The sequence below is a fragment of the Mixophyes fleayi genome, chromosome 4 (assembly GCF_038048845.1).
Source record: "Mixophyes fleayi isolate aMixFle1 chromosome 4, aMixFle1.hap1, whole genome shotgun sequence".
NCBI lineage: Eukaryota > Metazoa > Chordata > Amphibia > Anura > Limnodynastidae > Mixophyes > Mixophyes fleayi.
The window spans coordinates 131,886,352-131,958,440 of NC_134405.1; the positions used below are offsets into that span (position 1 = coordinate 131,886,352).

Here is a 72,089-nt window from a genome sequence, read left to right on the forward strand (position 1 = left end):
TCAAAGAGGGGTCAATGTTACAAAGCGGAAGTAAGAGTCTTTGTGTCTCCTAATACTAACAGAACATTTTGCCTGACTCATGTGAAAGGGAAGCATGTGAACTGGGGCTGGCAGTAAATCTATGAGAGAGAGAGAATGTGTTTTCTGCGTGTGTGTAAAAGGGGAAGGGGGGGATGGTGGAGAATAGCGGAAAAGGAAAGAGGGAAAAAAGATGAAATGTGAAATTAATGTCCTTAGTGTGGTAATAGGATGTTTGTTTGTTTCCCTCTCTAACAACAATAGATTCATCTTTGAAACTGCTGGAAGGTCTAAATGTAATTACCATTAAGAATTCTGAAACTGTCATCAGGTCGCTCAACATTATCACAATACCTCCTTTTTTGGTTATCATTGGATCATGGGCATCTTCCTTCAGTTCGTTAGCATTGTGGGGTTCTTGTGTCTTGTGCCAAGCACTTCTTGTCCGGCTGAATGTCGATGCACTGGTACTGTCCGTCCTACTGCAGACTGCTCTTACCGTGAACTAATGCATGTACCGGAAGATCTTCCATTCAGTCTTAATCAGCTAACCCTTACTGTTAACCAGATCAGTGACCTCAACTGCACCTCCTTTGCCAAAAGCTTGGGACTGACATCACTGTGGTTGGCATATAACAAGATCACTACAATATACCCTGGCACATTCCAGAACCTTACCCAACTGATAAACCTGGACGTAAGTCATAACCAGCTAGTGGATTTCCCATGGAATGACCTATCTACACTGGAAAAGCTCCAGGTCCTAAACCTCAACAATAATCAGCTGGTTACTCTCCCATCTGGAGCATTCAACAACTCTAGAAGTTTGAGATCCCTGCAGCTTAGCAGCAATCGGTTTTCTTCACTGCCTGAAGGAAGTTTCCATACACTGTCCTCTTTGTCACACCTTCAGCTCCATAGTAACTCCTTCCATTGCTCTTGCTCACTGGCATGGTTAATAGATTGGATTCAAAAAGCTCAGATTACCATTGATAGAAAAGGTGAGATTGTCTGCTTATCTCCCAGTGAGCTAAAGGGTGTCTCATTGGAAAAGGTGCCTGATTTGCAGTGCAGGAAACCTCTGGAGATAATAGGTGATGATCCTGTATTGCGCAATACTTTGCTGCTTTGCAAGGAAGTAGGATTCACTTATTTCATGGTCCTCAAAGAGAGAAATGAGCAAGAAATCTACAATGAAATTGAGGTAGCCATCAGAAAATATGTCAATGGAAGCCTCTCAGTAACTCCTGTTAGGCAAGATGCGGCCTACATTTGTCGGGTGTATAATGACACACGAGAAACTACTGGGGAGATTTCCGTATCCCTTGCCCGAAGTACAATTGCAGGCTGGCCAATGGAGCCAAGGGCAAAGCTGCTACTGTTTCTTGTGTCTGGGAGAGTGAGATCAGAGGCAAATGCAGGCTCAAGTGTTATGACTATACCTAGGTTATTTTGGCAGGCTTTACTTGTGGTATTGTGGCACAGAATTATATGAATACATGTGAGATGGTAAACTTAAGCATTGCCTTCTGCAAAGCTCTCTGAATATTATATGAATATCACATATGATACAGCAGACAGACATATTCTGCATTATATAGACACAATCTACTGTATAAGCTTGCAGCTTAATCACAAACAGCTCACATTAAGCACATCAGAATAATATATGAAAGCAAAATATGTGAAATAACAGTGATACAGTAAGAAGAGAGAGATGTGTAGGTGATTAATAAAATCAGTTCAAACCAGAGACGAGATAGTGGAATTGAAAATTAATAGACATCTGCTTATGAAGGTAGGAATTTGAGATAATTAACGCAGCACATAACCAACAGATTCAAGTGAAAAGAATGGTCTAGTGGAGAAATATATTTTACCAAACTACAAAAATAAAGGGGCCACGATCTCTCTACAAAAACCCCACCCTGCCCAGCAGTGCACTAGAGGGTAGGAGGGAGGGATGGTGGGAGGTAGACTATGTCACTGGATATCCCTGGTTTGTGCCAGGTGCTATGTAGGATGCAGGGGAGATCCACCATTGACGCTTCTGGTTCTCCGATGGCACAGGAGAGGTGGGTTGTGGATTAGAGTATATGCCAGACTCCAGCGAGCACGGGCAAGGTGCGAACGTGCTCCCTTCAGATATCGACCGTCTGCTGGCATCAAGTGAATACCTGGGCAGAGGGAAACAAGATGTCTTAGTAATTTGTAAATTGGATGTGAATAGAAAGATGTAGATAAGAAACAGGGACTAAATATAACATTTGTTGTGAATAATAAGTACAACTTTTGTCTAAATGAAGTAACATGAATTATGTGACATTCAGTAACAGCTAGGCAGCAGTAGTTTATGCATTTAATTCTGGGCAGCATGATGGCTTAGTGGTTAGCACTTCTGCCTCACAGAACTGGGGTCATGCGTTTAATTTCCAACCATGGCCTTGTCTGTGAGGAGTTTGTATGTTCTCCCTGTGTTTGCTCCCCTACCCTTTACTAGACGAGTTTCCTCCCACAATACAAAAACAAACTGGTAGATTAATTGGCTGCTATCAAATTGACCCTAGTCTGTGTGTGTATGTAAGGGAATTTAGACTGTAAACTCTATTGGGGCAGGGACTTATGTGAGTGAGTTCTCTGTACAGCGCTGCAGAATTAGTGGCGCTATATAAATAAATGATTATGATGATGATTCTCTATAATTTACAATTAAGAAAGGAAACTAAAGCGTGAGTCTGACAAGGGCTAATGACTGTATGTCAGTGAAAGCAGCGATAGAAATCTATATTACAAATTTACAGACCACAGACAAAAATGTGTATTTGAAATACATTTGATGAAACATAAACAGATACATGCAGAAAACCATGAAAGAAAGTTGCAATACTGAACAATAAAAAGAGTACTGATGAACAGATACCTGGAAGAGTGTTTCTCAGACCCTAGATTAGTAGGTTTCACACAGGATCAAACCAAATTCAAGTAGTAAGGATTTGTATAATATAATAGGAATAGGATGATGAAATTAGTAAACAGACAGATAAAGTATGCAACATTGGGAGGATTAACTATATTATGGATTAAGATAAGTAGTAAACAGAGAAATATTGAGAAAGATACTGGTGTATAAGGGGAGTAAAAACAAAGTTTTATGGAGAGTTTATATAGTAATAATGGATATGTTATAGAATAAATAACAAGGGAAGTTAAAGGGAAAATAAGTGTAGAGAAATTAGCAATCACTATTTATAGTCACAGTCTATGTAGAGTTATTTGAAATCAAGAGACACTGAGCATTAGATAAAATAGGAGTTAATGTATATACTTGTTTAATAACATGTTAACTGAACATTTGATTAAACTATAAAAATAACATTTATGTTGCAATGCATATGTAAACCAACTGCAATATATGTTTTATCTGGATGGGAAAACAGAATATTGCAAATACAATGGGGCACTTAATGGGTATGAGTTCTTCAGTTAAGAGAATTAGTGATTTCCAAATGGACCATCAATATTTCCATAACAAGTTAAGAAAGCATAACATCAGCGCTGGAAGCAGGACAGTACCACCGATTTTATTTATACATCTATGCTAGAGACTGTATAAGAGACCATTAGAGAGCGTTTTCCTGTATAATATTTAATGATAACGGCTGCAATTACACTGCTTGTCATATAATATCAATATAATATCAGTTGTTTTCTATATGTGTTTCTTTGACATATTTAGAAACAGAAAGTGCAATTATAGAGGAATACTCTCTCCAGACTTAAACAATATCAAACAAACCAGTGGCATATCCTCTATGGATTCAGGGTATGTAGTATTTATAAGGGCCCATGAGTTAAAGGGACCACACTAAGGCCCCTTGACGTATGAGTCCAGTCTGTACTAACCGTTGTACTGGCATGGCAACAAGGGCCAGGTCAGGACTCATTGGGGCTGGCCCTGGCATTGTAAACGTACTTCTGCTTATAGCGAGGATGAGCACTCTTCCCTAATTGCCTCAGCTCCCTGTCTGTCAGCATAGGGCAGGATAGCTGGCTGGAGGCTTATCTGCGCCTCCTCCTGATCATCTGGCTAGCTCCCCCTCCTGTTCTTCCCCTCCCTAACTGCTCCACCCTCTCCATCCCTCCTATTTCTAGCTTTCCATTTCCAAGTGAGGGCTCTTATTTTAATATGGAGTCTCTATTTATTAAATGTGGGGGCCATTAATGTAATGTGGGGTTCATGGGGATATTAATAGGGGTTAAAATACAATATGGGGTCTCTGTATTAAATGTGGTGCTAATAATTTAATGATGAGGCTGATTGTGGGCAAGAGGCCTATTTATCAAATGTAGGTATTATGCATTTAATGCTGGGGCTGGTTGGAGGAAGGCCTACAGTATTCACTCTTAACAGGAGGTAAATTGTACCTCCATCTCTATTCCAAACTGAGTCCCAACATTCTAGGATCAAGCCAAACAGAAACAGAGCTTAAGGCACCAGCAGGTTGTGAAAGTCGCAAGAACAGATAGGAGAGAGCAGCAGAGTATCCCAGCTGTTCTGACTCTGGTGGGGCAGTCCTAATTTTTTTGGAACTGTCCTGCACAGACTGAGCTTTGTCGAGACTGTAGGAACAGGTGGATAGTATCCCCAGTTTCATGCTGCTTTCCCAATCTGTCCATACCTGCAGCTTTTACCCTGCTGTAGCGTCGGGTGGAGGAGGGGTCAGAGTAATGTACAACTCATGCTGCTGCCCCACGATGAGCGCTGTCTGTGCCAGTGACATCATCAGTGGGAGTCATCATTGCTCTATACATAGTTCCTTCCCACATGTAGTAGAAGAGGGTGGGAGGCTGCTGTGGAGACCTGAGCCCTCCGCTAGCGATCGCTCTTGCACACAGGCCCACTAAATTCAAAAACCACCCCTGTAACAAACTATGAAGAGGCTTTTCAGCGCATTCACACCTGTGTCATATGTGAAATGTAACATTATACAAATACAAAGGGGCATATTCAATTAGCTTCCGGGATTGCGGCATCGCGCGACTGCGCATATAACGTGCAATTGAGGTACCACCACATTGCAGATTTCCCTGCACAACCCTATGGGGTGTGCAGGGAGTCAGAGTCGGTCGCGCGTAGTCATGAACCCAGAAGCTAACTGAATATGCCCCAAAATGTCACAGGTGAGTGGTTAATTTATATAGTTTATATCACTACAATATGCAGCAGTTCTGGTTAGTAACTAACATTGCTCAAAGGTGCAAATCTAAACTAAAACCAAAGCAAGCAAACGGCAATTAGCTTTTACCTTTCTGTTGCAAATAGATTTGCAACTTTAAGTAATGGTATTAAATAACGCTCAGTGACTTTGTTACCACCTCTTAAACATGATTTGTATCACTCATACAACTGAGAAACTGACATCACTAATCACTGATTATCCCCATAGACATAATTACTTACAATTATTCAGTGTATTATAACCTACAGCAGAATATCACACTTACTTGTAAAATAATAATATGAATGATGATAGAAATAATAATAATAATAATAATAATAATAATAATAAAAATAATAAAAACAACAACAATAATGTAGACATATAAATAGCACAAAAGCATATCTCACCTTCCTCCAAGTCAGCCCGTTTCCAACTTGGAGGTTTCAGGAGCTGGCAAAAAGCTCTAACCAATGGGTGACACTCAGTGGCCTCCAGTGCTAGGAAATTACAATAATTCCGGTACCCTGCGGTAAGCATATAATAAAACAAAATAAAATTAAGAATTACTACAGAAATAACAACAATATTTACATAAGCACTAGACTGTTAGCTGCTAAAGAGTAGGGAAAGGTGAGACAACAATCTATTCCTTTTTATAAAACATGTTGTAATATATCATCTTTATCATCTTTCACAAACTCACTGTCAGATGGCATCTAACTATAACTCACCCCAATGCATAAATAGTCTGCAGCTTGCTACAGGGTGCTGTTACAATTGTAATGTTATAGTGACATTACTGTTTTCTAGCAGGGATAGGTAAAAATATTGTTTTTTATATGTCACTAACAATGAAAGACTCACTGGGGCAGTTATCTGAGTATCTCTAAAAGTGAAGAGAAGAAAAGTAAATAAAGCTTCAATGTTTGTAGGCTTCAAACCAAGGAAGGGTTATGGTACAACAGTAAGTTGGGCATGAAAAGTCATGTTTTGCTCTTACCTGGGTCCCAGCCCTGTACACTATGCTGTAGCAAGCTCAGGTCCAAACGACAAAAGTGGATGACATTAAAGATAACCGAGACCAGAAGACGGGCAATAGAGAGGAGCCCACCACGCAAAATATTCACTGGAAGCAAGAGGTATGTGAGCAGGAAGAGACTTCTCCTGTGTAGGTATAAAACAGAAGATGATCAGTGTATACCTTTGTTTCAGTTATTTATACCTTACACTGCTTTATAAGAGCTGTTGGGGAAAACATTATAGAATTATAGTGTCCCTGTCATTGCAGTAGTAGTGTTGTTAACGCATCAACCTGAGATGTGATCTGGCTAATATTAAAACCTACATAAATCCTGATGATAGTCCAAGGGTCTAAGCAGTAGACAGTAACTGACTGATTCAACACAGTGGTCAACATAAGTGCTATGCTCAAAATGTGAAAGTGAGTAGCTGCGTCTGTTTTTTGTGCAGTGAGTTTGCTAGAAAACTCTGGTTGTGTCACCTAGATAACACAAACTGTAAGTGGTCCCACAGAAGCACAGGGAAAACCAGATCAGATCTCCTCTAAAACTAACAATGTGAGATCCGTGGGTAAATGTATGAAGCTCCAATTTTTTCAACTCGATGGAAATCGGCGACTTTGCAGGTAAAATTTAAAGTGGCGATGGCTTGTAAAGGCAAACTTGCCTTTACAAGCCATCGCCACTTTAAATTTTACCTGCAAAATCGCCGATTTCCGGCGAGTTGAAAAAAACGGAGCTTCATACATTTATCCCCCCAGTGTAACACGGATCTAATAAGAGTGCGCAGTAGACATCGATCTGGCTCTTCCTTCACTTGAGGGGCCTCCTAAAATAAGTAATAAATAAAAATAAAATACAAAATGATAAACTAACAACAAATAAATAAAGTAAAAAATAGTATTCAATAAAAAAAAGACACATAAATAAATAAATCATAATAAAACAAGTGTCTTTCTTTCCTACCTCCTCCCCATATCAACAAATCCATGTCAATCATTATGTGTGACACTCATTGTCAATTTGTTCATTTTAATCAGAATGGTCATACAAAAACATCACAAACGGTGCTGGGGTTGCACTAATTGTGAGAAAGTGGATAGAAAGTAACTCCATACACACTTCCCTATATAAAACCCATAAAATAAAACAATATTTATTCTTATATGCTACATAAAGGAAATACTATCTGTCATAGAAAAACACTGTACTTGTGTAGAATAACACGTAAAAAGATATTCTCTGTGAAACAGTTCTATCGACAAAAATAAAGAAATTGTCATGGTCTGTCCCCAAAAATGAAATTAGACATGTATGGGATGCGCCAACAAATTTATACCTTATATTCAATGTTGCTGTTTTTACTACTAAGCTGAACCTACGTCTTCTTTTACTATATGTTTTTTAGATTAATTTCCAAAGTGCAACATATTACATCTTCATTTAATGCTTGGGAGGCTTATTACATTGATTTATTTTATAGCTGAATAATTTAACACATTGTTTCCTTCTACAAATATAAATATCATAGAGCACACTGGGCAAAATACAGCAGATACTTCAAATGCTCCAGTTGCAATATCCAGTGTAATTTTAGCATGAAATATGGTTAGAAATAAGCTAAGGAAGGAAAATAGAAAAGACACATTTTAAATCTGGTGTAAGAATGGAGCACATTTAGAAACATAACAGATTCAGTAATAGTTCCACTTGTTCCAGCAAAATAAATTTCATTGACTTGTCATGCAAAATGGTCTATGTGACATAAATGTCTTTTTCTCGTGTACATGAATACAGAGTACAAAATTGTCAAGGGACAGTTACCATGGAACTAGTTTTCAAGGGGTATTTATCCATACATCATGGTAATTTTATAGACCACAGCCTTCATGATGGCAGACGATAGATTCCACAATGATGCAAAGAACACAATGGGGATAAATTCAAAGCAAAGGGGTAAAGTTATTGTTTTCCAAAGACAAGCTAGGACACAGAAGGAGAAGTGTAGGTGGAGACCATAGAAGCTACTTAGCTGCCCATGTGATAACCACAGATAAGTCCTGCAAAGAATTTGGTTTGGTCATAATGCATTATTTAGAGTAACTGTAGGGCCTGATTCATTAAGGAAAGTAAAGCAAGAAAATTAGTAACTTTGAACCTTGGCAAAACCATGTTGCAGTGAAAGGGGTGCAAATGAGTTCATTACTTTGCACATAAGGAAAATGCTGGCTGTTTTTTCATGTAGCACACAAATACTTGATAGCTTTATTTTTACACTGACACTAAAAGTTGATCTAGGACATGCTCTACTAAAATAATAAATCTGTCCTCACATTTTAAATATACCTCCCTCTCCAATGCAACATGGTTTTGCCAAGGTGATAAGTTACTAATTTCTTTTGTTTTACTTTCCTTAATGAATCAGACCCCTAGAGTTTCAGATAAAGGACAATGTATCTTGGTAGCATACATCTACTGATGCAAAGCAATTTTGCCTGACATTATATAGCCAAACTAAGACAAATTGCATATTTGACCCAAGGTCTAGTTGTATCTAGTATTCAATGTCACTTTTAAGAGTAAAGCAAGGAGTAACCTGGAATAATTTGCATATCCAGATACATAATATCCTAGTTTTGCTGTAAAAAAAAAATCAAATTTCAGATTCAGGAGTTTAATTTCTCCAGGGGAGAGAGCAAGATTGAGAATTTAGAGATGTTAAAATGAAATCTTTTTCAAGAGCTCTTTGTAGATTGGGAAGGATGTCTGGGGAAAGTTCACCAACACGACTACATCATCTACAATTAGTCTGAGTTTGTGATATGTATATTTGCCACCTTCAAGCCATATCCATTTGCTTTCTGACAAAGTCTGCTAGGGGTTGAAATGAGATGGCTGGAAATGGAACTGGAAGTACAGCATACTGAAATCAAATTAGGAAGGTATTGATCCTCATTCTCAGTATAACAGGGTAACCACCTCTGCTAGAAAAAGAGCCAAAAATAAAGTATTTCAGCCCATATACTTAGTTGGATGCATCTCATGAAGCATCCAGATCTGCATCTGTAGCATATGCACCAGGTTTATTCCCGGCATACTTACACCCATATACACCATATGAACCAGCTCATAAGTGAACTAAAACTTTGCAAACACTTGTTTTCACAGGGGAAAGCACTATTAGCTTATTCTACAGCAGTTATAACCTGCTTTCTCGGGTGTGGTACGGAATAATGATACTCATTATTCCGACCAGACTTACCCCGACGTGGTCAGACCGAAAGCCTCCTTTCCAACCAGACTCCTTCCCGACTGCTGTGAGCAATGACTTGAAGGCATCGCGACGAATGAAGACGCGACCGCAGTTCATGACGTCACCGGCGAGCGCAACTCTGTTATCGGTGCTGTTAAGGGGGTAATCTAAGTATGCGGGCATAGACAATGTACTTTGTATAGACATAGACAGTGTACTTTGTACATTGTCTATGCCCGCATACTTAGATTACCCCCTTAACCACGTCGGGGTAAGTCTGGTCGGGGTAGTCAGCATCGATATGCTGACTACCACCAGCTTTCTTATGTACAAATGTAAGTGACAACAAAATGTTTTTAAATACATAAACAAAATACTATATGTACAATTAATGAAGAAAGCACTCTGCAGCTTTACAGGTGAAATCGCAATCAGCCAATCGGAAGCAGTTATCATCGTCATCAACAGAGTGTTGCACCAGAACAATATGGCTGTAAAAAGCACGTCTGCATCTGCGTTCAGGTGTGCAACAGCTCGTAATTCTGAATACGCCCTTACTGTACTTGGCCTACATTAGAACACCCCTTTCCTCCCCGTCACTCCTCTTCAGGCGCAAGATGGAGAAAGTGTGGATGCATTTAACTCTACATAAGAAAAAGTTTTTTCGTGGACATCCTCAGAGCGAGATCATGCAATTTACGCTACACAAATCGGTGTACTTTAAACATGCATCAGGCCCAAAGTGATCAAGTGTTTTGAACCTATTTGTCCAATTTAGTCTATAGAATGCCTTCTGGGTGTTTAATTCTTTTTTTTTTTACATATTAGTTTTTATTGAGTTTTAAAAACAGAAAAAAGGTAAGATTGGGTAAGGGTCAGACTTTCACAGTGTATATGGTATTATAATTATTGTTGTTGATTTGTAACATGCCACAGTGCTGGACAGTGGAGAAAACAGAGCATACATAAAATAGGGACATTAAAGGTAGACAAAATAAGTGCAGATTTGAAAACAAAGGGTAGGGAGGGCTCTGCTTTTGAGTGCTTACCATTTAGAAAAAAAGAGAAAGCTAAGACAAGAGGAGCAACTGTGACTCAGAGTGGCAAATGGAACAGCGTTGAATAGTCTAATAAGGTAGATTTTCAGGGAGAATTTATAGCTTTGAATCCCGGGGACGAGTGTCATCAGGCATGGTAGGGACTGCATAAGTGGGTAGCGACACAGTACAAATCTTGTAGGCAGAAGTTAGAGGTGGTTATCAGAGAAGAGCTGAGGTGCAGTTCAAAGTTAGAGCTAAGAAAGACTATTTCCCAATGAGGGTTGAGATGAATGAATGTAATGAATTCTGGAAGATATGGGAAACTAGTGTAGGGATTTGCAAAGTGGTGGGGTGGATATGGAGTAACAAGAGTTAAAGATCAGCATGGCCATGGCATTTAGGATGGGTTGAAACAGGAAGAGATGGGTGAGGGGAATGCCAGGAGTGAAGTTGCAGTAGTCGAGGTACAATAATGGAAAAAAGTGGATAAGAGTTTTGGTTGCATCTTGAGTAAAAAGGGGCATATTCTAACATTATATCCAGGTGATAGCTCTGTGACAGAGACTGGATGTGAGGAGTAAAGCAGAGGGCCGAATCAAGGGTGATACCAAGGCAGCGAACACTCAAGATAGTATAGAAGAGGAGAGGTGAGGTAAGAAGAAGTAAATTTAGGTCAGAGGTGGTATTGGAGGCCACATGAGTGGTTTCATTCACGAAGGGAAGAACAGATAACTAAGAACAGAGCCTTGTGGGAGCCAAACATATAGTGGAGGGGAGGATGTGCCAGAGGTAGAGACATTGAAGGTTAGGTAGGATGTGAAGAAGGAGAGACTATGAAGCCAATGGAATTAAAGATTGCGCTTCTGTGGAATACTGGGGAAACCTGACTGGAGAGAATCAAGAAAGCACTGAGAGGAGAGAAAGTGAGTAAGTCAGTTGAATACACCATCTCAAGTAGTTTGATGGCAAAAAAGTAGAGATAAATAGAGTGGCAGTTGGGGAGGAAGGTGGCCGAGTATTTGATGGGTTTTCCTTCCCTTACCTTGTCCTCCAGACAAGAGTCAGGTTCTTTTTTATTCGGACATCCGGTGGGCAGGAGATAAATTCTTCAATGAAAGGGACAGGGATTGGACAAATAACTTGGGTTTATTAATAATGCGGTAAAGATAATTTTGGTAAGCAACCGCGCCACTGACCCCTTCAACTCAATGGTAATGACAAAATATTAATTTGCTCAACATAGAGCACAATAGCATTTAACATATAATAACAATAAATCAATTTTCAGGTAAATCACATAACATTAACATCAACTAAAACATTTGGTGCACCAATATTATCCCTGGTAACGTTACCATATTTTACACTCAGTCCTGGGTTGAACTGTGCATCATGGGCTTTGAGGAAAGAAGGAAGTGGTGAAGGTGAGCAGAAATGAAGTTGGTTTGCTTGGCAAGTGAAAGGGCAGTGTTGTAAGACAAAAGGATGGATTTATTGTGATGAAGTTGGCGATGAAGAGAGGTTTCCTCCAGTGGCGATCAGCAGGAGCAGGAGAACTTCTGCAGGTAGCAGGTCTGTTTTGTGCTCCACGGTTGAGGTTTGGTGGCTGGAGCCGTTTTGTTTAAGGCTGAAGTAAACATACTGTTGCAGAATAAGGCAGTTATATCGGGGCAGTACAGGGCAGTTAAAGGAAAGGAGTACTTTTAGTGAAGATTAATAATGGATCAGGTCAAGAGCATTTAGGTGGGTGGATTTGGGTGCAGGGAAAAGCAAGATGTAAGGTGAAGCTGAATGAAAGTCGGTGGGAATGCCAACTTGCTGAAGTTAGATATATATAGGAAGTGGGAAGCAATGAGGACAAGTGAATGTCCAACATAGTTTGTGGGAGATGAAGTCAAGCCCTGAACTCAAGCCATGGGAAATCCCCATGTTATATACTATGACATTAAAACCACTGACAAGTGAAGTGAATAACAATGATTATCTTGGTACAATGGTACCAGTCAAGGGGTGCCATATATTAAGCAGCAACTGACAGTCAGTTCTTGAAGCTGATGTTTTGAAAGCAGGAAAAATGGGAAAGCGTAAGGATCTGAGCAACTTTGACAAGGACCAAATTGTGATGATTAGAAGACTAGGTCAGAGCATCTTCAAAACGACGGTTCTTGTGGAGGAATACCATACCAGGAACACCTGGTATACAGTGGTGAGTACCTACCAAAAGTGATCCAAAGAAGGACAACCAGTGAACCGGTGACAGATTCATAGGCGCTCAAGGATCACTGATACACGTGAGGAGCCGAAGCTAGCCTGTCTGGTCCAGTCCCACAGAAGAGCTACTGTAGCACAAATTGCTGAAAAAGGTAATGCTGACTATGATAAAAAGGTGTCAGAACACACAGTGCATTGCAGCTTGCTGTATATGGGGCTGCATAGCCGCAGACCGGTCAGAGTGCGCATGATGACCCCGGTCCACCAACAAAAGCGCCTACATGGGCACATGAGCACCAGAACTGGACCATGGAGCAATAAGAAAATGTGGCCTGGTCTGATGAATCACAATTTTTTTAAATATCATGTGGGCGGCCGGGTGTGTGTGCGTCATTTAACTGGGAAAGAGATGCAGCCAGGATGCACTATGGGAAGAAGGCAAGATGGCAAAAATAGTGTATGCTCTGGGTAATGTTCTGCTGGGAAACCTTGGGTCCTGGCATTCATGTGGATGTTACGTTGCAACTTACCACCTATCTAAATATTGTTGCAGACCAAGTTCACCTCATCATGGCAATGGTAATTCCTGATGGCAGTGGCAGTGGCCTCTTTCAGCAGAATAATGCACCCTGCAACACTACAAATATTGTTCAGGAATGGTTTGAGTAACATGACAAAAAGCTCAAAGTATTGACTTGGTCTCCAAATTTCTCAGATCTCAATCTGATTGAGCATCTGTGGGATGTGCTGGAAAAGCAAGTCAGAGTCATGAAGGCCCCACCAGGCAACTACAGGACTTAAGGATCTGCTGCTAACATCTTGGTGCCAGATACCACAGGACACCTTCAGAGGTCATGTGGAGTCCATGCTTCGATGGGACACAGTAGTTTAGGCAGCACGAGGGGGACATACATAATATTAGTCAAGTGGTTTTAATGCTGTTACTGATCGGTGTATACGACTGTACTGACGCAAAAACTCATTTTCGACGGGAGCTCTTAGCAGGTAGTATTGTGTTATTTATGAGGGTTATTTTATTTTGCCAAGTCCGCTTTTTTTTTAAAAAAAAACCACTTTTATTTATTGATTGATTTATGTGCCTTACAGGGCCGCCTGCGATTGATGCACTTACACGTAAGTGTATCAGGTGCAGCGGCCTTGTAATGCAGACAAAAATGTGTGTCTTACCAAGTGTGTGCAATTTGCAAAGTATTCCAAGTTGCATGGATCTAAAGATACATGCGACTCAGAATCCTATTTAAATTATGGGATGCAAGTGTAAATTGTGTCCTACTCTACATTGACCCTGAGAATCCAACCCTTTACTAATCTGGATGTAAAGCCTCTTCCCATTCCTAGTGCCTGTGACCTCTTGATTCTGCCCCATCGGTTGTGAAGACATTGTTCTTATTTGTATTCTGTATTCTCCTTTTGATGCTTAGCCTGGCTGACTGCCCTGTCTGGATTCCTGACTTACTATCCATTGATAAAGCATTCATTACCTAATATCACTGTTTTAAATTCACTTCAGCATGTAAAATGTACACCTAAAAGAGTCAAAACAAAATGAAGCCATATGGCAGTAATCTGCTTTATACAATAAGTGGGTGATTATTACGTAATTAACAAAGAAGATATAGAATGATACAATTAAATGCACTCCTATCTTATTGAGGTTAATATAAGGTAGCTATATATCCAGACTTTGTATCTCTGTAATTTATGAATATGTATATGATGATGGTAAATTTAAATACATTTATATAGATGTACAGTACCTGTTAGTAATCTGGCCTGGATTTCCTTGCAAGAAGATAAATCGTGTGCAGAGGTGCTGCACCACTGTTACCAGGAACAGAAGACACCAGAATGGCCTGAAGTACACAAAAGGGCAGGTTTATGGTATGCACTGTGCTTATAATAATTTTAACCCCTTTCCCTTGAGGACTCTTAATGCACACTTCATATGTGCCATAACCCATTGAACTATTCTATACTAGATAATGGTCTCTTATTTGGTATTGATCTATGTATTAACATGTGTTACAAAAGGGCATATTCTATGGGTAGATACAAAGACATGCTCATAGTGTAGTAAGTTAGCTCTCCAGCCTCTAGAGCTTTTGTCTGCCTGTCATTATAAAATCCGCGATATAATCACTAGTGGAAGATTAAATTCAATTCTATGTGCCTATAGCTAAACATTTGATTAGCTATTAATTTGTTTATATAATATATTGGAAACATGTTTTTTAATGCTCATGTACCTGCACTCACCTATGGTATTGTATAGACATACTAAAACAGCATGGTAGACTGGAGCTCTGGGCATGGCAGAGCCCTTTATGAATGTAATATCAGAGGATACTATCAGCTATGAAACATAAATTATGGTGCAGTGAGCTGTATATTTATCTGACGATCATGATTATTTCTGTAAGTACTAAACAATTATCCTCATCCATAAATCACTATTCACCGTTATTCAACATTAATATTTTATTATCACATCTAAATAGAGCTCCTATGTCCAATATTTGTAAAATTATTTTAGTATTCTGAATTCAAAGGATGTAAAAATATGGTCTACTGTGTAAATTGAGGTATGTTTTACATAGAAAGAGACAATAGCTTAAATATTTTTTCCTGCCATGATTGAAAAGCAAATGCACCTTCTGTGGCAACAGCTCACTAGTCAGCATGTAAGAGTTTGTCAATCGTTACATTCACAGAACATAACTATATGTTGCCTCTTGCTCTCACTGTGCAATAGATAGATTCAGCTTGGGCTGCTGCCTGTTTCTGCTTCATGTCAGCAGCCTGCGCTCTGTGTAGGGGTGTCGTGGGGATATTACAATGAATGTGTTAATGACAGTATGCCACTTAGTCTTAGGTGCACCCTAAACATCTGCGCTCTGGGCAGCTGCCTAGGTTCAGACCAGTGGCGGATCCAGGGGGGGCGATCGGGGCATTCGCCCCCCCCCCCTAGCAGCAAAAAGCTAGGTCCCAGCCGTCGATTAAAACGGGAGGGGCGGGGCTAAGCTCGAGCGGGGGCGGGGCTAAATGTGGGCCAGCCAATAAGAGTGGTCCCAGCCGGCGACCACAACAGGAGGGGGCGGGACCAATCGCGGGCGGAAGGCGGGGTTAACGCAGGCCAGCCAATCAGAGCAAAGGAGGGGGGCGTGATTAATCGCCCCCCCTAAACATAAAGTCTAGATCCGCCCCTGGTTCACCCTGCATCAACTATTTAACTAATCTCACCTGTTAATTGAACACTGACTTCCCCTCATTTTCAAAAAATGTTTCCAATAGAAAAGTAAAGGCATCAAATGTGCATAGAGTGTCAAGGTGGCAGAACTAAGACTGTACACTCTAATGGGGAGGTACTGATGCAAATGATTAAATATGTAGTAATAAGTGGACGCCATATAGATAAACGCTAATACTAAGCGTAGGGGGACCTAGGATGTAAATCTGTCCATCATCTTTTTGCTGACTTTGTACAATATGTTTGATTTATAAATATTTCTGTTTTATAACCAACATCTTCAATCTGTAATAGCCCCATACATTATACGTACCATGTTTTTTCCAGGATGTGGAGGATAATCTGGAACTTTCCATAAGCGATTGGAATAATCATAAGGAAGGTAACAATCAGGTGAACAAGAAACAGGATCACATGCTGCAGGATCAGTCCTTTAGGAACAAGAAACACAAATACCTCTCAATAAATAGCTACTTCTCTATGATCGACACAGTCAGCAGATCTCTGTACACAAGGCTAATGTTACAATTAGGACTAGAAGGCAGAAGTATAAGTAACTACCTATACAAGTCACCGCAGCCTGGTAACTAACGTGACTCATCCAGCTTGCAAGAGCTGGTGGAGATGGTTGAAGAGAGCGGGAGGTTAGAAAAACCTGCGAAACCTGACCAGCACACAAAGACTGTAGCGCCCATCTAGAAAACAACAGATTTTAAGTAAATAAAAACACAGAGTAAAAAATTGACAGATGTCATGGTAATCATAATACACAGGCACAGACAAATGTGCTTATGAGATAGCTCAGTAAGGGTCATTTATGAATCACAAAATCTGGGAATACATGCTCTTTGCAGAGAGCAGATCTCAAGACTCTTCACCTTCAGTCCCTTGAGCTCAGCTCTTGACCCATGCATGTGGGCAGGCCCTCCTCACACAGTGCACTCTCTCTTTAGCCCTTTACTAACAAGGTACTTTATAAATCACTTCAATATGAGCTGACAGGGACAATGTTTCTTCCCTACTAGTCCTGTACCTCCTACCCACCCTGCCCCTCTTACTTCTAAAATAATTTTTATTATTTGTCGCTTTTGTGTCTTATATGTTTTTTATTACATTAGATGAAGCGTGCTTGGAAATGAGCTTCCTTGCAGTAGTTCAACTGAAAGGTCAACATGCATCCCATTATTTGTATATGGCAACATCTAAGTCCTTTTGTATAAAGGAAAAGGCAGTACACCCTCCTGAAAAGCAGTGAATGAACCTGTAAACACAACCTCTATGTCCCTTTATCTAATTTGAAAAAAATACCATTCTGCAAAATTAAATCTTGTTTTTCCACTATAGCATGGAATTCCCCTTCATGTTTTGCAATCTGTGTAAAAAGTAACAGGTGTAATTCCAGAAAAGATAAGCACGTGACATCAAAACAGAGTTCATTCTCTCTTCTCTATACTGAGTTCATTCTCTACCCATACTGAATTCCTTCTCTCTTCTTTACCCATACTGCGTGCATTCTCTCTTCCCTACCCATACTTTGTTCATTCTTTCTTCTGTACCTGTACTGAGTTCATTCTCTCTTCTTTACCCATAGTATGAGTTTATTCTCTCTTCCCTACTCATGTTCAGTTCAATGTATCTTCCCTACACATTCTCAGTTCAGTCTTACTTTCCTGTCCAAATCACTTTACCTGTGCTTGACTAGGGATCTCAGTAGCATTGTTATCGTCACAGCGCAGGACAAGACCAGTGCAGCAATGTAACAAACTGTAGATAAAAATAACAAAAATGCCTTTTCAAATGTATATACACAAAAGTTCTAAACGACCTTGTCACTATTACTCTGGTATTGACATTAGGCAGTGGTTCTTAGAACAGTTCTCATCTCACTCAGACCATGTTTTCCAGATGTGGGGTCATTTAAAAACTGGAAAAAATGTGAAGGTTCATCACTCTGCACATATGGGCATATTTGTTTGACTATAGATACACACCACCATTCTGGTTTTAGGATCCATGCATATGCTTTGCACAATAATTAGGAGGCAATAGTTCAGCATGAGAATAAACAAGTGCTATTTATTATTTAACTTGTTATTATATGAGACAATTTGAAAAGCATACTCTATTAAGGGTACTTAAGACCATGTTTGGGAACTCCTGATTTAAAAGACACTGGGCCTGATTCATTAAGGATCTTAACTTGAGAAACTTCTTATTTCAGTCTCCTGGACAAAACCATGTTACAATACAAGGGGTTAGATTTACTAAGCTGCGGGTTTGAAAAAGTGGGGATGTTGCCTATAGCAACCAGTCAGATTCTAGCTGTCATTTTGTAGAAAGCACTAAATAAATGACAGCTAGAATCTGATTGGTTGCTATAGGCAACATCCCCACTTTTTCAAACCCGCAGCTTAGTAAATCTAGCCGAAGGGGTGCAAACTAGTTTTCTGTTTTGCACATAAGTTAAATACTGACTGTTTTTTCATGTAGCACACAAATATCAACTTTAAATTTCAGTGTACAAATAAGCTATCAAGTATTTGTGTGGTACATGAAAAAACAGTCAGTATTTAACTTATGTGCAAAACAAAATCCTAATTTGCACCCTTTGCATTGTAACATGGTTTTGTCCAGGAGACTGAAATGAAAGGTTCTCTTATCTCTCTGTCTGTATGTATTACCCAGTATTGTCTTATTAATGTTTGTTCCCAATTGTAAAGCGCTACGGAATTTGCTGGCGCTATATAAATAAATGTTGATGATCATGATCCTCTTCATTTAAGATCCTTAATGAATCAGGCCCACTGTGAGGATACCACCCTTAGCTGGGATGGAAGTTACCCTCTGTGGGATTCAACTCACTCGGGTAGACCAGGATATATCCAAAATAAGACTTTATTACGACAGCACAACACCACAAGACGTTCACAAGTTACAGGGTAAATGGTAGCATGTATCCTCCAGCAGTCTCCTGCAGTCAGCACTCCAAAGTCATAATCTCTGTCTCTTTCAGGGTCTTATCCTCCCGCAATATTAACACTACCGATTAGTAAAACAGTCAGGGTGTCCCCCAGCCTGGGATACTGGCTCACACCGCCCCTGTCCTGGTAGGGTTTCCTCCAGCGGCACCACGATGCCTGGCCCAGAGCCCTTTTCACTGATGTCTTCTACAACAGGATCCTCCAAACTAGCATCGCCCCCCTGGCATTCTCCTCGCCCTATATTATTTTCTGTGTACCCAGGAAGTAGGGTCAAATGTCTCAAAACTCCCCTTTACAGAAGGGCCTCCCAGTCAACAATTTAGCTGCTAGACATACTGTCCCTGTTACCTTGATTAGACAATAGAATGGCTTGACTCAATTAGCTGTTTTGGCTGGATACACTACACATGGGGTTACAATAGTACATCAAGGAATGACACTGCACGCTTACATGGAACAATAAGACTTTTGACATATTATATCAGCAGTGTTACACAATATAAGTCTGTGATACCTTTTGATACAATTACATTTATATTGATACATTTCCCCATGCTATTTCAACCAATATATTACCGTGGAGGCACATTGCATGTCATTAGAAGTTCTAACCTCATTACCTATCAGGTTACCTGTTGACCTAGCTAATGAACATGGGCTGCCAACTAGTTAACTCAGACATTGTTCTGATTACAAACCACATCTCAGCTGCACCCCATACAATAGACATTTGAGACAAATGGTAATTACATTAGCTAGCACAAGCAAAATGACTGCTGTTGTTCTGATATTTTCACACAGTATGGCAATATTGTTTATATTTATACTACATACAATATCACAGGTAATAGTATGGGCAAAATGTATCTAATAACATGAAATAATAATACACATAATACACCAATGCTCTGGTGTATATACTTAGACTGGGCCAAGGATTAAAAAGTACAATAAACCGTGAGAAACGGGTGATGATTACATAGTTCTCAGTCCAGTAGCAACCGTGTTCTGTAGTGCGTTCAGCTGCATCATAATGCTGCTAAACAGCATCTCAATATAAGGAACACTGTTCCCTATGAAGTTAAGCTTCTTTATCTATACAATATAGCAAAACTACATATCTCTGTATATATACAGTTTAGACTATTAAAAATTGTTAACAAATATATACTATTTAAAATGTGCTTAAACATAAATTAAATGTACACAGTTTTGATAAATCATGATAAACAAAGTGACATTGCCTAAACCCCCTTAATTTATGTCCCCTCTCACCTTCCACTGTCCAGACATAGTACACAGTATACTCCACTGCTTTGAATCTATCTTCGTCTATGTTTAATCCGAAGCCGGCTAGCATGAGTATAAATTCTGCATCAATAGCACCACGGATCTTTTGTACAGTTGGGAGAAATCCTACCAGCAGAAGGAGTGCCACCTATGGGAAGGATGACATGTGAGTTATCGGGTTTGACCATCCTTCTAGTGTTTTACAAACCCTATTAAAACAATAGTCACCACCCCTTATGAACTTAGCACTTCATTACCTGATATGCAGATAATATAGATACAGTTACTGCTAGAACAGATCTTATTGACAAGTGAAAACCTGTGGAAAGAGAAAACTACAGTGAGGTAGGGAGAGTGGCATTACATATGACTTCTTTTTACCATGTCAGTGGCACTGCCCTATATCTATATGGTGTCAATATTATGTGTCACTCACTGGCCGTATGGTGTGTGGATATGCGGCACTTTACCTGTATTGGCAGGACAAAGGTAGGAACAGAGATTGAGCGATACAAGTGACCCAATACTGACTGAGTCCTTACTGTAAAAACACAAACAAGGAATGTTAGAGTTGCTGATAAGAATTCGTCTTTTAGAAGAAAATATGAATTTTATAACAAAATAGGAATTTTGCAGCGCGTTTGTTTATGACAGTTACATATGTTTAATACATCATAATCTTTTGGCACATTGTTTAATTTTTTACACAAATATTTTAATATACTAAAAATAGCACTAATAACAATAATTATAATAACTAACAAAATAATCTTTATGTAACTATAGGTAGATAATATAAAGCACAAAAAACATCTAGTCTATGTAAGAAAAGAGCTCAGCATAATTAAATAATTAAACTTTAATAAACAAAACTTTAATTTATTATGCAGTTGTTTGTTTGTTTTTAAAATGTAGTTGAAATTATATTTTCCTTAACGCATCTACAGAATTAAATCATCATTCTTGATCAATGCTGGAAACAGTGAACACCAGTACTTTGGACCTTACAAAAAAAGTCAATTAGGAAGATTTTACTGGACATGGTGGAAAACAAAATATATATATTTTGTAATAGTGAAGCAGAAACAAATGAATTTCCAGTGAATATATACAAAACTCCTGTAACACACCTGCTTTTAGATGGTTTACGTCTCAGAAGGCTCTTGAGGTATGAGAGGTAATAATTTCTGTCCGACTTCTAAAAAGAAAAACAGACACTTTTATTTATTAAACAAAATAGAATGAAGGTGCACCTCTATAGCATATACAGTTATCACAGGTAGCTGTACTTTTCAGAGGCCCTCACACCATGAATTCAAAATTACAGAGTAGATAAGCACGGACACTAGCAGGAAAATTAGTAAAAAAAAAAAAAAAAAAGCTTTATTGGGATAGGTACACATAGGTGCTTTGGCTAAGGCCGTGTTGTGCTGATCTGAGTTGTGGTCAGTGGCATTGCAATACAGCTACACAACATCTCACAATGGGGAGGCATTGATCTCTATAAAATTAAGCTTGCCAGTAAACTTCAACTTACATTGTAAACACCAAGGGGAAGATTTTCTAAAGCCAAACTGCTCTTTGATGTGCAGTTTGTAAACTGTGTGATTTACTAAACACCAAACCGCACATTAAAGAGCACGAATGCAAACTGGAAGGTCTCAAAATACATTAGCAAAAAGAGATGTGGTTCTGACAGATGAGGAGGCTCAAACCGCATGATGTTTGAGCTTTGTCACCTGTCAGAGCAGAGAAAAAATAATTAAATAGAGAGTCTCGAACAGCCCAGCCTGCTCAGCACTGGAACCTAGTCCTCTAGTGGGGGAGAACCAAAAAAATCCTGCACCTAGAGAGTACCGGCTCAATACTGACTAGCACACCTGGCCATTGGGTCCAGGATTAAAATGCTGGCAACATAGGTACAAGTACATTCTTACACTCCGACAAGTGTGCAATATTTTGCGTTCCTAATATGAAATAATGAATTGTGCCCCAAATATGAGATAATAAATTGTGCTCCCAATATGAGATAATAAATTGTGCCCCTATTGTGAAGTAATAACTCCCACGTTTCATTTATTATATATAAGTTGAGGAATAAAAACCGGATATTTTAAATCTAGTTTTACCATGTGATTTGGCCTAACCGCACGTGGTTTCAGGAGCACACTTATGGGGTTTTCCAGTTGACCGGAAACCCCCTCTTCTACTCTCAGCCAGCCGCTTGAGTCACTACTACAATAGTAGTAGTAGTAAACACTGCTTTCAAGAGCTGCGGCTGCTGCATACAGAACATGATATATAAACTAGCCAAACATAGCTGCTGCACATGCCCAGTGGCAGCAGCAGCTCCTACACCTTGTCTCGCCCCTGTGAGGGTCCGCCTGACCAGTCAGTGCATTGGTTTGGAAAACACTCAGGTTGGAAAACATAAAGGAAAGCTCAGCTCTGCCTCACTTATACTAGCTTTATATAATTCATAAGCGATGCTCACCTCTTACTGACCACTTGTGCTATTTATGTATCATACATCTATTTTTCATATAAAGTGTTTTAGTCTCTCTGACATCACAGACATTATAGGTAGTAATACATTGTAGGGATGGCAGCCAGACATACAGTGAATTCTGGTCACAATGAAATAAGGGCATTTTATTTTTTCAGACACTTACAGTAACTGGAATATCTGTTGGCTGTACCCAACACTAGGGGGCAGGTTCAATGTCCCACATTGTTCTTTAGAAAAACGTGGGCCACGCATTATTACCGTTACTATGGTAATTTTAACACAGATTTTTGCTCGCGGCTCACAGAGCTGCAAGCAAAAATCAGTGTTGAAATTACCATAGTAACGGTAATAATGCACAGCTATTACAAAAGTAATAGTAATAATGCACAGCTATTACCGAAGTAATAGTAATAATGCGCAGTCCGCGTTGTTCTAAAGAACAATCCGGGGAATTGAATCTGCCCCTTGATGTGTTCTTCAGACTTCAAGTTTCAAAATGACACTTGCATTAAGTTTAACAGCACTATTATTATTGTTCCAGCTGATGTAAGTGCTTTTACATATGTCTTCTTTTTTTCTACAGTAGTAGTACTTGCTTAAATCATTATTGATAGGACTTTTTACGGGATTTAAGGGCATTTAAATAACTGTTGTATACTTGTTGTATAGAGTCATTTGAATACAGTATACATACTGTAACATATTTATATAGAAATAAGGGATTATTTTTTCAACCACTTCATTTCATTCATTTTTCAAACTAATTATTTCTGCAGCCTAATGAGTTGTGTGTGTAATCATTCTGAGTCAATCAGGAAACACTGTCCAAGACAGGTAGACTTTCTAAAGTTGGATGATGTCACCAAAGCTTATACATATCTCCTCATACAATGCCAATAATATACATGAACTATGGTGTAATTGATCAATACTGTATTATATACACTATGCATTGTATGAGGAGATCAATATATATATATATATATATATATATATATATATATATATATATATATATATATATATATACACTGTGCTCTACAGTGTCGGACTGGGGCATGAAGGGCCCACCGGGGGAATGCAATGATAGGGGCCCATGAAATAGTGTGTGCACTGACACAAAACCAGAAGAGGTGTGGTCAGCCACCAGAGGAGTGGAAGGAAAGTAAAACAACTGCCCCAGTCACCTTACCGTTTAATTTCTCCTTCTGGCACAGTGTCAGGAGGCAAGGATCATCACTCAGGTGGCTGGGGCAGTGATTCTTGTATCCTTACAAAGCATGGCGAGTTGGAGGTAGGCGGTGGAAAACGCAAGATTTCTACAGGGAGTTTCCATTCCATGGTACCAGAGCAGACATGACCTACCATCATTGGCTATCAGAGTTTTCAGCGAGATTTAAAAAAATTGACCTGTTTCTTTAAGTTACTATGTTAGGGGCTCAAATACTACAGAGCGAATTACTAAAAGTCGAACCCTCAAATGTACTTTGATTTGCACTATTGTAAGCACAAAATAAGCTATTTTACAATGTTATGAATTAAAAACAACACTATATTATATACAGTATATATATATATATATATATATATATATATAACACTTTTAGACATGCACTAATTCACATGTGTCTATCTTAATACAAACATTGTATAGAAGTCGTGTCCTTGAAAATAGATAAATCACTCAAAAAATGGACACATTTGACGGCGCACTGCAAAATGTAGGCCCTGGCAATTGTCAATCCCAAAATATTTGCAATTCAGGGCAGCTAAAATATTTTTTCAGCTGTACTTCACAAAATGTAGCTTTATATAGGTAACATCGTACTATATCCAAAGAGAGTTAACGCAGTTCAGTAAGTCAGCTGTAATCTCTAACCTGCTTCTATTGAACTATAACTTTGAACAGTACTATGCCTACAGACCCCATCAGCACAGCCTCCGATTGCTTGTCTGCAGCATTTATCATTCATTTGTGTCAGCTTAAATAATCAGTATTAGAACACAATAGGGTATGTTGCACTACAAAACAATCCTAGTTTTATGCCATCTAGTAAATCACATATGTAATGGCACCCACATGTCTCACTGCCACTATACTACCAACAGTGACTTACAATTCAAGTCCCTTCCCCCCAGAACTCTCTAACCTCTGAGTAAGTTTACTTACCTGTCAGCATCTTCTCTCTTCCCCTGCTCCTGTCAGCGGACACACGTGACCTACTGATTCGCACTGCCGCGCCGTCGCGGTTATTATTCATTCATTCATGTGCAGGGAGCAGTGCATAGTATGCGTCCTGCCCTCCTAGGGTAGGTGAGGGACTCTCAGGCAGTGGGGCCCACCGGTGGTTTTTCCGGTACCCCGGTGGGCCAGTCCAACGCTGGTGCTCTATATGGGGTGGACTATCTTTTGGTAAGTGCTATTCATGCCACCTCCATGGGCTGGACACACTCGTTTCAAAATCAGCATTTGGAGATCTCCGTCTAGAAATCCTGCATTTGCCCTGCAGTTTAGGGGATTGCAAAACGCCATATATTTGATGCGGTCTGAGTTTTCAGTGTCTAAACCTCAGGATAGACAATCCTGTTTGGCTCAGAAAACCACATGTGATGTGTGGCGGTTTGTAAACCTCATACTAAACCACAGTTTAGTGAATTTACCCACAGGTAAAGGATCAATATAGAACTTTGCTTGTTCCCTATTTTCAGGTGTGCTTTAGTTGCCTTCTAATGCTGCAGAACACACACAGATCAATGAAACATAGCACAGATGAGATGGTTGTTTGTGCCTTTAGTGCAAACACTGCACACTTTCGTGAAACTCTACTGGTGCTACACAAACACTTACTTGGAGTATCAGGATTTAGTTTAGTACCACTCTCGCTGATGTCCTGGCCCTGGCTATCGAGTGGGTGTGTCATCCGTGCCAGAGGGTCCTCTGATTACTCAGGTGATTAATGCAAGTTGTGTGGAGTGGACACTTGTAGTGGTGATACTCAGGGCCGCCATCAGGGGGTACCCTTGTACCAGGCCCGGACTCACCAGGGGGCCAGGTGGCACACACTTACCAGGGGGCCCGCTGTTTTCAGCCTGGCTGTCACTGCGACAGCCAGGCTGAAGACAGCAGCGAAGACGCCGGGACTGGAGGACAGCGAGCAAGAGCCGTAACTGTACCTTCAGCCTTAACTTCCGCAGTGCAACGCACGTGCATTCCACTAACAGGAAGTTCGGCTTTTGGAATGCAAACTTGCGTTCCAAATGGCGAACTTCCCGTTGGTGGAACGCACGTGCGTTGCACTGCGGAAGTCAAGGCCTGAAGTCTCTCTCTCCCTCCCTCTCCCCTAATGCTCTCTCTCTCTCTCTCTCTATCTATCTATATATATATATAGATATAACTTTTTACACACACACACACATATGTGTGTGTGTGTGTGTGTGTGTGTGTGTAAAAAGTGATTATATATATATATGTATATATATTATATATATATATATATATATATATATATATACACACATATAATCACTTTTTTTTTACATAAAATATCTATAATATAAATGCCTAGTGGCGTGTGTTAGTCTGTCTGTGTGTGTGTGGAAAAAATAAAACCAAGCTTCAGCGCCACCTGCTGGGCGGAGTTATACACTGATCTACTAAATTCTTAGTGTGTGTGTGGAAAAAAAAATTCAGAAAGGGCTGAAATTTGGTATACTAAGATGTTTTTAATTTTTTAATTTAATTTGTTAATTGTTAAAAGTGTTTATAAAGATTTTAAAAAAATATATATATATTTCTTGAAGGAGAAGTGACAGTTGGGAGTGGTTGGTGGTTGCCGGGGGTGACAGTGGGGAGTGGTTGGTGGTTGCCGGGGGTGACAGTTGGGAGTGGTTGGTGGTTGCCGGGGGTGACAGTGGGGAGTGGTTGGTGGTTGCCGGGGATGACAGAGCGAGAGGAGTGTGATACTCAGGACCGCTGAGAGAGATCCCTGTGTCTGGATAGACATCTGGATAAATGTGGCGATGAAAATGAAGGATGAGGTGATGGAGAAGAATGATGAGGTGGTGACATGTGGACAAAACCACGTTAAAAAAGGGCGCTTACGTCGGGAAGTAACGCTCTTCCCCTGAGAAGGCCTGGGCTATGGCCCAAATGCATGACAAGAACCTTTTTAACACCTTAAGTAGCTTGATTTGACTAGAATGCATGAGTATCATGCACGGGTTAACTCGTGTATATATATATATATATATATATATATATATATATATATATATTAGGGCCCCCCTTAACTTACCTTTCAATCGCCTAAGTCCGACCCCCTTCATGGAAGAGGGGAACAGGGAGGGAGCCGGATCGGGACCACAAAAGGTAAGTTGTTTTTTTTTTAGGCTTTTTTTCTACATAATTTTTTTTTCATTGCCTTGGGCCCGCTTTCCCTCTGGGTCCCCAGGCACCTGTCCATCGTGCCCAGTCGGAAAGATTGCCCCGGTTCATCGGGGGCGGGGGTCATCGGGGGGCCCTGCCTGCTTCATTGTACTGGGCCCCACGATTTCTGATGGCGGCCATGGTCATACTTGCCTAGTTTTGAGATCCTCTTCTGGGAGAGTAAATCTCAGTGACTTGGTCTGGGGGCATGGTCACGGGAATCACATCATTAGGCCCCACCCCTCTGAAAAATTACATGTTTATCGCCTTATTGCAGCAGGGAGGGAGCGGGGCCAGGATGATGCGATTCTCTGTAAATAGTGTCACTAAGGCCTGCCCCTGGGTCAAATCACTAAGTAAGTGATGGGATTCGGGAGGTTGCCCTGCTCTCCCGGAAGTCCGGGAGAACTCATGAACATCCCGGAAGAGTAAGCAACTATGTTGGTGGTGGTGGAATGCAATGATGGGCACCGTACTATCTCATAAAAACAAATTAATGTTTTATTTACACTTCTCCTCCTGCTTAACAAGCTTAACGGTTGCAATGGATCACAATATACAAATGTGTCATTCCTCCATCAGATATCTTAATGGTTACGTGTTAAGCTTCTCCAAATGCCTCCAGCACATTACTTTGACAGATGTTATCACTGTTAAATACATCTTCTTACTTCTTACTCCACCAGCACAATAGTTGACACAGTTGTATACTCAATATTGCTGGGTGCAGTAGTTCCACACATACTGATACAATTAGCATTCATTCCAACCAGGAGTGAGGGCTAATTGAGAGATTTTTAAGGGGGCTCTCACATAGGGTAACATCCTTCCCTAATTTAGCTCCTGCTGTTAGCCTCGCTGCCTCTGCAGCAATCCCCCCTCACGTTATGGGGGCACGTTCCAAGGGGGCTCTATACGTGGTCTCTATAACTCCCTGTGGCTTCCAAAGACACATTGCGGCTTCTACACTTCTAATGGGGTCACAAAATCGAAACTTGCTGTGTCTGCGGCACAAAACCCTCACCCTAACTCCTTCTTCCTGGGTCCCGGCTACAATATGGCCACCACTCTGCTAGAGCTACCTGACCTTCCTATCTCTGGCACTTTTGCGCCATTGGCCATACCCCCACTATTGACCTCTTTACCGCATGGGGCTGCCTCTATGGTGGCGAAAACCACTTTATGAGTCACTCGCATCTCTTTCTATACTGTCACTCCCCTGGTATCTTCGGCTGCTGTCACCAGACCATGGGGTCATGCCTCAATGGAGTTACACTTTATTGTTCTGTAGTTCATTGTAATACCTTTTTTCACTATTTTTAATGGCTGCTACAGGTGAACAGGCAGATTCAGCTACGTCTTATACACACACACACACACACACACACACACATGTACACGCACAAACACTGCGATCAGCACATTAATTCTTGGGAAGTATATAATGTAACTGATACATCTGACTGATATATCTCCCACACATGCTAAGACAGTGGTTACTACAGCATAGCTGATGTCTGCCCAGCAACACAACACAGTCATGTGGAAGATGTTTCTGCACTGCAGTTTATGGAAATGTGGTACGGGCAGACATACATGCGGTTTGGCTGTTGAGGCTTCACCGATTGCTACTGTAACACCAGTCAATCAAATTCAGCAGATGTCTCTTATGCAAATTATTTGAACTCTGCTGCCCAAAGCAAGTCTTAATCAGTGATTTGCAAATTGATTACATTTACTTGATTATGCTACAATTGAACTTTCCGTGAAGTGTTGAGGTATACAATATGTCCAAAAACAATCAGGATACTCACACATACAAAGAATGGGTCATGTACAAAAGGCAAAAATGTGCATAAAAAGGACATTTTTTTAGATGCAATTGCTCCTATTTTATTGCACAGTTTTTAAATAGGTCCCTCTCCTTCAATTCCACATTCTCGTTGCTTATTAGAGTAGACCCTGGACCTCAGGTGAAAAATGTCTCTCTGTTTTACTGAGTGTATGTGGAATTTAGAGTTCAGCGTAAGTAGTTGCAGCCCCCTTCACGCGGAAAGGTGGATCTGGGGCATGATACAGTAAGAACACGTACGCGTCAGTGTGGCATGCTTCCTGGAGATGCAGCCTATTCTAATTAGCTTGCACCTCCAGACACCTGTTAGGAGGCATATATTGGGCAGCACACTGGCTTAGTGGTTAACACTTCTGCCTCACAGCACTGGGGTCATGAGTTTGATTCCCAAACATGGCCTTATCTGTGTGGAGTTTGTATGTTCTCCCTGTGTTTCCATGGGTTTCCTCAGGGTGCTCCGGTTTCCTCCCACACTCCAAAAAACATACTAGTAGGTTAACTGGCTTCTATCAAATGGACCCTAATCTGTCTGTCTGTATGTGTATGTTAGGGAATTTAGACTGTAAGCTCCAATGCGGCAGGGACTGATGTGAGTGTGTTCTCTGTACAGCGCTGCGGAATTAGTGGCGCTATATAAATAAATGATGATGATGATATATTTTGTGGTATAAAGATACATGTTGATTATGATGCCCATCAACACATATCTTTACTAGTCAAAGAAAAAAAGAGTACATTAATAAAAAACAATGCATACCCCGCACACCACTCACAAAACAAAAAAGTATTCTTACACTGTATCTTTAGCTGCGAGTATCTTAAGAAGTCATCAACCCAACATACACGTTAGGCGGTAATTTTACTGCCCTATTTTTAAAATTGCAGCCCCACTGTGTCCAACATTAGTACATTCCTGATTACTGCCACCTCTGTAGTGTTTTAAGAAGTCTGACCGTCAGCATAAAATATTATTACTGTATATTTGCATTTACACTTTTCCATGTTTGTAAATTATCCTCATTAACTCATATTTGCCAGTCCTGTTAACAGTTTGACAATTCCCTGTTCTGGTTTTCCCACTTATTTCACCATTGAAGAGTACCAAACAAGGTACATAAACAGCTTAGTTCACAAAATCTTGTTTTCTCATTCAGGCTCATAAATCAGACGCATCACTGTATATTGCATTCTGCTTGAATCTCCCTTTATCCACATATATCCTTCTGGTTCCAGTCATCATAAGGAGCAAAAATGACTCCACCTCTAACTGATAATACAAATCTCATGCTAATTCATGCACAGAGATCAAAAGACGGGCACAACAGACCACAATCAGATGGACACAAAGGAATACAATATCAATAGGTAACAGTAAAGGAGAGAAAACAAATGTTGGTTTCTATATCTACAAATATAAAGAACATTTCTAAACCTGACACCAAGCAATGAAATCAATCTGTCAAATGTTCCACCATTAAACAAAGAATAATATAAACATGTTTATTAGTATTATGCAGCTGTCTTTGGTATCATCCTGGACCAGGGAAACATTATCATATTCCGCAGAGTACATTAGTACACTAATATGTGATTACAGAGTTTAACACTCTCTTTTACATTGGGTAGGTGGAATGTGACTAAATTGACTGTCATTCACATGGCACTGCGGCTTGATCGGGTACAGCAGCTTCATTGTTAAATACAGTAATTAAAGGCCTAAAGACCGGTACCAATGCCACAGTCCATCACCAAGCCACATTCAGACAACTAATTGCTAAGAGCAACTGTAATGCAAAGCTAGCTGTGTTTCCAAGGAGAATGCTTTGTACAATTGTCCTGAATAGCTAAGACCTTGACAGAAAAAACAGAGAGGCCATTACAGCATGCACACACACCTTACCCATATAACCATAGCAGCACACAGCATAAACTCTGGGTATAATGCTATCATATGGTTGGCCTGTTTCAAATCGGTATACAAATAGAAACCATTTAAAAAATGCCCCCGCTTCTTTGTCAGAGGTTCACATGCACATATATTGAAGAGGATGCTCTGAAGCTAGGGGCTTAGGGGTGGCATCTAAAACTAATAGTACCCAAATTTAATGTGATCGCAATAACCTGCTTACAATAAGTATAGCTACAGGATACATTTTTTTCACTGTTATATCATGTTCCCAAATGTTCCCTGTGTCTCACTATCCCCTGTCCGTCTTACACTGTACAGCATAGTGGACAGGGCCCTCTCCACCAAACAATATTTTTTTAAATATATTTAGCAATTTTCCTAAAAAAAAATCACACTAAAAAGAAAAGATTCAACAAACAAAATTGATTTTAGATTAATAATTCCATCCTTTTGACAGGATACAAGCTGTATTAACTGAGAACCTGATGGAAGCTCTTGTTTGTCCAGATGTGTCAAATATTTCAGCAGGGGCAAACGCAGGATTTGTAGAGGGGGGGTTTCCACACCATGCCGCCAGTGGGCGTGACCAGCATGCATGGGGGCGTGGCTATAATTTTAGACAGTGCTTGGCTGCTCTCCAACTATTCCTATCCCCATAATATACATGGGCAATGCTGCATGCACTACTGTTAGGTGCAAGCAGCTCTCCCTTTTCAAGCAGAGCTGTGTGAAGCGGGAGCAGAGTTCAGCCACCTCAATTATACAGTGTCCCAGGCTTGGGGGGAGGGGGTTTCCGGGCACTAGAAAACCCCCGCCCCCCTCGGTTTGACTATGTTCAGATTAGAGATAAGATCACTAATAGATAAAGGAATTGGGGATCCCAGGATAGAATGTCCAGCGGGTCTGCTCTCTGATCCCTAAGAAATAACAGCCTTTGCAGCATAGAGTAGATGTAAAAATATACATAGGTGTCAAAGGCATAATAGGTGATCTGACCTGGCTGCTAGTAGTTGGTGCTCAATTACCCAGGGTGTGTAGTTTAATGAATGTCCAGTCTTCGCTAGTGACCCCACAAGAAAGTAATGAGCTTTGTTGCGAGAAACCCATAGGTTGTGGGCCCCAGGCTATTTCAACTAGGCAGCAGCTGACAATGTACAGACCCAGATAAAATATTATAAGACAGAAACAATGTCAAAGACAGACCAGAGTCAGGATTTTCAAATTCAAAGTTCGATTACAGGCCATGGGCCATTGATCAGACTGCGGTGGTAAGAAAGAGTCCCAGTTGGCAATAAATGCTCAGTCAGAAATGAGACAGCATACAGGTCAGTAACTAGTACTGATGCACTTCAACACCTGTAGCTCAGAAACAGTAATGTGCACAAAACATACTTTTAAATCCAGCACCTGTCGATGTCAGGTGGTGCAAACCCGAAAAGAGAAGCGTGTCCCAGCTGCAAAATATAACAGACGTGCAAATGACTGCCTGAGCAGACTAGATACCAGGACGGCACTGAATAAGGTAATGTTGCTGTGATTGACGTTTTACAAAAGTGTACCAAACCGTTGAAATACCATTTTGTATATATTGGGCCTGATCCATTTTCGGACACAACTGGCATTTAAAAAAGAGCACAGAACTCCTGCATAGTTCCGACTGTATTGAAATCCAAACATATTTATGTTTCAATTTCAATCTAACTGCGCTCTTCCTAAATGTTATTTCCCATGTGTCTACACACACAACAGACTGCAGTATACGCACAAGTGTCTGGTCACCAGAAGTTCAAAACACAAAAAAAAATTAAATGATAAAATAAATGAAGAACTCATTAAAAAAAATATGGAATTTAAAAATATAAATTAAAACAAAATGTTTTTTAGACATTAAATACATAAATCAAGGTGCTTTTAATGAAATACAGGGCCTGATTAATCTTTGGAGGCTAGTCACTTTGCGTGCCACCTATTGCGTGAAAAAGCTCTGCCCAGAAACTTACCCAACTTCAATTGATGTAATTGCATGCAAGTCATGACCAAATGCAAATGACACTTACGACTGTCCAGGATTTCAAGGGCAGAATGGGGGTGAAAAGGGATGGACAAACGTAGGCAATGTACAGTAAGGGCGTGCCAACACAGATTCAGTTCAAGTGCTGGGTTTCTCTTTAGTACGTGGTTTTTAGCTGTATCATTTGCACCAGCTACACGGCAGGTGTAAGTGCCGACCGATAGTGATGACTGTCACAGCATACATTCTGTGCCTCTAGATAGCAAAGTAAATGTGGATGTAAGGAAGATTCACTAGCATAAGCAATCTATATATTAAAAAAAAATAAAGAGGTGGCCTTAATACATCACACAATGCTGCCTTCACATGAGGTCTTTTCAGAAAATCAGCGATATACAGGCTGTGATTAAGACAACTTGCAGAAATCAATTTTTAGGCTTTAATGGTTTTCCTTTTATATCAATCAACCTACACAAAAGGCAGCAGCAATCAGTGCTCAACTGACCTATGTCAGAAATAATTTCATCAAGCTCACTGTTAAAAGACTCGGAAACCAAGAGAATTTTAGGAGGTTTTACCTTACAAATTGATTACATATAAATTTAATGTAGTACAGCATAACATACTGTAGCCACAACTGAGTGTGATAAATGAAAAATATTTCAAACAAATATTAAGGAGGAATTATTTAAATGCAAAAGCTAGACCAATATACATTAACACAAATATTAATAGTATTAGTGAGCTGGACCCATAAATGCAGGGTATTTATTGAATAATTATTTTTCTTATTTTTTATTTTATTACAACTACGTACTTCAAGAAAAAAACAAAATGCAATAGTAGTCCTGACTTGATAATTAAATGCAATGAATATATTATATTTCTACATTCTATATTATTTTCTCAGAACAAAATAAAGGAAACATCCGACATGCAATGTGTTTAATTAATTAATCCATATACTATTTAAGTGTATTTCAGCTGTTCTCATGATCAATGATGACTACAATCAATCACATTAGAAGCCATCACAGTCCCTGTTTGTCTTTTAACTGTAGAAGAGGGTTCAGTCTATGTAACATGAAAAATAGCGTCTGGAGTAAGATCAAAACGTATAATTTCTCACCAGTTATCCACAAGTGATATAATATGGTGCAATTCATGGCAGGTTCTTTGCTGAAGTCAACGTTTCTTAATTGATCATTTAATGCAACCGGTCCCTTCCTCCACCCATATATGTTCTTTACCTTTCACGTTATGTGTACCAAATAATACCCATCAGTAAGATTTTCTCTGATGGTTATGGACAAAGAGCACAGCTGTATACCAGTGAGGAATATGAGTGCTCTACACACCCCACATCACATTATATGGTAGAGAACTAATGGGCCTATTTATCAAGCATTTATTTGCATTAAATTGTGCGGGAAGTGCTGATTCTGCATGATTAATGCAAATATTCTCGACATACGTTTACATTTAAATCTGGGTATAAAGATGCTCTGGCTAAAGTTACTTGCAGTATGTAGGCAGACAGACCAGTGTGCAATATAAAGTCCCATCAGAGCACATGCACAAAAAAAATTATAAAAAAAATTAACTAATTAGTATTATAATCATTAATAAAACAATTAGTAAAAAAAAGTCTTAATTTTTTAACATCAAATACATAAATCTTAATGTTATTAATGCGTACTGTACATACAATGCATTTTTATAGTATATCTTCCTTGCATACACGTGCTCTGAGCTAGCTAGTGGCATGCACACTTGTACTGATCCAAACAAAGACTATGCCATTGTCAGCCATGGCTATCAGTCAGCACTTACACCTGCCCCCTGAGCTACGGCTTAAAAACTAGGGATGTGCACGGGCGACTTTTGAGGTCTCGTGTTTTGTGTTTTGGATCCGGATTTTCTCGATGTTTTGGGTTCGGATTTGTTTCGCAAAACACCTGCCGAAAGGTTTTGGTTCGGATTTAAGGTTTTGGATTCGGATTTTTTTTGAAAAAAGCATAAAAATTTAAAAAATCAAGTTTTTGGGCTTATTTTCACTCCTACGCTATTATTGACCTCAATAACATTCAATAACAAGCATTTCCACTAATTTACCGTGTATTCTGAACACCTCACAATATAGTTATTAGTCCAAAACGTTGCAACGACCTATCTTTCTGGACTGCGTAGTGGAGTGGTCCCCACAATATAATAAGAAAACCATCAACTGGTCTTAATCGCACCAAAACATGTACCTGGACTGCGTAGAGGAGTGGGTCACCACGATATAAATTAAAAACCCTGAACTTGTATGATTCGCACCAATAATGTACCTGGACTGCGTAGAGGAGTGGGTCACCACAATATATATAATAAGAAAACCCTGAACTTGTATGATTCGCACCAATAATGTACCTGGACTGCGTAGAGGAGTGGGTCACCACAATATAAATTAAAAACCCTGAACTTGTATGATTCACACCAATAATGTACCTGGACTGCGTAGAGGAGTGGGTCACCACAATATAAATTAAAAACCCTGAACTTGTATGATTCGCACCAATAATGTACCTGGACTGCGTAGAGGAGTGGGTCACCGTAATATAAATTAAAAACCCTGAACTTGTATGATTCGCACCAATAATGTACCTGGACTGCGTAGAGGAGTGGGTCACCACAATATATATAATAAGAAAACCATCAACTGGTATGAATCGCACCGAATAATGTACATGGACTGCGTAGAGGAGTGGGTCACCACAATATAAATTAAAAACCCTGAACTTGTATGATTCGCACCAATAATGTACCTGGACTGCGTAGAGGAGTGGGTCACCACAATATAAATTAAAAACCCTGAACTTGTATGATTCGCACCAATAATGTACCTGGACTGCGTAGAAGAGTGTCACCACAATATAAATTAAAAACCCTGAACTTGTATGATTCGCACCAATAATGTACCTGGACTGCGTAGAGGAGTGGGTCACCACAATATATATAATAAGAAAACCATCAACTGATATGAATCGCACCGAATAATGTACCTGGACTGCGTAGAGGAGTGGGTCACCACAATATAAATTAAAAACCCTGAACTTGTATGATTCGCACCAATAATGTACCTGGACTGCGTAGAGGAGTGGGTCACCACAATATAAATTAAAAACCCTGAACTTGTATGATTCGCACCAATAATGTACCTGGACTGCGTAGAGGAGTGGGTCACCACAATATAAATTAAAAACCCTGAACTTGTATGATTCGCACCAATAATGTACCTGGACTGCGTAGATGAGTGGGTCACCACAATATATATAATAAGAAAACCATCAACTTGTATGATTCGCACCAATAATGTACCTGGACTGCGTAGAGGAGTGGGTCACCACAATATAAATTAAAAACCCTGAACTTGTATGATTCGCACCAATAATGTACCTGGACTGCGTAGAGGAGTGGGTCACCACAATATATATAATAAGAAAACCATCAACTGGTATGAATCGCACCGAATAATGTACCTGGACTGCGTAGAGGAGTGGGTCACCACAATATAAATTAAAAACCCTGAACTTGTATGATTCGCACCAATAATGTACCTGGACTGCGTAGAGGAGTGGGTCACCACAATATAAATTAAAAACCCTGAACTTGTATGATTCGCACCAATAATGTACCTGGACTGCGTAGAGGAGTGGGTCACCACAATATAAATTAAAAACCCTGAACTTGTATGATTCGCACCAATAATGTACCTGGACTGCGTAGAGGAGTGGGTCACCACAATATAAATTAAAAACCCTGAACTTGTATGATTCGCACCAATAATGTACCTGGACTGCGTAGAGGAGTGGGTCACCACAATATAAATTAAAAACCCTGAACTTGTATGATTCGCACCAATAATGTACCTGGACTGCGTAGAGGAGTGGGTCACCACAATATATATAATAAGAAAACCATCAACTTGTATGATTCGCACCAATAATGTACATGGACTGCGTAGAGGAGTGGGTCACCACAATATAAATTAAAAACCCTGAACTTGTATGATTCGCACCAATAATGTACCTGGACTGCGTAGAGGAGTGGGTCACCACAATATAAATTAAAAACCCTGAACTTGTATGATTCGCACCAATAATGTACCTGGACTGCGTAGAGGAGTGGGTCACCACAATATTATTAAAAAACCCTACACAGGTCTGAATTCCACCCAAAAAGTTTATGGACTGTGTAGTGTAGTGTTCCCCACAATATTATTTAAAATTTTTGCAGCAACAGTCAACGTTGTTTAATATCTGATACACCTCTATCTGGACTGCATAGTGGAGTGGCCCCGGTACCCAATTTGTTGAAATAGGACATGCACACTTTAACAAACCAATCATTTCAGCGACAGGGCCTACCAAAACAACTTTGGCTGAAATGATTGGTTTGTTTGGGCCCCCACACCAATAAAACAATTCATCTCTCCCTGTACAAACTAAACAGGCTCTACTGAGGAAAGATGTCGTCCTCATCCTCAACCTCTGATTCCTCTCCCCCTACAGTGTGTACTTCCTCCTCCTCCTCACACATTATCAATTCGTCCCCGCTGGACTCCACAACCACAGTCCCTCTGTACTGTCTGGAGGGCAGTGCTGTACTTCATTGAGTAATTGATTATTCATTTTTATAAACATCATTTTTTCAACGTTGTGAGGAAGCAACCTCCTTCGCCGCTCACTGACCAGGTTCCCCGCTGCACTAAAAACTCTTTCCGAGTACACACTGGAGGGGGGACAACTCAGTTAAAAAATAGAGCCAGTTTGTACAGGGGCTTCCAAACTGCCTTTTGGAGTTCTAGCACGTCACTACCTCTAGTTAATTTAGATTGCAAGGCTTGTAAATATAAATACTTTGAAGATAAAAAAAGCAGGCTGCACAGACTGTGGAGCTAGAAAGTGAAATTAAATGGACCACGTTACTTTGGTGGCTATCTATGCCCCCCGCCCTACACTTGTAGTTGAATATAAATAAAGCAGCCTGCATAGACTGTAGAACTAGAAATTCAAATATACAAAGAAATGGACAAAGGCAGTTTGGTATCTGTCTGCATCAGATCCCCTCTCCACTAGGAGTAAAACAGAAAACTTTTCAGCCGTTATATAATCTAGAATATAAATAGAAATTGAGAAAGGCAATTTGGTATCTGTCTGCATCATAATCATCAACATCCTCCTCAGCGCCAGCTACATCAATATCCTCCTCCCAGTGTACAACATTCACACCTTCATTAGCCAAATCTGTAACTGGACTGTGGGTGATCCTTACAGCATATGCAGAGGGCGTGCTGCAAATGCTGGATGGAGTCACCTCTTCCCGTACAGTGATGGGAAGGTCAGGGTTCACAACCAACAACAACACCCTTTGACTCGCCTTGGGGATTTGTGATGTCATCTGTTTAGAAGGCAGAGTTCTTTGCTGTTTTGTTGTTGTTGCTGACAGCATAACTCTCTTAAATTTTTTGTAGGGGGGGGGGGGGGAGGAGGGCTTAGATCCTTGGGTGAAGCTGGACCACTAGTCATGAACACGGGCCAGGGCCTAAGCCGTTCCTTGCCACTACGTGTCGTAAATGGCATATTGCCAACTTTACGTTTCTCCTCAGCTGATTTTAAGTTTCTCTTTTTGCTATTTTTTGAGAACTTGGGCTTTTTGGATTTTACATGCCCTGTACTAGGAGATTGGGCATCGGGCTTGCCAGACGACGTTGATGGCATTTTATCATCTATGTCATGACTAGTGGCAGCAGCCTCAGCATTAGGAGGAAGTGGGTCTTGATCTTTCCCTACTTTATCCTCCAAATTTTGGTTTTCCATTATATGTAGCACAAGAGAGCGTACCCCTAAGCCACACACACTCGGCAAAGCCTTTAAAAATTATATGCGGCACAGGAGAGTAGCACTGGACTTATACTGCTGAATCAGTGAACTTTGTAACAGCAGTACCACTGGACTTATACACTGCTGAATCAGTGAACTTTGTAATAGCAGTACCACTGGACTTATACACTGCTGAATCAGGGAACTGTGTAATAGCAGTACCACTGGACTTATACACTGCTGAATCAGTGAACTTTGTAATAGCCGTACCACTGAACTTATACACTGCTGAATCAGTGAACTTTGTAATAGCAGTACCACTGGACTTTTACTGCTGAATGTGTGAACTTGGTAATATTGCAGTACCAATGGGCTTATATACTGCTGGATTGGCTTTGCAAATTTGGTTATAATTATTTATTTTTTTTATTATTATTTTTTTATTTTTTTTATAACTTTTTTTATTTTTTTTAAAAAAACTTGGGAATAATGGGGAAATAACTATGCCCTTAGAAGCACAGAGCACAGGACACAGCACCACTGGACTGAACAGGACACAGCGCAGGACCCAGCAGCACTACTGAACCCAGCAGGACAGAGCACAGGACACAGCACCACTGGACTGATACTGCAGAATGTGTGAACTTTGTAATATTGCAGAACCACTGGACTTTTACTGCTGAATGTGTGAACTTGGTAATATTGCAGTACCAATGGGCTTATACTGCAGGATTGGTTGTGCAAATTTTGTTGTAATTAAAAAAAAATGTAATTAGTTTTTTGTATTTTTTTTAAATAACTTTTTTTTATTTTTTGAAACACTTTGGAATATTGGGGAAATAACTATGCCATTAGAAGCACAGAGCACAGGACACAGCACCACTGGACTGAACAGGACACAGCACAGGACCCAGCAGCACCACTGACCTCAGAAGGACAGAGCACAGGACACAGCACCACTGGACTGAGCACAGCACAGCACAGCACAGAACTTAACTGAACAGCACAGAACTTAACTGAACAGCACGAGATATAGAAGGACAGAGGACCACCTAACACACCCTCCCTCTACCCTGATCAATGCCCGAGTGAAGATGGCGGCGACTAGCGGGGAATTTATAGGATCCGAGTATCGCGAGATCCGACAACGGGATTATGAGTCAGAGCCTCAGTTTCAGATTTGAATTTGGCGCCAATACCCGGATCTGTCTCGGATCCGACTCGGATCGGCAACGTTCGGGTGGGCTCGGATTTCATAAATCCGAGTGCGCTCATCTCTATTAAAAACACGTACTTAAGAGAAACCCAGGGCTTGAATTGGCCACTTTTGCACTGGCACGCCCTCGAGAACGCCCTTACTGTACATTGCCTACGTTCATCTGCCCCTTCCCCCTCCGCTCCGTCCTTCAAGTTGTAGGCAGTCATAAGTGTCAGTTGCGTTCAGACATGAATTGCATGTAATTGTCTTTGCTGGAATTAAGATGCTTTTTTCAATATGTGCAGAGCTTTTTCATGCAAGATAAGGAAAGCAAAGGGACTTATGACCTAACATAAATCAGGACCTCAGTCTCAGCTTTTCATTAGGACACTGTCCTAAATATATGGGAGGAGCTACAGCTGTCTGTAATGGAGCTGGGAGGTGATACTTTGCAACAGAGCTGCAGTGGAATGTTAAACAAAACCTATAATTATGGATGTTTAATCTGATTAATTGACGGCATCCAACTACGTTTGGATTCAACTACATTTTTATACACTGACATATGCTTCCTGAAGAATGCCGCATGTACATGGCAGCCAGAGATGGCTGCACTTTAGGTCAGCTCTGTGCCACTTTCCCTATAATTATCTTCTCACAAATATAAAGCACTTAACATTTCAGACGGTAGTGGGAAATTACAAGGTGGTGCAGAGGATCTGCTAAAATACCATCTCAGTTCAGTGGCTGGACCCAGAGTTCATCTGTCATTGTTGTCATTGTGGCGATCTCAAAGGCCTAAATTGTGCCACAACTTCTGCGAACATGGATGATAAATGTCTTGGCTCTGTGCCCAGTAGTGAGCACGGAGTTACGCAAACTGGCAGATAACCCCAAGGGCGCCCATGCAGCGCACAAGTGAAAGCCTTCTCCGGAACTAGCAGAGGAAGGAGGTTCACTAATATAAATGGTGAGGAACAAGCATGGCTGCCAGCATGCATGTCATTTCTACTATGACTACTTCATCTTTAATGTCTCAGTCTCTCCTCATTCCAACCTTGCCACATGCCAGTAGCTGCAGGGAAATGCTAGTCACCAATGGCTGATTTAATATTGATGACTGACACTGCCTTACAGTAACTCACACTTGCCTACTTTGACGGGTGTGGTGGGAGGGCACACAGGAGCGAGGCATGGCGAATCGCATCAACTTGGGGCGACGTGATTTACAATGAATCTCGTCATTGAGGCCCGTTGGGGGCATACCAGGAATTCGGGAGTCTCCCGGACATTCCGGGAGAGTAGGTAAGTACACAGCAGCTACACACACTTCGCCACCCCCCACCTGTTACAATTTACTATTCTGACAATTTATGTATCAATTGTTCTCCCACACTTCTCAGATTGCACTGATTTGGGAAAGGCCATTTTTACCTTATGTGGCATGTTATTGTATATTATTTATTTGTATATTGATCTCCTCAATGTACAACGTTGATTAATATACTGGCCCTTTATAAAGGGTGATAATAATAATGCATACTTGCCAACATTCCGGGAGACTCCCACATTTTGCGAGTCTCCCGGACTCCCGGGTGAGTGTGGCAATGTCCCGAATTCTGCCCACTTCACTAGGAAGTGCCCCACTTCCTAGTGAAGTGGGCAGAATTAGATCCCAAACGCTGCGATTCCCGGTGAATCAATTGCGTCATGACATCACAGGGGGCGGGGCCAAAATGGCGCGATTTCGGCCGTCCCGCCCCCTCATGCCCCCCTCCACTGCCTGGCTCCCGGAAGAGAGCTGAAGAAAGTAGGTAAGTATGTAATAATGTATAAACACATTTATTATAATAGAGGCTGGTAGAGGCTAAAGCAAGTCACTCATAAGTTACTGCAATAGTTTCTGATCTTATAAACAGGTACCTAAAATGCATGAAGATGTGTGCATGGCTGTTTCTTATCTGTATTGTTTTTGTTTCTGAGTTGCATCTCAAATGAAAACTGTAAAAATAACTAATAATATTAATAATAATAACTATTATACCTCAATTTGAATACCATTCCCATATTTCTAGAGTATTGTAATTATATATTCCTCCAGTATCTCACACATATTTTTCAAATTTGATTTACTTAACAGGGAAGGAATACAACTAACCATAACCCTTCACTAATATCACCATTATGGGCAGGAGAACACATGACAGACAGGCTTCACAGGGTCAGATAGATAACTACATTTATTATATATATTTAATATGATACTTTAATTCTGATACTACAGTTAATAAGTACATAACTTACACATTAAAATGGTTATATATATATAAAAAAACACAATATATTGTACTCCCAGTACTTCATATAAAATACATATGTAATATTCTAAATGTTTGCCTTGTAGAAGCTGTGTATCATGCTTTATGAGACCATTAGCACTCTTGAAACAGCTGCCAAGGCAATTTCCATGCCTCACATAGCACAGCCGGTCATCCACAAGTATTTGGGGACAGGTATAACGCAGCAAATGTTGCATACATAATGCCAGGAGGACTATTAGCAAATGTATGGTTCAAAAGAAAACCACTGAAGTACAGAACTCCTCTTTACTTTCTGCATTAGGGGGGGTGAGAGGGATTGGGTATGATTAAGGAAATTTCATGTAGAAACATTAACATTATTAATATATGGTAGGGTTCAATAATAGACAATTAATGCAATAAACAGCAATGTAGCACTCTGTAACAAAAATATTTTCTTGATATAAGTATGCATTGCATGTATATGTGGTATGTTTAAACTAGAGATGGTCACTGACCCCCGTGTTTTGGTTTTGGATTCGGTTTTGGATCTGGATTACCGTCGTGTTTTGGTTTTGGTTTTGGTTTTGCAAAACCGCCATTGCGTGTTTTGGTTTTGGTTTTGGTTTTGTTTGGTTTTGTTTTGCTATTATTTGGGAAAATCCATGTTTTTGGGCCTAAATTAACCCAATTTAGTGCTCCAACTGTTTTAGAGACAAGTAATCTAATTGTTGAGGTAATAAATCATCCAAAAAAACAGTTTAATTCTTCGTTGGTAGGCCTACTCTACACACAAAACAGATTGTCTTCCTCTCCATCTATGCATATTGGCAATGCAGCCATCGTCTTTGGATGTATATTACACCCTACACTTATAGTTAAATATGTAAAGAAATGGAAAAAGACAGTTTGCTTTCTGTCTCTATAGGCCCCCCTCCACTTTTTTAAAAAAAACAAAAATTCAGCCATTATAGACTGTACAATATTAATTGACATGGAGAAAGCCAGTTTGGTTTCTGTCTCTCTAGGCTCCCCTCCACTTGTATAAAATACTAATAAATTCAGCCGTTATATACTGTACAATATAAATTGAAATGGACAAAGGCAGTTTGGTATCTGTCTGCATCAGATCCTCTCTCCACTAGGAGTAAAATAGAAAACTATTCAGCCGTTATATAATCTAGAATATAAATAGAAATTGAGAAAGGCAATTTGGTATCTGTCTGCATCATAATCATCAACATCATCATTAGCGCCCTCGTCGCCTACACAAATCTCCCCCTCATCCTCTTCTAATTCCAAAGTGGCATCCTCAATTTGGGTATCACCGGCTACACTCGGGCTATTAAGGCACACATCAGAAGAATGCTCACGATTAGACATCCTACTGTTGGATGGACTCTCCACAGGGATTGTTGTCATTTGTGAATCAGAGCAAATATTCTCCTGTAATGCCTCACTGTTATCTTGCAGCTCAGCTTTGACGCGTAACAGTAGTTGTGCACCAATTGTAGGCTGGGTAAATTTTTGGGATCTGCCACTAATAGCCAAAGGTGAAGGCCTCATTCTCTCTTTGCCACTGCGTGTGTAGAATGGCATGCTTGCAATTTTTTTTTTATCGACACTTAACTTTTGCTCAGTTACACTTCTTTTTCGCTTCAATACAGTAAATTTTTTTGGGGTTTTTGTTTTTTGCACTAATTTGAAAACACTCTGTTGTTTGACATCGCCTTGGCCAGATGACGTACTGGGAACACTAACATCAGGACTGGTGACAGAACCTGGTTGCTCATTCAGATCATATGTGGACTGCTTTGAATCCATTCTGAGCGCAAACCACTGGGGAGTGCTAAAAATTATTTGGTAGATACTGCTGACAGATATGACTTTTGACAGCCAGAAATATTAATGCACAATTAGAGAGGACACCCCAAAAACACTGAGGAGTGCTTAAAATTATTGAGTAGATACTGCTGACAGATATGACTTTTGACAGCCAGAAATATTAATGCACAATTAGAGAGGACACCCCAAAAACACTGAGGAGTGCTAACATTTATTGAGTAGATACTGCTGACAGATATGACTTTTGACAGCCAGAAATATTAATGCACAATTAGGGAGGACACCCCAAAAACACAGAGGAGTGCTAAAATTTATTGAGTAGATACTGCTGACAGATATGACTTTTGACAGCCAGAAATATTAATGCACAATTAGAGAGGACACCCCAAAAACACTGAGGAGTGCTTAAAATTATTGAGTAGATACTGCTGACAGATATGACTTTTGACAGCCAGAAATATTAATGCACAATTAGAGAGGACACCCCAAAAACACTGAGGAGTGCTTAAAATTATTGAGTAGATACTGCTGACAGATATGACTTTTGACAGCCAGAAATATTAATGCACAATTAGAGAGGACACCCCAAAAACACTGAGGAGTGCTAACATTTATTGAGTAGATACTGCTGACAGATATGACTTTTGACAGCCAGAAATATTAATGCACAATTATGGGGGACAACCCAAAAGCGCTGGGGAGTGCCAAATATGAAGAAAAAATAATAAACCTCTATCCTCCTCTCTGCACTAGCGATTTTGGTTAGAGCAATTGCAAGAACAATATTGTATTCTTTCTCTGTCCCTGCTCTAATTAGCCTATGACTACACCCTGCTCTCTCCCTCTGTCAAATGGCGATGGATTGCTGTGGAGGCGTGTATTTATAAAGTTGAAGTATCGCGAGAACCGAGTCCCGAGATCCGACGACGTCACAATGACGTTCGGCCTCGATTTGGATTCGGAATTGGCGGGAGAGTACCGAGCTGCTCAGCTCGGTACTCGGATACCCAAAGTTCGGGTGGGTTCGGTTCTCGGAGAACCGGACCCGCCCATCTCTAGTTTAAACACTCTTATGATGGCCATACACGTTGTAGCTCAGTCATTTACACTGACGGCTAATCATATCTGGCCAAAAATGAATAGTCAACTAAGGTACTGGACAAATGTCCAGAGTGTAATGTAAAGTTGAATACAAACATGTATTCACTGCTGGCGGGTTAGATAACATCCCTTTCTGCTGACCAAATACGGACAGTTACTGAAAACATTACTTACAGCACTCTGGGGCTGATTTATTTAAGATGCAATTTGCAAGCAAGTTGCATTTTAAAAAAGCGCACCGAACTTGAGCGTAGTTCTGACCGCATTCAAATCAAGGCGGATGTGAAGATGAGTTTCGATTTGAATCTGGTGTAAGTATGCTCGGCTTAAACGGCACTTGCCTTACGCAGAGAGACAGAACAGACTGCAGTATATGCACAAGTGTATGGTGCTATCAGTATGCATGCAAAAAGTATTCTATTATGAAATAAATGAACAACTATTATTAGTATAATCATTAACATAAATATGGATTTGAAAAAAAAAAATTCATTTTTTTTTCTACATTGACTACATAAATCAAGATGCTTGCAATGCGTACTGTACATACAATGTATTTTTATTGTCTATTTTACTTGCATACACATGTTCTGTGTTAGCTAGTGGCACGCGGACATGTCAGTTTTAAATCAAAGTCTATGTTAGTCGTCACTATTAGTCGGCACTTGCAAATAACATGGCTGAAATAAAACGTACTTACAATGAACCCAGGACTTGAATCGTGCACATCTGCATCAGAATGCCCTCACCATGCCCTTACTGTACATGGCTTACTTTGTCCACCTCTTCTATAACTTATTTGTTTATTTTTTAACTTTTTGTACCATGTCCCCATTTCTCTGCACATGTAGACCGGGCATTGCAGGTCAGGTACTTATGGGCTTACTTTGATTACACTTAGTGGAGGTCAATGTGGCCATTTGGCGCCCACCTCCACAAACTTATCAGAGGCTCCCTTCTTCCTGCGGAGGTGAAGACTTCTGCCCCTGACAAAAGCTTCAGCTGTCCTTGGGGAAAAGAGGTCCACCCTATCCATGAGATGAACGTGACCCTAAAGACCTCTGCCTCCTTGTGGGCACTGTGACTCTGGTTCAGGGAGTAGAGGGGCCAACCTAGCCTAGCAGCTCCTAAAGTGCCTTATGCTGCTGAAACTCAGGAAGTAAAGGGCCCTTACACTTTGGAGGAGGGCCCAATGACCCATTCCCTAAGTGCACTGTTCTGCACATGGATTTGGTGAGAGGAAGTACGCACCTCAGGCTTTAGACTAAATAAAAATGCTGATAACTGTCTACTTTTTCAGTTATCAGACAATGGCAGTGCTAGGCTGAATTCAGATAAATACTGAACTACTATTAAAACATCAGCATATCAATTGGCTGTCTGATAGCTTAACATACATTATACTTTGTGTAACTAGCAACTACTAGATATCTTGTTAAGGATGCAGGCAAGGGTTTATCACATACACACACACACACACACACACACACACACACACCTCCCCCTACTGTATGGGCCTGAGTCATCAAGGGAGGTAAGGCAAAAAAAGGAGTAAATGTTCTCCTGGACAGAACCATGTTACAATGCAAGGGGTGCAAATTAGTTTATTATTGTGCCTATAAGGAATATACTGGCTGTTTTATCATGTAGCACACAATTAATTGATAGCTTTATTTGTACACTGAAATATAAAGTTAATCTAGGACCTGCCCTACCCAAACTATAAATCTGTCCCCACATTTTAAATTTGCCTCCCTCTTCAATGTAACATGGTTTTGCCCAGGTGCCAAGTTACTCCTTTCTTTATGTTTTGCTCTCCTTAATGACTCAGGCCCTATATATATATCAAATATGCACAGACTTATACATCCATAATATATATGTAACAAACTCAAACATCCCCATAGTCACATCACCTGATAAATTAATCAGATAAAGTCTGTGTTAGGTAACGACAAGTCACCATGGGAACCAGGCTGATTAATCACATGGGACAGATTTTTGGGACAAAGAGTCTATTCAGTGGGACTTCACTTCCCACTTGAAATCCCTTTACACGGACATGGCTTAGGTAACATCTAAATTGGGCCACGACAACGCCAGCCTCTCCGCAAACACAGCATGGGAGTATTTCACTATAGAAAAACAATGGCAACATAGAATACTAATACTCATAATTATATGTGTAGCAAGTACATAGTGGAGAAAAAACGCACTCTACACTACACAATGCCTCTCATACATACAGATGGGGTAGGATTACATCACTGTCTGCCATTTCTATCAGGGGTAAATAGCACTACAATAAAAAAGCAATGGGAACAATATAGCTCCCTCTCTGTGTATGTGTGTGTATGTGTATATATATATATATATATATATATATATATATATATATATATATATATATATATATCTATCTCTAGCATGCCAGCACAAAACCTAAATGAGTATATACTTATGTGTATATATTATACTGCCTCTCTGACAGTTTAATGATGTGTTATTGTATAATGCTAAATACAAAGTATCAGACACCACAGTGTATAATATATAACACAACATATGCAAACACAGAATCAGACCCCCAAAACTGATTGTGTCTAGTATTTAAATAAAAAAAAGCAGAAATAAAGATACAGTAGTCACAATGCCTGGCTCTCACAAAACCCAATCCCTCCATTAATACCCACAGCAGGACATAACTTGGTTGGTGCCAGCACACACTAAACCGTCTATTTTTATACCGAGCAGAGAAATCTTGGCAGACATCTTTTCATGCTGTCAATCATTCTTAAACCCAGCATGGCACATTGTATGCAGTATTAGCCTGTATTCTCTGCACGCAGTCTCAGCAGAGTTGGGTTCATTACCTGTTCAGAGTGGGAGGGTCGGCGCAGTTTTTGCAGCAGTAGTGCAGGGTAGATGCCACTGAGCAGCAGAAGGCAGCAGATCTGTGGCACAGTCGATAGCAGGGAATAATACCTGTAGAACTGAGGACATAACATACAAATAAACATTTGTTTATTGATGCTATAAAAACAATGATAACCATAATTTATTACAACGCTATCACTGGGAAAAAAAGATTCATTCATTTGCACTTTGTTTACTTTTCGTTTTACTGTTTCTGCATATAACTGCTTTTGTGTTCATTACAGTTCTTCAGATGGGAAACATTTTAATATTCATGTGAAGTATAAACACACTGTTCAATTTTTTTTGTTAAATAGATGTACAAATGATCATTTGCTATGTTTGTATAATGTATGTAAATTATATGCTGCAGAGAGAATGTTATTGTTATGTTCTTTGGATGTGTTAAAACAATAATTTTGATAATTGTGCCATGTTAATGTAATGTCCTTCTTTTGTTCTTGTTAGATCTGTTTTGTTTTCTATTTCTAACAATGCGAACAGTAAGTTAATAGAGTTTCCATCTTTAAAAATTGATTTGACTAAATAAATTCCCTTACCAATAATAGTATTGGTAGTATCAGCTTTGACGCTTCTCGGCTCTCCCCATCAGGGGACATCCAACAGACCTGGCCTGATTCATTAAGGAAAGTTAAGCAAAAGTAAGCAAGTAAGGCAAAACCATGTTGCATTGGAGAGGGATGTAAATTTAAAATGTGATGGCAGATTTATAGTTGGGGTAGGGCATGTCCTAGATCAACCTTAAGTTTCTGTGTCCAAATAAGCTATCAAGTATTTCTGCTACATGAAAAAACAGACAGTATTTTCTTTATGTGCATAATAATAAACTAATTTGCACCCCTTACATTGCAACACGGTTTTGTCCAGAAAACTTGAGTAAGAAAACTTACTAATTATTTGCCTTACTTTCCTTAATGAATCAGACCCAGCATGTCTACAGCTTTCAGTGTCAGATCTCTCCTGCTAGAGTGAAATCTGAGCTGGGCTGAACGTGATCGACAGAGAGGAACCCTGCTAAATACAGCAATGCTGAGGGTCCCAGGGGAAGTAACCTTGCCAAAGTACTATTATTGGTATGGGAAACTAGTCAATTTCATTTTAAATGGAAAACCCCTTTAATTTGGTAGAGTGTGTGTGACAATATGGGCTTCTTATGGCATTACATAAAAGAGAACACAATGAGGAGGGAGGGTAAAGAAGGTGGTTGGATGTCCATCCATTGAGAGGCTTTGAACATAGACTGTAGTCTAGCTTGGTAGTCAAGTTGCCTCTGCCATCCGGACTGGTATTTATATACGTGACCTCTGTGAGCGTAAATGCATTTTATTTATTAAGATGCATAACTTGCATTAACAAATTATCTATTTTTATTTTCTTTATGTATCGTTAATATATTGATCAATAAATCAAAAACAATAAAAACAAACTAACTTGTTTATTCAGTCATTACCAGAAATCTTTTTTTATATCATTTTTTCAGAAGTGCTGACTTAACAAACCTGTCACCCTGAAACAGTATTCCTAAGGACCATTTCTTATAAACTCATTAAACTGTAACCTCTTTTGAATCCACATATTTGCGCCTTAAATTAACTGTTGACCACCATATTGCAATTCTTTATTTGTATGCTTTCCACTATTTCATCTCTCTCTTACCTGTGGTGTTTGAGGACACTCTGCCTTCTGCCATATTAATGCCCCACAGTGCATCCAGGACAGGATGGTGCCCACTATGCACCCTGCTGTCTTTTGCACACTGTGACATGCCAGAAGTGGGTAGTACAGTGCAGGGTAATAGAAGAGGGCAAGAATTGTCCAAAGTTCTGTAGGAGTATAGTAAGTCAAAGCACAATAATGTCAAACAAAAATAAAGTTATGAGTATGACAAATAGATCCATGTGCCAAACATTAGGGGGTACATTTATCACGCTGCGGGTTTTAAAAAGTGGACATCAGATTCTAGCTGTCATTTTGTAAAATGTACTAAATAAATGATAACTAGAATCTGATTGGTTGATAGGCAACATCTCCACTTTTTTAAACCCACAGCTTGATAAATTTAACCCTAGGTGTCTTGTCTGGGTTTACCGATCAGACATTGGTTATAAAGATTGCATCCATGAATTCCAACCAAAATATTTTACTCATTTAATCTATTGGTTCGTGATTTAGGATTGACAGGTCAGATATAACTATTATATAAAGTGCAAACTGACTAAATAGACATGTCCAGATTCTGCAGTCAAACAAAGACAGGGCTCCATTTATACAGTTCAGTATTCATGCTGAATTCTAACTGTACATATTGTGGCGTACACCAGACTTTATAGGTTTTTTTCTTGTACCAAAAATGGTGGGCGCTGTGGTGTTGTATATGACATACTATATTTTAGGACATGTATAAAACCTGTTTCACTCTGGAAAAAAGAAACAACACTAAAAACATAGGTGTGCACGGAGGCACAATAGCAGAAATTAAGGCATGTATAAGTATTTACTTATGGTGCCTTGGAGGAGACTGCTGCTTAATTTGTAGGCCCTGCGCAAAGGAATACAGGCATTGAAAATATCAGTAGTGTAGCTAGATGCTCAAGGACCCAAAAGTCACAGCCATAGCCCCCAGACATGCAGGAACAGGTGTGCAGCCAGGTTAGTAGATACCGGAGACAGTGCAGCCCGTTTTGCAGCTATTGCAAACTTATGTGAGTGATGCACAGTGACATCATCACACAGTGCTTCTGAATTAGGAGGCTTCTTATATTGGCTAAACAGGGGAGTTGGAGCTTCCGCAGTCACACAAAGAGAGAAAAAAACAAGCAGTCCAGGGGGTATATTTACTAAACTGCGAGTTGGAAAAAGTGGAGATGTTGCCTATAGCAACCAATCAGATTCTAGCTGTCATTTTGTAGAATGTACTAAATAAATGCTAACTAGAATCAGATTGGTTGCTATAGACAACATCTCCACTTTTTCAAACCCGTAGTTTAGTAAATATACCCCCTGGGATGTTTACAGCAGAGCACAAAGGCCATGCTTATCCTATTGCTTCAACAATGGCTTATGTGTGTCAAGCCTCAGAGACGAAAGACACAGCCCATGTTTGTCCTGCCCCCACGGAACCATATCCTGAGTGTGTGTTCTGCATTTGTATGTCCTGCTATAGGCAGGAATAGCACTGCATATATGTAACCTGTCCCTTGGGAGACATATTCTGCATATGTGTGCTGTCTCATAAGAAACATGCACTGCATTTGTTTAACCTGCTGTAGGCAAGAGCAAGTCTGGGTATCTGTGTCTTGCTTCTGGGAAGACATGACCTGCGTTTGTGGCTTGTTTCGTGGGAGACTTGAGCTGCATTTGTATGTTCTTCCTGAGGTTGGAATGGCACTGCATGTGTGTACTACCTCAAAGGACACATATGTGTCCTGCCTACAGGGAGACTGCCAGTACATTGATGTGTCTACCTCACACACTCACACTGCTTTACAAAGAAGGGAAAGAATTCTGAGGTGGAGGCACTCTTATGGTCCACACAAAGATAAATAAAAATTATTACATTTTATTTTGGCAATTTAAAATGCTCCGAACAAGATTTTTTTCTATTGAAATATTAGGTTACAAATAATAGATAGTGTGAATTCAAAGACAATAAAAGAGTGATTAAATCTGTTGTTATGACAACCACTGCGTTTCTCGATACTGAGTCTTATATCAGAAATCCTTTTTATTTCCCTGTATATTGTCACTTATTCTTTCAATTTTCATTGTGTATATTAAAATCACCTTTTCAATGTCTTTGAATTCACACTATTATTTCAGCCTAATATTTCACTTGAATTTTTTTTTCTTTGGTTTGTAGCATTTTAAATAGACAAAATAAAATTTAAAAAGGCGTGGGAGTGCTTCCCCAGCAGAATTATTTCCCTTTTAGCAATACACAATATATTCTGGGGAGCATTCCCAATACATGTGAACTGTCCAAACAATATGTATGTATGTATATATATATATTTATACAGAGGGGTTACAACACATATTCCTGTTGGATGGTGAAAAATATTTTGTTTTGAAGTACCTCACAGTCTGGTAATTGCCTTCCTAACTTATACAATGTTGCCTTCAACCTGTCCAACCCTAGAGGTATCTGACTTTATATAGTTGGGCCCAGAGCCGTAACTTAGAATTCTAGCGCCCTGGGCGAGAAAGACAAATGCCGCCCCCCTTTCCCTCAATTTTAACCAAATTAACCTAAAATATTCCTAAATTGCGCCCCCCCCCTTCAGCGTTGCGCCCTGGGCGGTCGACCCTATCGCACAGCCCTAGTTACGGCCCTGGTTGGGCCCCTCCCTGTGCCATTGTGCAGTGCACTAGAGACCACCAGCCCTCAGCCTCTGGCTTTCCTTATAGATACTAAAGTTTGCCTTTGAATATACAAGTAGTTTTATCATTTTGAAGGAAATTTACCTTTGTGTGACCTGCCGATTTCTGGCATGAAGTTAAGAGCCGTAGGGTCCAGCAGCAGACGACAGACTGAAGAAAATAACAACCCGAAGACCGCACAGGGGACCCAGTTGTTCCCAGAACCCTCCAGGAGGTTCAAGGGGCTGTGGATTGGGCATAGGAAAAGGTGACAAGTGAGAGGACGTGCCGGGTAAGGGTGTCATGGGGGGAGTGCAGGTGATCGGGGAGCGACAAGCCGTGTTATATATAGCAGGGAGGGAGATTAACAATCTACCTGAGGACAGCGGGGAACCCCCAGCAGCAGGTAATGCAGAGTTTTCGCCGTCGAATCAGGAAAGATAGAAGCAGCAACGTGCACAGCTAGGAAACAAGTATATGCAAATGGTGGATGAAACAGTAGCGATAAATAGGGATTGGGGTTAATATATGTTATTGGTAGCCTACATATAAATTATGTTTAATTTGTTATATAAACTGCCACGGAGTTTAGGAGATAAATTACTACAGCTAAAAACGTCCAGGTGTTCGGACTGCACTCGCAAAATCTGCGGGATTGCGCAAAACTGCCCTTGAGCTTTAATTTAACATTTACATAATTTACCATTCATGTGTTTATTGTTCAAATCGTGAGAACACACTATACGGTTTTGAGTTAATTCTGTCCGCTGTTAACCCTTTGTTATAGTAATAGAGCTATGTTTTTGCTAAAATAAGCAAAACAACCACCATTCATCATTATATCCAAATATAAAGTAAATTAGCATGGGAGATACAGAGGAGCTTTTAAAGAGTTCACACTTTGTTAAAATATTTTCTATATGTATCACATGGGCAATACTTCAAATAATAGGGAGTTTCATGAAGCAAAAGATTATATAGTATATAATTGAAGGCATCTGAGAAGCAGCAGGGAGTTGGTACACTACACACTCACAGATACAGGTGCCAGGATTAGGTGGTACAGTCCTTCGGACAGGGTTGGGTCACATGGTAAAATAATTCTGGGAAAAGAGTTAGGAAACCATAAGTGATATATTTAGTATTTAATCAGTTCCTATTATGTATAGATTGGCATGCATATTTTATAACAGAATAAGATTAAAAAATTAATAAAACAGGGTTTCACTTACTCATGGGGAGGCACAGCTGGTTCTTGGGGATCATTAATGTACCAGTCATCATACAATAAATTGTCTTGTTCAGGTTCAGGACTCCCCTCTTCAGTTGACATAATGCTGCCCACTTACTGCTCCTGTACAGTGACAAGAAAGACCCTAGCTTATATACCCACGCTCAGCTGACCACTCTTCACAGCATCCTTTTGTTTAGGGGATTACCGGCATTCCCTCGGGGTCAGAAAGTGCCAACCGAGTAGAGTAGCAGAAAAGTTATGCAGGGATAATAGAGAAGTTTGGAAAACTATTAGGAGACTGACAAGAGTACAAGAATTGAATATCAGAGCTGGGTAATAGAAGATACTGTGGTGTAAACTTTAAGGATAGATGTATGTAGAAGACACTGCATGAAAAACGGGATTGAGTGTAAAATATTCTGGCTCCTTATATACATCTTACTTTACTTTTTTTTACTTCTCTCTGAAACATCTAATCCCATTTTACAATGACTGACCAAAAATGTCTCCCTCCCCCTCATTAGTAACATGAGAATACTAATTTATACCATCTATGTCATGTGAGTATAGATCCTGAGAGCGACAGTCTAACAATGACTTTGGTTTTTCAGATTTGTTCTGCCTTATTGCCCGCTGTCTCCTAGTTACTGAGTGCCTTATTGCTTGATGTTAAAGGTAACCGATTTCCTGTGTTCCTCAGTACACTTTCCTGAAATCTGAAATAATGTGTCTTCTATGTTTTCTACTCTTTTTTTTGACACTTGTCCAGAAAAAGACCCTTGTCTTTAACATTAGTCAAAGCACATAATCAGCAAGGGCCCCAAATACACAGTTGTGCCTGCGGTTGGGAGCGGTGGCTGCGTCTTCTTGTTCTATTATAGCTGCTTGTCTTTCATTGACAGACCCACCCCATCCAACTACAAGGACTAGCACTGATTACCACCGCATGACCTGCATGATTGCATACGGTATCACGCCAATGGGTAACCAGCCTAACAAGCAACTTTCTATACAACTAATTTGGTTGCAGCTATAGGTTTTCAAATCCGCCTGAAACAATATAATTGATTTTGGAGCTGAAGCTGTCTAGTTAGTATGTAGTCCAGCGCATCAAGAACAATGATATACACTTTGTGTCATTTGTATCTGTAATAATGTATATGTAGCCTTGTCTTAAGACAGTCATTTTACGCTGTGACACATCTGCTGGCATACTTGTTTTTGTTGTTATGAAAAAAATGGGGGTGATGAAAAAGTATGGAAGACCAAAGCAAGTTTTAGCTGTTAGGAGTTGTACATTTAAATATGTGTCACATATCATCCACATCGCCTGTGTATAACTTTCATTTTCTCTTAAAACACTTGACATAACCCATCCAGCCAAGCGCTATGACACACTGGCTAGGGATTGCTGACTTATTCCTAACCACAATGCCATGATTACTCATTTTGTCCAAATTGCAATTGTCTTAATTACACAATGCAAGAATATTATTATCTTGTATTATATCTGCTTTCAAGTGTATTCATGCAGTAACTAATGCAATACAATCCATTCTTTAAGCACAATAAATAAGTTAGTTATTGCACATATATTTCACATCTGCTGAAGCTATGTTGTCTTGAAGTACATCAAAACATTTTGTTCAGGTAGAGTTTGGTGAATGCCCTAAGGTAACACAACGTAAGGGATACCCCCAGATACCTTATTGTGCAGGGGCGATGTCGTCAGTGTCTGGTTAGGCTGCTGCAGCCCCACTCTGATCCTCTCCTCGCAGTGTGTTGGTGGCTGTTCTGGCACTGAATGGTTGCTCTTATGTGAGTTTATGAGAAACCTTTATATTACCCCCATATATCACCACCAGGGAAGCAGACCCCCTACTCATCATTCAGATCCATCCTCCTCATGGGGTGAAATTAGTGCTAGGCATTTAATAAGATGGGTTATAATTCTTTCAAACATTGAATGTTGGGGTGAGAGGCCAACAGAGGTGGGGGGAAGATGTAGAGTGTGAGAGATCGACCCCCCCACCCCCCACATGTATAGATAGAGGAATTTAATGGGTGGAAGAGCAAAGAATGTTACAAATGATGGTAAAGCAGATGATGATTACTTATACTTACATTAAATGAGAATGGTCATGAGGTGAGTGTTAAAAGGGAAGTGGGAAGCTTAGAGGGTGGAGAATTAACCATAAAAGAGATGAGAGAATGGTGATATCACATTTATTTTAAGGTTCACTAGATCTGAAGATGTAACTATCTAGCGAGGTTGTAGATTAGGTATGATTCATGTTTTACATTTCCATCTGCCTGTCTAGTTTGCTCATTGAATTTCTGCAACTGACACATGACTAATTTTTAAAGCTGCTCTACTATCTTGGAAATGTTATTTCTAAGGTGCCCCCCCTCCTAGGCAGAGCTACATGCATTTATTCTTACAGGGGTTCTCCCATTTCTGTAACTGGCAAACAGGAAAGGTAATTTTGTTAACCACCTTTAAGTGGCAGCGGAAGGGGTGTGTGAGAGTGGATGGACCAATGGTAGTGCTTTAGAAAAATAAAAATTTCCTTGTAAGGAAACTGTACATGTGACGTCTACTGAACAGTATAAGAAGTCCTGCATAACAATTTTTAGAACTTCTCACTTTGGGGTCTATTTATTAATTAACAGGGTTTTGCCACAGTTAATAATCATCTGTCATCGCAAGGATTTTTCATGAGCATTTATAGAAAAATCATCCCGGGACAGCGCATCCAATAGGAAGCTGTCCCAGCAATGACTTAGCTTTCCTTAAAAGTCCAGTCACCATCGCAAAGTGCGGTAGTAACTGAAAGGGAGACCAGGTAAGCTGGGGTGAGAGATCCGAAGATCTGATATCTCCTGGGTCAGGCTTGTCTTAAATTAATAATTTAGTTAAAAATGCCTAAACCATGCGTAAAAAGCAGTTTCCGCATGGTTTAGGGCTTCATAAACAGGCTCCTTATTATTGTAAAAGATGCCTGTGTTCAGCTGAATACAGTTTTCAATTAAGCTTTGTCTGGTATGGTTTGCAGACCTTGCATATATTGGTGATTGTTTAAATATGCTTCTTTATGTTGGTTATACTTGTATTTTAGATTTATATTCTTATTATATTTGATCTAATATCGTTGGCAATATGTGGTGTCCATGTGAGCCTTGTAAGAATATTATGGTCTTCCCTATTAAAACAAATAACTAGTAAAAACGAAATAAATAATTAACACGCTAAACATGCTCTGTTTATTAAGTTGCAGAACACTCACTATATAAAGAGGTCAGATGAAAAACTATGTTCAAATTACACCGTTTTAAAAAAAAACCACATGTACATTTTTTTTTTTACACTTCCTTTAACCCTTCTGAGTAGAAGACGGCAAGATTGCAGAAAGTTACAGGCCGTAGCCTGTGACTAGATCCTTTCACAGATATCAGCATTCTAACATATTAAAGATAATTAAAATCAGAACAATGCACACTAAGTAGAATAAAAGTAGCATGTTTTATAAATAAATAAATAAATCAATAATTGACAGTACTCAATTACATTTTTTTTTTTACATAATATTGAAAAAGAACATTTCCTTGTTAACATAGTTTGTTGGAGAATTATTGGACTCAAACAGTGCCATTATATCATCAAAATAAAATATAAATGTCCTTTGAAACATTTTTTGCAGAAAAGAGATGTTAAAAAAAATATTTATTTGCTCCTGCTGTGTAATATGTTGTGGAGTACAGTTCATGTGTATTACTTCTATTTGTTACTGCTGCTGTTTATGCCTATGGAAACTTTTAGACATTTACTACTCCTCCTCATAGACAAAAGTCACACCATTGCTTTATAAGGTCTCAGGCAAACAAGCATCATATAGACGACCTAGTCCTGAATGAGGGTCCAGGGCTGTGCAGGTTTGACTTATTCTTTTATCAGATAGAAAACTGGCTAAAGCACAGTCATCTGGATCTAAGTGACACTTATCTGCATGAGCCTTTACAAGTTACTACACAGCATAATGGAAAGTAGGGGTATCACAACAAAATGACAGTACATCTAACCAAACTAATTCATATCTTTAAAGAGACTGCAAATGTCATCTAGCACCTTTTTGTTTCATTGTATGTTATTGTATTATTTCATTTCTACATTAATTGCACAACTGTGGAGCAAGTTGATACTGTACCAATCAAGCATAATAATAATTACTAATGTTCATGATAGGATGTAGAGATAGCACATAGAATTTTCCTACATGAATATTTTAATATAAAAAGGCCTTTTTACGTCTATGTTTATCACACATCATCATTAATATTAAAAAAATATTTATACCTTATATGCTCCAGTCTTAGTCTATACTAGGCCTAGGATATCCCAACTAGAAAGGAAGCTTACTAGAAAGAAAATTAACAGTAACAGTGAAAGTTACATTTGTGCTCTTGTTTCCCACCATCTATATTTCCGTAAATATGTAGCATTACATTATCTGTTTGTATTTTCCATAATATGAAGAAATGACATTAAAAGACACAATAATGTGCCTGTGTCCATATGGTTTCACAGGTATACTCCACTGTCTCAAAAAATAACTTGTGCAGAGTTAGTCAACAGTATAATCACTTTACTCTAGTTTTCTAATCATTACTTTCCTACACCACAATATAATAGAGATGTCACCCTTACCCCACAGTGCTTGTTTTCCTTTACTTTCCACTCTTACATAGATACAGAGTAATCTCTGGCACTGTATCCAAGTTTTGCCATAGTTTCTCTCTGATCTGATTATGAATCCACCTGCTAGAATACAATGACAAACCTTTTGTCTGTTGTTGGTTGTAGCTCCCCTGGACGCTGCAGGTGCTGAGCAGCAAAGACACCTGTGTTCTGGGACAGGAACAATATGTGCACGCTCTCCTCACTCCTCTGGTCTGGAAGTGATGGGGGGGGGGTGATTTATCTGAGATGAGGAGGTGGGGAGAGCTCCCAGAGACAGAGCAGGCAAAGTTCAGTGGGAGGGGGGAGAACTTTACACCCCGCACAGCAAGGAGGTAGTGGATGTTATCCAAGAAAAGGTGGGTGTTGGTGGTGGGACTCAGAACACTACATCAGCAGCATTACCAACTTCCTGACATACCTCTAGTACCTTCTGCCTTTGCGAAAAACACAGATTATTAATACACACATCAACTCAGTTAATAGAGCACTATGTTGATCAGCCAGTTGTTTTATTATTATTGGTCCACTGTACAAACTTGTTGCTACACTTTTCTTTCAGCATCTTCTCATATACAACCTATACAGTTATAATGGCTCATTTAGTGCTGCTGCTAAAAGTGTTGTTTTATCTATTGTCTTCCAGCTTACTCTTTACAGTGTCTCACGGTTCTGTATTTCTCTCTTAAACTCCACAGCTGTCAGAATATTTGCATTGCAGCTGCTGTTAATAGATCCAACACTATTACGTTAAGGAATACTGTGTTTGATGCAGTGGATCGGGTGTGTGTTTGCCCCAATGTTTTGTACAAAAATAAAGTATTTAGCAAATAGAAGCCATGCATCTCAGTAGTGGAAATAGATAGTGTGACAGGATGGACCGCATATGCCACCCTGTCTGTTGTTGCTGGGAACCGGCTGGGCTTACTTTGCCACTGTTCCCTTTCATTATCCCAAATGCGCCCTCTTGCCGCAGTAGGAGGTGCTTACACGTTCTGCCACCACTGGATTCCTTACCGGCATCCAGTACTGGGTTTCTTCTGGGTTTCTGACGCTGCAAGTGTACCCCGTTGCTGGTGTACCTGGGCTGGTACTCCTGACCTTTTACTATGGATCAGGGAAGCTGTGGATGGATCCCTCCTGACCTATCGCATTGACCAGGGCTGCATGGGTAGCAGGCAGAGCAGTGGTACTGAAAAACTTGGGTCCAAACCTCAGAACACCCGGGAACTGATTAAATTTTGGGTCAAATCTGCAGGTCACAGGAATACAGCAATATGGAAGATGTTTCCAAGCATGTCTTTGAAACAAGATGTTTTTTTTGCCCTCACACTGGTTAAAGGTACCAGGTGATCACTCAAGTCAGATGAAATCAGAAGAACAAGTTTCCAGTACAAGCTAGTGCCTATTTTACAGTTCAGACACAGGCTATTTTTAGCATCAGGATATAACCTGTTTACACAAACATGGATTTACACTTAGCTATAAAATTCTTAAAAACCTTGCTGTGATATCATGCATCGTATTTCAGAGGCAGGAGACCCACTAGCAAGTCAAAAGGTCTAACTGGCATGAATACTTTAGACAGTCGCCGAATACACATTCTCAAAGAAAAAGTACAAACCTCAAAACAAGCCATTTCCTCACATTACATTACACAAAAGGCTTTGTAAACAAAGACTCATTTTATCAGATATATACATCAGAAAAGGCATTTGCTTTAGAAAGATTAAACAGAAAAAAAGAATTTTCTACCCTGGTCTCAGAAATTAAATCTTTCCCTTACCAAAATATACACAATATTAAAAATAAGTGCATTGGCAATTTATATAAATAAGCGCCCTTCTCTATTTCCTTTAAATAAATTTATACCATAAGTTATTTATATGTGATCCAGTCACAGATAGCTAATAGACTAGAGGAGCTTCAGAGCGGTAAATGCACAGAAATGCAAATGGTATTCGTTCAACGAATGGTTATCTGTTATAATTCTGCTCACATTGACTACTTTAAATGACATATGCGTTTATGTATATATTGTGCACAATGCAATACTTTAGAGTTCTTCTAGTCTGTACTCACCCCAGCATACTCCACAACCATAACTCAAAGATCTGGTGCATATCGCCCACTGCCCTGCAGCAGTGATGTCCATAACTATCCAACACTTTCACATCAAAGAGAAAATAACCTGTATTCCATCATGTGAACATTATATAATCCTGTACGTAGCAATGTTTCAGAACTATCACACAGCCATTTATTGAGCCACAGAGGCAGTTAAGTAAACGTTCTATGCATATAGAGTGTTTCATTTTTTATGTGAAATGAGTGCTGGATATATTCAGAACTTTAGTCTGCAATATCATATTTATGGATGGATTTTGAATGTACTTATTGCAATAAGCTGTCCATGAACCTTCCATAAAATATCTGTCGACCTCACTGTGCCTAATTGCAGGTGCACATATATTATTCATAGAGCAGGCAAGGTTTATTATAAACCAGTGTTAACGATTGTAGGCATCTGCACTGTGCTTAGTGTGACCATATCATACACAAATAGTCAGGCTTTTAATGATTTGTTAAAAATTTCAACTATTAGATTATAGGTACAAAACAACTACAATATAAAAACTATAATCAGCGTTATGTCCACTAATATATCAGTAGTCCTGGCCGTTGCATTATTATTATTATTTATTATTATTATCTTAGATTTGTAAGGGGCCACAGTGCTGCGCAGCACCGGACAGTAGAGAAAACAGTACATACATAAAACAGGGACATAGAAGGTAGACAAAATAAATGCAGACATGATAACAAAGGATATGGAGGACCCTGCTCATTAGAGAGCTTACATTCTAAATGGAAGGGGGCACAGCTGAAACAAGAGGAGCCAGTGTGGCTTAGAGTGAAGATTGGGATAGTTGTGGGGGTGCATTAGTGTGAATAGTGTTATTGAGCATAATGTCACCTCTAAAAAAGAGATGTGTTTTAAAAGAGCTTCTAAAGATTTGAAGGCTGTGGGAAAGTATGATGGGTGTGGTAGGGAATTCCATAAGTGGGGAGCAGTACGGGAGAAGTCTTGTAGACTGAAGTGAGAGGTGGTTACCAGAGACGAGACAAGGCGAAGGTCAGAGGTAGATCTAAGAGGGCTGGTGGGAGAGTATTTTGATATGAGATTGGAGATGTGTGTAGGGTTAGTGTTGTTGAGGGCTTTGTAGGTAAGGGTGAGCAATTTGAATTTGATTCTGAAGACCACAGGGAGCCAGTATAGAGATTTCCAAAGAGGTGCAGCAGATGTGGAGCAGTGAGAGGAAGATCAGTCTTGCAGCAGCATTTAGGATGGATTGAAGTGTGGATACATGGGTGTCAGCAATGCCAGATAGCAGGAGGTTGCAATAGTCAAGACAGGAGATGATGGGAGAATGGATAAGCATTTTGGTAGCATGTTGAGTAAGAAACGGGAGTATTCTGGCAATGTTTTTAAGGTGAAGTCAACAGGACTGGGAGCGAGACTGGATGTGAGGAATAAAGCAGAGGGTGGAGTCAAGTGTAACACTGAGGCATCTTCTGTGTAAGTTAATATGTTGTACATTAATAACTTCAATCCACTCCAACAGGCCACACAGGAGCACGCTGCCCTAAGAAACATAATTGCCTCCATAGATCAAGTCTATAAAAACTTCTTTAATAAAAATGAAATAAAAGCAGACTTACATTTAAGTGACCATTGCACCAGGTTATGAGCACTTTTGGTTGCTCCCTATCGCATCCACTTGGTATCGGTTAGCCAGATGTAAGCACCACCTGTGCTCTGCATTTCATCGGGCTAATGGCAAATCTATAGAAGCGATTTTGTTTCCTATGCCAGAGCACTCCTGATATCATACAAGATAACTACTGGTTCTAATAGCGAACTTATTGTGCTCTTTATTCCTCTATCTCAGCCTCCCTTTTGATCAATTACAGATCACTTAATGCACCTAAGTACAGGTTTTAACCCTTCTTTTAACTGGAGATGTGGGCAGTGAGGAAAGATCTTCATGCAATCTGTCTATAAATTTTGAACTTGCTCTCAGGTGACGGCATAGATAAAGCATTGTAAAAGTGTTTGTGACTTTTGCATGGACTTGTCTGTGCTATTATGTACTTGTAAGTAAACATCAGTTGGATAACATTAAAAAGATGGAATTGAATGTGATAAAGAAAGGAAGTGGCTAGTGGAATGAAGAGTGTGGAAAATCAGTGTCTGGGAGATAATTTTGGACGCATACAGGGACAGAAATAAAAGTTGAATTTTTAGGAATGTGCATCAGTTCTGGTACACTGGTATAAAATAGATTTGTTCTTGCAGTTGATGGAAATGAACTGTTCCATAAACCCGTTATCACCTCCCACAACCCTCTTTTAATTCATATTCATGTATGGCAGTCCCCACCATACATGGGTTTGGGGATGTGGGTAGCTGTAAGGGGCAGTTTGACATTATTGCGTACCTTGGGTGAGGACATGGTTGGTCTGGAGGTCTCTTTGAAGTAGAGTGTGAAAAGAGGAGGTAGTTACCAGCATTTGTTCCATGGCCTGTACAGAGGGATAGTGTAAACTTGTATCTATCATGCAACTATAAGACAAATGGATTTTGTGACATTATACACCTATTTTTACGAATTTGCAAGCAATTTTAGGGATGCGGAACAAAATGGGTGCAAAAATTCTCTCTTTGTGATAGTGGTATCCTGGCAGATCAGGGTGATATAAGTTAAATGTAGTCTGAGCCTAGGAATGCACTACGAATTTAACCTGCATATTGATACGTTCTCAGAGGTGCCAGAAATAGAGTATCAGTTTGTACATTTAAAGGAATGCCTTTTGCCAATGAACAAATATTTTTATGCACACAAATAGCAATGTAAGAAAGTTATTAAAATGTACCAGCATTATAAAGTCAATGCCAGCATTGCTAGCAATGACAGTGATCAAAAATGGTGCCACTGGCCACAGTAGAACATTTAGGTGTACACACCGACAACATAAATTTCACTTGAACAAGGCTCACTTTAAAAAATTTAAAACCAAAGGAAAATGTACTTAACTCAGAACCATCAGTGACAACCAGATTCGAGTATGAGTCCAGGAGAGCTGTGGGTGACAGGGTGGGGGGATTTATGAGTCTTCTGAAAGTGCTGTAGTCATTGAGACCACTTGCACACACCGCCTCCTGTTTACACACACTCCATGGCTTAGCCATGTGAGTGCTTGTACCCAGGGCCGGACTGGGAATAAAAATCAGCACTGGCATTTAAAGTACACAGGCCCACCTCAGGTCCAGAAGAAAAGAAATAGTGTACCGCCGCGCAGCAGCGGTGCCGAAAAGGGCGTGGCCACATCGTGTTGTGGGTGTGGCCAACATGGGGCATTGATACATACATTATAATAAAACATTACATTTATCATGCCCTCCCAGCCACATCACACTATCCCCCCAGGCACATTATGACACCCCCAGGCCACTGTACTTATCTATGTTTCTGGTGCTGCTTACGGGTGTGAACTTCCTGTAGTGTGAGCAGGGAAGCTCTTTGTCTCAGGAGATTACCAAATCTTGTGAGACCTAGAGCTCCTCGGCTTGCTCTGCAGGCTGTGTCCTATCCAGAGACTGGGAGCAACTATCAGATTTCTCCTGCTAACCAGAGCTGGATTATCGCTCGGGGGCACAGGGTATTTAAGACAGGGGGCCCCTATTATGTAACATGGTTATCATATTAGACACAATGTTAGACAAATACACAAGCAATACTGTGTGCAATACTGTTAGGTGCACACAGCTCTGCCATCACAAGCAGTACAGTGTGAAGTGGGACTTACCTCCCAACTGTCCTTGTAGTCGGATCAAATATCACTAGACGAGAGTGTCACCAAAATTCTGGACTTCCCCACCAGTGTTCTTGTCACTTACACCACCTGTGGCTGCTGGTGTCTTTAGTTGCTGCTTGTCTGGATCCTCGAATGTTGGAGGCCCTATTTGGAAACAAAATGGGTACATGTAATTTAGAAACCTCAAACCAGCCCTGGTGTTTAATCAATGCAACCCATGTTTTATAATTAGGCCTCCCTCCAGCCTCAGCATTAAAATTGTAGTATTCACGTTTACTAAATAAACCTATATACCTTCCTCCAAACAACCCCAGCAAGAAATTAAATCGCATTTACGTTTAAGAAATATACCTATTTCCCCCAACCATCAATGCCATTAAATAATTCCTATTCACATTTAAAAAATAGACGTTATTTTTTTCCCAAACAGCCCACTTTCAATTAATAGCCCCCAAATCATATTATGCTACAATAGTGCCCCCAAATTATATTATACCACAGAGTAAACATTAACAACACTAAAGTATATTTGCATAAAATGTGAGGTTATATAAATATCCAGTAGGAATATACAGCACCCCCCCTCCCCTCCCCTCGTGTGGCATCCTCACTTTTCTGTGTGCCATCCTACCCCCCCCCCCCCCCGTTTCACCTTTTTCTGTGTGCCATTCTCTCCCCCCTTTTCCTGTTTTCCATGTGCTATTCTTTCAGCCCCTCTTCCCTCCCCTGCACACATTTTCAGCCCCACTCCCCCTCCCCCCCTTCACATATTATCGGGTCCTCTTCCCCTCCTTGCACCCATTTTCCCTGTTAAAAAGTAGTATACTTACCTCTCAGCAGCCTCTGCAGCCTCCGGGAATCTGTGCGCCGTCTGATCCAGTCCTACGCGGCCGCGCATAACGTTCTGACGTTACACCGTGCGGCCGCAAACCCGAAGCGCGGCCCAGCCCACAGAGCCGTCATGACGTGTGACGTCATGACGGCTCCACCGCAAGTACAATTTTTTTTTTTTTTCAATTATAGCAGTGGTGATCGCAGGTAGCCGGACCGGCCCACGGTGCCATCGGCCCTTCTGGCATTTGCCAGAAGTGCCCGAGGGCCAGTCCGGCCCTGCTTGTACCTGTGTGAATCAGTCATGTGGGTTGTCAGTGGACAGTAGAACCTCTGTTATAGGCACCTGTTAGGGGCATCCCAAATTTAAGAAACAGTTGACCTAAGAATAAGAACATACCATTTGTAGATAGACATTGGAATATCAATTGTATTACTATTTTTTTTATCAATAGTACATGCTGAGTGCCTAAGAGAACTGCCTCTGGTGCCTTAACTTTTAGCCAACACTGCACTTCAGTAGACTAGGCAATGCAAAATTCATGTCTAACCAATGTATGGCATCAAAATGAAACTTGGTATAGCCATGAATAGGTGAAACAACTCAAACTTGAAACGTTTAAGTAAGAAGAGCCCCGTTCTCTTCCATTTGTTATGCATGTTTCTCTGGGAGGATTTTTATGTTTTTGTAATTAAAATCAGTCAACTGAAAAAATGTATTTGCAATTCTCATTATTAATATAATGTTTATTATACTAAAACTAGATCAGAACTCTAGTCACATACCTATGTTTGAAAAAAAAAAATGAGCAAAAAACTAATCAGGAGCCTGAAGAAGTGTTTACTGTGGTTTGCAGTTAGTTACACACCAACTTAAATCTCATATGCTAGTTTACTAACTTAGACTTTGACAGTTGATAAGAACAACTCTTTTTCAAGCTATCAACTGCTACATCTGACACTATGTTCCAGATCTGGAACATGCTAGATTTCTTTTGTTGATACATTTATGATACATTGATCTTTTTCCCCAGGAGATGAAACGAATTTTACATTTTTTAAACTATAAGATTTTTCTGCTTTTTTAATTTTTTTAGTTGTCTTCTTCCATTTGTTGTCCTTTTCGACTGTATACAAATTGGCATGGTTTATTTATAGCCCCTTGTGGTATAAGTGCTCTGGAGTGGGAGGAGTTCTGTGATTGGCAGCAGTTTGAGAGATGTGAAAGTTCATGCAGGAGTGCATAGAGAGAGTTAAGAAAGAGATGCTAAGGAGGGATGTCGAGTGTCATGGTAAGTATGTGTCGGCTCCAACAGAGAGTTCTGAGTGCAGTTAAGTTGGACTCATGAGAGGGTCATATATTGAGAGTGTGGATGTACGCTATGAAATACTTCCGTGATATCTAGAGGCAGTGGACATATCTGTGGAAGTTATGGATGAACAAGACGTTGATGAAAATTGCAAGCCCAGAGCGTAGCTGCATGCTAAGAGATACTTAACTGAGATTTACAAGAGAGAATCAAGGTTTCCTATTAGGAGGGACTACCTCGTCCAGTAAAGATGTCATTGTTGTTTGAATCAGTTTTCCAAAAGACACAGAACAGAAAGAGAGGAGCAATTTGGGGAATACTCATGGTGCAGCAGGTGTCGGCTCCTTTGACAAACAAACATAATGGACCTGACTCATTAAGGAACGGTAAGAAAAAAGATGAGTAACTTTGAACCCTGGCAAAACCATGTTGCATTGGAGGGGAGGTAAATTTAAAACGTGGGGACAGATTGATAGTTGGGAAAGGACATGTCCTAGATCAACTTTAAATTTCAGTGTAAAAATAAAGCTATCAAGTATTTGTGTGCTACATGAAAATAACACCCAGTATTTAACTTATGTGCAAAATAATAAACTAATTTGCACCCCTTACATTGTAACATGGTTTTGTCCAGAAGAAACTTACTCAATTGTTTACCTTACTTTACTTAATGAATCAAGCCCAATATGTCCCAATAGGACTTAGGATTGGTAGGATAATAAAGAAGGATTGTCTTCCTACTGTACAAATACATTCCTAATGACTTATTCGCCCAAAAGATGAACTGGCACATATTATTTTTACCAGTTGTCTCTATGCACCACTTCTCATACCTCATCAATTTCATCTACATCACACCTGCATGTGTGAGGTCTTCTGTTTGTCCACATTATCAGTTATACCCTGCAATAAGGAAAGGACCAGGAAGATAAGTTGACAGAAGTGACCTTTGGTCAATGTGGAGTCACAAAGCATGGCAGTAATAGCTACTGTGCATGTACAATAACATAAGACTACTTATGTTGTTAAAAAAAAGTCTCTACAGAAAACTGTCCAGAGTTATATATCTGTGCTACACTAGCTTCTTGGTTTGGGCAGATTCACAGAGAGTTTCCTAGTGCGGAGTGATGTCATCACAAGGACTGGACATTCACATGTGTCTGTAAGTATCTGGCAACTGCAAAAACAAGGTGCCAGATTTTTGAGTCCCTTGGATCAGTGTTTAGTGTTTCTTGCATTTGTGTATCAGATCTCCGTTGTGAACTCGACTATTGGATTCTTAATCTTCTGTGTATCAGACCCTGGCTTTTAATGCTGATCTCTGCTTACCGTTCGTTACCTGTGACTCAAAGATTGTCTATGTATATGACCATTAATTTTTCCTTTCTCAAGTACTGGACTTTAGCTGTCAGCTTGATTTCTATTTTTCTGTCTCCTGAATATCAGACTTTGGCTTTGAATCTGATCATTGCCATTGCACCTGTGAATCGGATATTGGCCGGAATTTTAACTGCTAACTTTACGATACTTAGATACCGGATTTTGCTGTGATCTTTGTGTCTCGGCCTTTGGCTGCAAATACATACTGCGGCTCATTTAACATTTTAAAACCAGATTTCACCCTTGAACCCTGACTGCTACTCTTTTATTATTTGTAAACCGGGCTTCAACCTTGAACTTCTGCTGCAATTTTCTCACTGTTCATTCCTTCACCATATATCAGACTCTGTCTCTGGCATAATTGCTGCTAGTCATTATCTAATTATCTCAGTACCAAACTTTAGCTGAAAGTATATCCGCTGTTTGTCTGGTTTTTGTGAATCTGGTTCTGCCCTCACTGCTGCATTATTATTTTATAAATTTGATGGGGATGCTAATTTCTTCTCTTATGCTTTATTATTTGTTTGCATATAAGCCTTGCCCTGTGCCCTATGTTGTAACGTTGCTCCACAGATTGCACCAGTGGCGCTATCGTCAGAAATCCTGCACTGCTATTAACTCCTTTAACTCTGCTGGTGCAGAATTGATCCTCGTGCACAGGTCTGCTTTTACTGTGTGTTTGTTATACTGTATCACTACCACTACTGGGCGCATCCTCTTTTTAGCTCTGTACATTGTAGCAGTGGCCACAAGCCATTGAAGTCTATACCTATGGCACTATCAGCAGGCAGAAGTAGATTTTGCATCTGATGGTTTTGGTTTTAGCATGACTTGAAGACTTGAAGAACAATTGCTTGGCAAGGCAGAGGGCAGAGATGTAGGCGTAGATGATAATTTTGAAGTGGAGAAGGTTAGTAAGGGTTCAAGATTGCCTCCTGTAGCATTGAAAAGCATTTTTGTAAGAATCGGGTCTGTTTGGAGTGCCGAGGTTGAAGGTTTGATTGCAGGAGGCTGACTGGATGTAGTTATAGAGACAGACCGCATGGTTGGGGCAGTCCAGGGATGTTATTGGGGAGAAGAGTGTTTCAAAGGAGGAAGAGAAAATTGCATCATGGGTATTGAGACAATACTTAGTGAGGGAGGATTTGGCCAAGGGAAGGAGTCCAGAGGTCGAGGAATTGGTGAAGGAAAGGAGATGATGGTTGAAGAGCAGAAAGGGAGAGTTGGATAGGTCAGATAATGCACAGAGGTTGGAGAAGATTGGGTCTAGGGAGTTACTGAGACAGTGGGTAGAGGAGAAGGTCGACTGCGAGCGGCCGAAGGAAGATGAGAGGGAGAGAATTTTGGTGTAGGAGGGTTATCAGTAGGGATATTGAAGTCTCCCAAGATGATGGAGTGGAGATCAAAGGACAGTAAATGGGGGTGACAGACCGCAAAGTTATTAAGAATTGTGAGGCAAGGCCAGGGCATGAGGGAATATAATAATGAACTGCACAGAGTTAAGTTTGATTTTCTTTTTAAATACATTGGTTTTCAACAGGTATATAATCAAATAAACAGGCTGAATACAAAAATGAGGAAAAAGAGAGGGGGATGCAATAAAGATTGCATATTTTTGAGGAACATGGACAATACCAAAATATCAGCAAATTTATAAAGTTGCAACAATTAGAAATTCAAAATATCTTAGAGCAATAACAAAAATAACTGATAGTTCATGTAAGAGGTTAAGGAAAAAGGGGAAAGTATAGTGGTGGTGCGAAAATGATAATCGCGGGGGGGGGGGGGGAGGCTGGGGGAGAGGGGAGGGGTGTTCTAGAAAGAAGTCACTTCTGAGAGATAAACTGTAAGGAATTAAATCAATAGTGGGGGAGAATCCCTGTAGTGCTCAGTACAGAGGTTCCAGGTGCTAGAGAATTTATTGTGGTTGTTATGAATGATGCTAGATATGTATTTCATGTGGTAGATTTGCCAAATTCTGTTAATGATGAAGAGGATAGAGAGAGATTCTGGATTCTTCCAATTTATTGCGACATGACATTTTGTAGTGTGAAATATGTGGTTAATTAGTCTCTGAATGTGCTTGGGGGAATCTGGGGTGTGGCATGGCAGTAGTGAGTATGATAAAGAGTCTGGAAGCGTGACATCGTTGATGGTTGTAATGAAACAGTGTATTTCTTTTCATAAAGGGGCTAATTTCGACAGTGCCACCAAACGTGGGTCTGAGTGCCATGATCGCCAATGCAGAGTTGGTAACAAAGTGGTGACGAGTTTGGGAAGATAACATGCAATCTGAGGACAAGATACCAATGATAATTTATCTTATGTGAGTTTTCACTGATCTTAACACAAATGGAAGTTTTAAAGAGATTTATTCTGACTCTGTTCCAATCTTCCGGGTCAAGGGATTCTCCCATGTCCTTCTTCCACTTTAGTTCATGTGGGTCTTTGAGAGGATAGCTTTATTTAAGTTTTAGGCAATACAATGTAGATATGAGGCCTCTAGAGCAGGATCTTTGCTTGCAGAAAGATACTAGGGGGGAGTATTGGTGTATATCATTCTGAGCGTGATGTATTGTAGTATTGTAAAAATGTCTGATCTGCAGAGACCGGTAGAAACAGGAGCAAGTGATATATGTAACCGTGTCTGAATATCTGCGAATGTCGGGAACAGTTGTGTGGGTTAAGAATTCTGATAACCTGTTGAATTCAAACAGAGAATTTGTTGTGTGCCTGTCCAGAGGGGGATATGATTTTTTTTTTTTTAAGTATGTAAATTTCTGTGGGTATCCACAAGGCCACTGAAATCATATAAGATTGCCGCCAGCTGACGTGGAGTTAATAAGTGGGCAGCCACTATATTTAGTGATGCTTATAGTACATCATCTTGACAGGGCAGGTGCAAGCCCAGGAGGTACCATTGGTGGATCTCCCTCTCACTTGGAAGCAGCGGCTCCACTCCGCTACTTTTTAGTTTGGCAAATGGTTAGTAGAGGCGGCCTCCTTAGCTCATCTGAGTGGGAGGGTGGCATATAGCCAAGTGCCAGTCCCTAGACTGCCCAAAAAGCTGTGGCGAGACTTATCTTCCTCTCCCGTTTCTCCTCTTCTACTGCACCACTCACAAAACTCAACACTGGTTCTCCATTTCCTCCAGAATCCACTTCCAGCTGCTCAACCTCACCTTCAAAGCCCTCATTTATGCCTCTCCTCCATAAGTCTTTGGCCTAGTCACAAAATACACTCCTACCAATCCCATCCACAATTCCTCATACCTGTACTTCTCTGAAGCCGATCCCATTCACATTACCACTTCATATGGCTGCCTCCAAGACTTCTCCCGATCCCCACATCTGGTACTTCCCTGCCTTACCAGACTATCCCCCCAAACTCCAGTCTTTTAAATGCTTCTAAAAACCCTTCTCTTCACCTTGGCTTATCCCACCCCTACCTGAGCCTACTGGCTCACACCTCCTTTCTTTAATTTCTTGTTTACTCCTTTAGTCTCAATACCCATGTCTGCCGCTGTGGAATCTGGCGCCATTTAAATAAATGATGATGATGATACCCAAATCTCCTGTGTTCTCACAGCACATAATTCAGAATAATGCCTGAGGATATATAGTAACTGTTTCTGCTAGATTTCAATGAGATTGAGTAAACTAGGTTACTGTAGTTAAATACTATTGAAAACCTGCTCCAGAACATTGAGCTCAAGGAGTTACACTAAATCTTATATCATATTATCTTACCAGTTTGAAGCAGCAGTAGCGGATGTGCTGAATTGATAAACACATTTCTGCAAATATTTCATAATTTTGACAACTAAGGGGGGTATTCAATTGTTAGCGTTAACGGGAAAAAACGAGCGCTCAAAAAATCTTAGCGTTAATACGGTAATTACTCGCGGAATTTCAGCTCGCCGCTCCCTGAGCGGCGAGCTGAAATTCCGTGAGTAAACTACCGTATTAACGCTTTTCTCGCTCAATATTACCGTATAAACGGTAATATTTTTTGAGCGCTCGTTTTTTCCCGTTAACGCTAACAATTGAATACCCCCCTAAGTGTAGAAATATGTATTAGTTTGGTACTATTAATTCCAGGTC

General features: G+C 40.0%; 2 protein-coding genes across 2 annotated transcripts; one reads left to right on the forward strand and one right to left on the reverse strand.

The window, feature by feature from the left end:
* Positions 1-396: 396 nt before the first annotated feature.
* On the forward strand, positions 397-3,391 carry LOC142152065 (uncharacterized). Its single transcript, XM_075208300.1, has one exon. It carries the CDS (start codon positions 398-400, stop codon positions 1,511-1,513), a length of 1,116 nt encoding a protein of 371 aa, XP_075064401.1. The 5' UTR covers position 397; the 3' UTR covers positions 1,514-3,391.
* Positions 1,876-58,791, reverse strand: STRA6 (signaling receptor and transporter of retinol STRA6). The gene is made up of 18 exons (XM_075208299.1): positions 58,689-58,791; positions 53,849-53,970; positions 53,653-53,719; positions 52,993-53,078; positions 52,722-52,861; positions 49,914-50,080; positions 48,194-48,313; positions 21,433-21,500; positions 20,773-20,843; positions 20,560-20,621; positions 20,288-20,450; positions 17,720-17,795; positions 16,593-16,726; positions 16,345-16,462; positions 14,542-14,637; positions 6,241-6,404; positions 5,648-5,764; positions 1,876-2,195 (listed from the first exon to the last, which is right to left on the reverse strand). Exons 2-18 carry the CDS (start codon positions 53,947-53,949, stop codon positions 2,032-2,034), a joined length of 1,914 nt encoding a protein of 637 aa, XP_075064400.1. The 5' UTR covers positions 53,950-53,970; positions 58,689-58,791; the 3' UTR covers positions 1,876-2,031.
* Positions 58,792-72,089: the final 13,298 nt, after the last annotated feature.

Bases quoted from the DNA above. Each gene is read 5' to 3' on its own strand.
- LOC142152065 (XM_075208300.1), top strand. From the start codon at position 398: ATGGGCATCTTCCTTCAGTTCGTTAGCATTGTGGGGTTCTTGTGTCTT.
- STRA6 (XM_075208299.1), bottom strand. From the start codon at position 53,949: ATGTCAACTGAAGAGGGGAGTCCTGAACCTGAACAAGACAATTTATTG. The intron at 21,501-48,193 runs GTAATGAACCCA...TTTTCTTTTTAG, and splicing joins GACCCTCCCACTCTGAACAG to AAGTCGGACAGAAATTATTA. The intron at 20,844-21,432 runs GTGTGTTACAGG...GTGTTTTTACAG, and splicing joins CGTAAACCATCTAAAAGCAG to TAAGGACTCAGTCAGTATTG.